Here is a 72,089-nt window from a genome sequence, read left to right on the forward strand (position 1 = left end):
TAAGATATTTTATTTGATAATCCACAATTAAAGGTATAAAATAATCTATATTTATACACATTAACACATTCTAAGTAAAATCCTCCTAATATGTGTTGGATAATCTTTAATTTTGTTAGATAATCTTTAATTTTGTTAGATAATATTTAGATTATATTTTAGATCATAGAGTTGTTTTTATTTAGCAAAGTGATAGGGTATTTTATATTTGGTTAATTAGATTTAAGTTAGTTGTTATTTTAGTTAGTTGGTGATATGAATCTCATTGCACAAGGGCTGACTTAGGATTTTTTTTTTCTTTTAGGGTTAGAACGAGTTATGACCACGAGATGTTTTGTGGGCAGAATTAGATATTCTTTTGAAAATTGGGTGAAGAAGAAAGTAATAAGGGGTGAATCTAAAAGTGGAAGGAAAGAATCGCTCTTTCCAAAGGAGGCAACACACAAAGGATGGCAAAATCCTTTGATACAGCCAAGGGTTCTTGAATCACTCAAGAACTAGGAGAATCACTCTCACTATTAGATAGAAAATTGAATTTCTGAACAAAACTTAACTTGATTTCATTGATAAGAAATGGTTCAGCTTATATAGAGGCTTTAACCATTAGGGTTACAAAAAGACCATTAATTGTCATTATATCCCACTAGTGCTAATAATAAACCAATCAAGCTAATAATTGTCCACTACCTAATGGCTAATTATAACTGAAATTGGGGCAGCCAAAAAGTTATCCAAAATTATTCAGCAAGGTCTTCTTAGTCTTCCAAGGCTGGTTCTTAAGATGTCAAATGGGCCTTTATTTAAATAAAAGAAACTGCATTAATCTGGCGCGTTAGTCCTCTTCCATTTGGGCCGCGATGCAATTTACAACTTTTGTCTTTTCTCCTTCAAACTTGGGCTTGTACTCAAATAATATTGACAACACTTGTTGTAAAGCTTCTTTTGCTTTCTTTGCTCTAGACCTTGTCATAGGTCCTCCAAGTTCTTCAAGTGGATCCTTGTCTTTGCTCATTGTCACACCTCCATCATTCTCTCCCTCTTGAGAAGGATTTTTCCTAAAATCAGATTCTCCCTCTACATCAAAAAGGGATAAGTCAGACACATTGAATGTGGAACTAACATTATACTCACCAGGCAGATCAATTTTGTAAGCATTGTCATTTATTCTTTCAAGCACTTGGAATGGACCATTTCCCCTTGGTTGAAGCTTTGATTTTCTTTGTTCTGGAAACCTTTCCTTTCTCATGTGCACCCAAACCCAATCTCCAGGTTGGAAGACAACCTTCTTTCTACCTTTGTTAGCTTGCCTTGCATAGCTTTCGTTTTTCTTTTCAATTTGACCCCTTACTTGCTCATGTAACTTCTTCACATAGTCAGCTTTAGCCTGTGCTTCTTTATGCTTAAACATGGAAATGTTAGGCATAGGTAGCAAATCAAGAGGAGTTAAAGGGTTAAATCCATATACAATCTCAAAAGGTGAATAATTAGTTGTGCTATGGACAACCCTAGTATAAGCAAACTCAACATGAGGCAAACATGCTTCCCAAGACTTAAGATTTTTCTTTATAACAGTCCTAAGCAATGTGCCTAAAGTTCTATTGACTACCTCAGTTTGACTATCAATTTGTGGGTGACAAGTAGTAGAAAATAACAATTTAGTACCAATCTTACCCCACAAGGTCCTCCAAAAGTGACTAAGGAATTTTGTACCCCTATCACTCACAATGCTCCTTGGTAGTCCATGAAGTCTTACTATTTCCTTGAAAAACAAGTCAGCCACATGACAAGCATCATCCACCTTCTTGCAAGGTATGAAGTGTGCCATTTTAGAAAATTTGTCAACAACAACAAAGACAGAATCCTTTCCATTCTTTGTTTTAGGCAACCCCATAACAAAGTCCATTGAAATATCAGTCCAAGGATATTCAGGAACAGGTAAAGGAGTATATAATCCATGAGGCTTCACCTTAGATTTAGCTTTTTTACACACAATGCAGTGATCACAAAACTTATGTACATCACGTTTCATATGAGGCCAAAAGAAGTGCTCTTGCAAAATTTCCAAAGTCTTTTGAACCCCAAAATGACCCATCAAACCTCCTTCATGTGATTCAGTCACAAGCAACTCTCTAATGGAACACTTTGGCATACACAATTTATTTGATTTAAACAAGAATCCATTATGCCTATAGTAACCATTTTCAGAAAACTTTTCACATGCAGCATATATTTCAGCAAAATTTGCATCATCCTTGTACATGTCTTTCAAAGATTCAAGACCAAACAGTTTAGTTTCAAGCATAGAAAGCAATGCATGCCTCCTAGAAAGTGCATCAGCCACTATATTTCCTTTCCCCTTTTTATACTTGATTACATACGGAAATTGCTCCAAAAACTCTACCCATTTAACATGCCTCTTATTAAGCTTACCTTGTCCTTTCAAGTATTTCAAGGACTCATGATCACTGTGAATGACAAATTCTTTGGGTAACAAATAGTGTTGCCAAGTCTTTAAAGCTCTAACCAAAGCATACAATTCCTTATCATAAGTAGAATAGTTAAGGGCAGCCCCACTTAACTTTTCACTAAAATAAGCAATGGGATGTCCATCTTATAGCAAAACAGCCCCAATACCCACATTTGATGCATCACACTCAATTTCAAAAGATTTTGCAAAATTAGGCATGGCAATAATAGGTGCATTAGTTAGCTTATGCTTGAGGGAAGCAAAGGCCTCCTCTTGTTTCTCTCCCCATTTAAAACCCACATTCTTTTTAACAATTTCATTTAGAGGTGCAGCCAGGGTACTAAAATCCTTAACAAATCTCCTGTAAAAACTTGCTAAACCATGAAAACCCCTCACCTCACTGACAATCTTAGGTGTAGGCCATTCTTGGATGGCCTTGACCTTTTCCGCATCAACTTGTACACCTTTAGCACTCACAACAAAACCCAAAAGCACCACATGATCAGAATAAAAGATGCATTTTTCCAAATTGGCATACAATTTTTCTTTTCTAAGAACAACCAAAACAGATTGCAAATGCTCAACATGCAACTCAAGACTGGTGCTATAGATCAGAATATCATCAAAGTACACCACAACAAATTTACCAATAAACTCTCTTAAAACATGGTTCATTAACCGCATAAAAGTACTAGGTGCATTTGTCAAACCAAAGGGCATAACCAACCACTCATACAATCCATATTTAGTTTTAAAAGCAGTTTTCCATTTATCACCTTCTCTAATCCTAATCTGATTATAGCCACTTTTAAGATCAATTTTAGAAAAAACACATGCACCATAAAGTTCATCAAGAAGATCATCTAACCTTGGAATTGGATGCCTATACTTGATGGTGATGTTGTTTATTGCTCTACAATCAGAACACATCCTCCATGAGCCATCCTTTTTGGGGACCAAAATCACAAGTACAGCACATGGACTCATGCTATCCCTCACCCAACCTTTACTCATGAGTTCAGTAACTTGTTTTTCAATCTCTTTGGTCTCTTGTGGGTTGCTCCTATAAGCTGGCCTATTGGGCAAAGCAGCTCCCGGAATGAGATCAATGTGATGCTCAATTCCTCTCAAAGGTGGCAAACCATCAGGGACACTTGCTGGAAACACATCTTTATAATCCTGCAAAAGGGACTCAATACTAGAGGGCAATTCAAATTTGCCAAATTGGTCAGAATTTGAAATTTGATTTTGACAAAACAATCAGTAGAGGGGCTGTCTTGCGCAAAACACCCTCCTTACCTCTCTTTCTCTTGCTAAATAAACTTGCTTACCCTCAAATGTTTCATTTTCTCTCATTTTCCTGTCAAGTGTTTCACTCTTTTTCTTTTTCCTTTCAAGTGTTTCACTCTTTCTCTCATTTGCTAACTTCTCTCTCATTTTTATTTGATCCCTCACACACCTCTTTAGGAGACAAGGGTTTGAGGACCACTTTTTTATCTTGATACATGAAAGAGTTTTTGTTAGTGAAACCATCATGAATGGCTTTAATGTCATACTGCCACGGTCTTCCCAAAAGAATATGGCTAGCCTCCATGGGAACCACATCACATAAGATCTTATCTTTATATTTCCCAATGGAGAAAGAGACTTCAGCTTGCTGTTTCACTTGGACTTTTTCTCCTTCACTAAGCCATTGAAGTTTGTATGGCCTAGGATGTGGTTTAGTGTCCATGTTCATTTTTGACACTAATCTTGAACTCACCACATTGGTACAACTTCCTCTATCAATGATTACCAAACATACATTACCATTAACTGAACATCTTGTATGAAAAATATTCTCCCTTTGAGATGCATCCTCGGCCTTGACTTGACTTCCCAACATCCTTCTAATCATGTATAACTCTTCTACATTAGGTTTCAATTCGCCATCACTCTCTTCTACCTCTCCATCATCATCATCATCAGAATCGCTTGTGTACTCCCCATTATCCTTAAGAAGAACAGTCTTCTTTGTAGGACACTCATAGGCATAATGTCCCATGCCCAAACATTTAAAACATTTCACTTCTCTAGTCCTCTTTGGTGGATGTTCAGGTTTCTTTTGAACAATTTTTCCTTCATTAGAAAGCACTGAATTGCTAGAGGAGGCAACACCTTCTTTCTTTACTCTATCTTTCCAGTTTGAAGAATTGAAATTGGTAGAACTCTTTCTTGTTGTACTCTTTCTTTTAATTTGTTGCTCTACCTGTATGGCTTTATGCAATAGATCCTCCATCTCCACAAACTCCTGCAACTCAACAACATCTCTAATATCATGATTTAATCCATTAAGGAAACGTGCCATAGTTACCTCAGGATCTTCTTCAATTTTGGCTTGGATGATAAGAATCTCCATCTCCTTATAATACTCATCCACTCCCTTGCTTCCTTGAGAAAGTCTTTGTATTTCCAATTTTAAGTCCCTATGGAAGCTAGAAGGTACATACCGCTTCCTCATGACCCTTTTCATCTCACCCCAAGTATCCACCAAAGGCTCCTCATCTCTAATCCTCTGTCTTTGCAACTTGTTCCACCAAATTAAAGCATAATTAGAAAATTCAGTTGCTGCAAGCCTTACCTTTTGCTCCTCACTATAATTATTGCAAGAAAATACATGCTCAATTTTGAGCTCCCACTCCAAGTAAGCTTCAGGATCACTCCTCCCCTTGAAAGGTGGCACATTCAACCTTACTCCTTCTATTCTCCCTTCATTCCTTTGTGGCCCTCCTCCTCCTCCTCTTGGTGGGGTTCTATTCTCTAGTTGGTCCAACCTATCATGAAACTCATCTTGTTGTTGCTTCATCAACCTCTCCAAATGTTGAGATAATGCAGCAATTTGCATCTGAATATCATTCCTTTCTGCCATGATTAACAAACAGATTAAGGTAACAAGAACAATATATATATATATATATATATATATATATATATATATATATATATATATATGGTGTTTGAAAATTTTCTCACCCACTCAAGTGTTTGCACTCACAGATTGGCTTTTACTAAAAATAAAACACTCTTGCCTTTTACCACTCAAATTCTCCTTGGTTTCTTAGGCAATTCAAGAGATTATGGCCATAACAAAGAACAATTCTCCAATATGTGCAGCGAAACGCTTGTAAGTAGACAAAGAAAGGTTAACAAAGAAAAAGAAGAAAAAAAAAGGCCAAGAAAAGTAGGTAAAAAGAAGGAAATCAGCAACAATCCTTCAATAACACCAATATATTACCTTATAAAAATTGTTACGAGGCATGAATCATTCGACCCAATTTTTTTTTTCACAGCTTCAGTACAATTACGAATTGCTGTAACTATTTTCTTTTTTAATTTTTAGAAGGGCCTAACTTTTGCAATGATTCAGCACACACATAAATAATACAAGTAATAAGGTAATGAATTGGTAAAATAAGAAAGAAGGAAGGATGTTACCAATTTGACGTTCAAACCCTTAAACCGAAGCTCTGAATACCAAATGATATGAATCTCATTGCACAAGGGTTGACTTATGATTTTTTTTTCTTTTAGGGTTAGAACGAGTTATGACCACGAGATGTTTTGTGGGCAGAATTAGATATTCTTTTGAAAATTGGGTGAAGAAGAAAGTAATAAGGGGTGAATCTAAAAGTGGAAGGAAAGAATCGCTCTTTCCAAAGGAGGCAACACACAAAGGATGGCAAAATCCTTTGATACAGCCAAGGGTTCTTGAATCACTCAAGAACTAGGAGAATCACTCTCACTATTAGATAGAAAATTGAATTTCTGAACAAAACTTAACTTGATTTCATTGATAAGAAATGGTTCAGCTTATATAGAGGCTTTAACCATTAGGGTTACAAAAAGACCATTAATTGTCATTATATCCCACTAGTGCTAATAATAAACCAATCAAGCTAATAATTGTCCACTACCTAATGGCTAATTATAACTGAAATTGGGGCAGCCAAAAAGTTATCCAAAATTATTCAGCAAGGTCTTCTTAGTCTTCCAAGGCTGGTTCTTAAGATGTCAAATGGGCCTTTATTTAAATAAAAGAAACTGCATTAATCTGGCGCGTTAGTCCTCTTCCATTTGGGCCGCGATGCAATTTACAACTTTTGTCTTTTCTCCTTCAAACTTGGGCTTGTACTCAAATAATATTGACAACACTTGTTGTAAAGCTTCTTTTGCTTTCTTTGCTCTAGACCTTGTCATAGGTCTTCCAAGTTCTTCAAGTGGATCCTTGTCTTTGCTCATTGTCACACCTCCATCAGTTGGAGTATATAAGATTTAGTTTGATAATATGGGGTATTAAAGAAGATTAGATTAGATAAAGATTTAGTTTGGTTTGTTATTATTTGGTTTGTAATTGGCTATATAATAGCGCATTCTCCATCAATGAAAAATACCACAATGAGTTATATTGCATATTCTTCTAGTGTGAGTTTTTTCCAACAATATGCGCATAATAAAAAGATCCACCAAGGAGAAAATTCACCTCCTTATTTCTCCATGAATAAGGCATTGAATCAATTTATTATTCTCATATGCAGTAATAAGCTTAGGAATACAACTAGGAATTAAATCCTCCATCGACACTCCCAAAGTAGAATAATCTTCATAATATAAATTTTGATAAAAACCCAATATATGCTTAGCAATTTGACTAGTATCCTACAAAACTCGACCATTATCAATTAAATGATGAATATATATACTGAAATATTATGTTTCTTCAAAGTAATATGGAACAAGGCAATGCTTTTGTCTCCATTAGTAAACCAATTCAAAGTGACTTTTTCTTTCCAAAACGAAGCTTCAATTCAAGAGGAAAATCAAGTTCCTCCATACCAGGTTTATCTTTTAAAAACAAAGAATTCAACGTAGAAGGTGTTATGTTTGAAGCTAACATTGAATATCACTCCAGACCTCTTCTTCTCAAGGACCAAATTGTGAACATTACCAAAAGCAGTTTTATTCCAATCTTTAAGACTCAATTTTAACCTCTGCAAATTTTTCTCTAAAACAATCATTGGACAACCAATAACTAGATCCTGCAATGACTTCGGAATAAGATCTTTGCAACATGGATGTAAAAGTCACGTCTTAAAAACTGAAAAGATGAAGGTTTTCTATTACCATATAGTTACGTGACAGAGAAAGAAAAAATAGATTATGATCAAAACAATTCCTAGGAAGCACCTGATAACAATAGTGGGAACAATCATCAAGACAATCAAGACAAATAAAACTCTATCCAACTTACGTTGAATACAATGAACACCCCTTCTTTCCTTATGCCAAGTAAACACAAAAACAGAGAGAAGAATAAAAATGAGCTCATTTGAACTTATCCAGTTTGAAAATTCCTCTTAAGAAATTCTGTTAGGTAAAAAACTTCCCAAAATATTATCAGCAGATAAAACTATATCAAAATCTCATACCACACTCCAAGACCCGTGAAGAGAAGTCAGAGAATACTGGTTTGTTTTGCAATTATTGTTCGTCAACAATATAATATTAAATACTTTAAGTAATTTTATGAAATCAAAATTTGTCAAAAAAATATTTGTAAAAATTCTTAAGGTCGCATACACATACTTTGTTCTCTTTTATAGTTAGTAAGATGTTTCCAAGTTTTACATCGTGTTCTTATGTGGGTGAATACTATAGACAGATGATAGTGGGCAATGAATTTTTCGAATATTTATGTTCTTTTTCAAAGATTGGGAAGCGAAGTATTGTGCTGATTTAAGGGATTAGTGATTTTATTTCATCCCTCTTATTTGCAAAGATTAGAGAGTGATTTACGTAATTTTACATAATTATCCTCGTTTTATTTTATTCCAAATAAATAATCATGTTGGCTTTCGAGATTGAAATGAAGAGAAGCACAGTAAATGGAACCTATTAAGTTTTTGTTGGATCTGATTTCAACCTCTTCTCAAGCTTTATTTAACCGGATCTGTTTTGCTTGGAATCTATTCCATTCCATATTTAACTGGATCTGTTTTTTTTTTGGAATCTATTCCATTTTTGTGTGCCAGTCATCCATGCATTCTTTCAATTAATAAATATTTATAATATTTTTATTTATTATAATAATATATGAGAAACTAATTATAACTTATCTAAATATAATTTTATTATACTTTTTTAACACTAAGGACAATTAGGTTATTTTACATTTTCATCTATTAAATTTAATTTTTTTAGTCACATAGTTAAATCTTTCATAAACTTTTACAAAAATTACTTTCAAATCCACTCCACTATCCATAAAAAGAACAACATAAATATTACCTTCTAATCCACCCAAATTAATCCTCTCCTTCTCCCTCAAATCATCACCCACAAAATTGAACTCTCAGTCATATCAACTATCACAAATTGTTTATTTGGTTTTAATCTATTAACATAACCTATAAATGTACAATCAGCTCATGGCTATAATTTCTACATGTTATCTACACAATCCACCATCTTCCAATACATATAAACTTTATTTTACATTCTACTCTAAATTTCTGAACCCATTTCTACGAGAAACAATCAACATTACCACTTTCAATCACATATACCATTTTTACCACAAACTTCACCATTCGGATAGTATAATTTGAAATATAAAAATTATATTTCACATTATAATCCAAAAATATATTTTTTCAAGTTTCAAATTACACAGTCTTACAGTTAAACTTGTATTCTAGATTATATATTCTCAATTCTCAATCAATATTTTCAAGGTTTTGATTATACAAACAGAAAGAAGAGACCGAACTTTTATATATATATATATATATATATATATATATATAGATATATATATATATATATGTGTGTGTGTGTGTGTGTGTTGCTAAATGAGCTGCCACCATACAAAATCTTAATCTTCAAATAATTCTTTTGCCAATTGGTGTTAAAAATAACAGCGCCGATGAATAAAAAACATGAATAATGGAGCTAAGAAAGCTTGATACACAGTAGAAACCACAAAAGACAAAATGAGAAATTTGAAAAATATAAGGGTACAGGAGGAAATTATAAGGGTGATAAAAGAAATTTGTTAGGACTTAAATGTAAAGCCTTTCGTATCAAAAAGTTAAGAGGTAGTTTTTTGTTAATTTTGGTAAAATATGGCAAATTTTGTAAAAACGAAAGGAAGTTGCATTAAAAGTGTAAGAAAAATACTGAATTCATACTCAGAACATTTTACACAAGTTTTTTTTGTTGTGTTGAGTGTGGTGAAAATGGCACTCACTCACACCCTTTCAACTCTCTCTCCGTCACTGACCCGATACTCCAACTCCAAACCAAAGCTTTCATGCTCTCTCTCTTCTCAAGCTTTCAAGGTCTCTCTCTTTCTCTGTCTCTCTCTTCTACTTTTTTGTTGCTCTAAAAAAGTTAAGAAATAATAACCAGTGTTGTGTGGTGTTTGAGAATGATGCAGTGCAAGAGAGAATACACCACCGTGATGATAGTGCCCACGGGGATTGGCGCCGCCATTGGAGGTTACGCCGGTGACGCTTTGCCTGTAGCTCGCGCTCTGTCCTCCGTCGTTGATTGCCTTATCTCTCACCCTAACGTAACCCATTCTCTCTCTTTTCATTCCACTCCTTTTTATCTATACCATTCATATAAAAACATCCATTGTTTACTATTTTATCCTTCAAATAATTTCACCATTCTACACTTTCGGTTTTTTGTTAAAGGTTAATTGCATGTTTAGTTCTCTAATTATTCCAAATTAAGTCATTCTAGTTCACTTTAATCGAAAAATTTAATTACACCTTGTCAACATTTTCTGTTAAAAATAAGATGTCACGTAAACAATGACTAAAGTTACTTAATTTTAGAAAATTAAATGACCAACTGAGCAATTAAATTTTTATAAGAATTAAAATTCTACATTTAACAAAAATAGAATTAAGCAAAAAATTATATAGATAAGGCACAAAATCACACCCTCTTCACTGTACTTGTTAAAAGTTCTACAACAACAACCAAAAAAATATTGTTAAGAGAAAAAAAGCTAAGTGCATGTTTATGCAATCTTGTAGGTTAGCCTGTCTTGAATGATAGAAAAATAAGATTAAAATTTTGCAGGTGCTTAATGCTGCAATGCTATACTGGCCGATGCCTAATGCGTTATACGTTGAAGGTTATGCTCTTGACCGTTTTGCAGAAGGATCGTGGGCATTACAGCCCGTTCACCAAAACAGGGTATCACTCAAACATATGTATATTCTTTTTTTTTTTCTTTGATACTGAGAGGAAAGAAAGAGATATGTACATTATGAATGTGCTCCATCAATGACTAGTTTATGTGATGCATTGTGTGCTGAACCTTGCATGTTGCTTTCTTAGTCATGCTATTTCATTCTGTTTAAAAGTATGTACCTAATTTTATCTTGTGAAGCAGGTGGGATTAGTTCTTGATGCAGGAATAGAGGAGGAACTCCGGGTTCGCCATTTACAAGTAGCTGATGCTGCAAGGGCTTCCCTTGGATTACCTGTCGTGGAATATACTGTCACAGACACTCCGTTGAAGGTAATAAATCATATTGTATTAACTATCATAATGAAATATAAAGCATCCATTAAACGAGTTGAATCCTGTCACATGATGGATGTAGCCGACATCTCTTAGTGGGACAAGGCTCTTATTGTAATGAAACTTAAACCATCCTATATTTTCTGCCAATTTTCCATTCACTAGACTTGTGTTTGCTGATAAAGTCTTAATGTTTGGACCGAGTGATTTGGTTCTTAAGCCAAAGGTTTTTTCTACACTAAGAGAGGCATGTGAGTGCTGTTGATCTTTTGGGGCATCTTGAAGTCATATAAAGCATGTGATGTTCCGCAAAAAGAATAATTTTCCATTTTGCTAGATTTTGTTTTAATTTAATCAAACCAGTCTGTGTGACAATTGCTTATTTTGGATCTGGCAAGGGTTGAATTTTTGGTGGTAGGATAAATTCTATGAAAATCAAAGTTATAGGATCTGTAGTTGTGAACATTTTACTATTCTATGTTGTGCACTAGAAAGAAACAAGTAACACAAGAGTTTTAACTGGAGGAAACCTTGCCAGTTTATCTTATTGTTGTATGCGTTATATTTCTATATCTCAAAGTTATAGGATCTGTAGTTGTGAACATTTTACAAGATATTCTATGTTGTGCACTAGAAAGAAACAAGTAACACAAGAGTTTTAACTGGAGGAAACCTTGCCAGTTTATCTTATTGTTGTATGTTTTATATTTCTATATCTCAATTTTTTTGGTCTAGTTAAAATTGGAACACTTTTTGATTCATTTCAGAATTCTTATTCTTACCTTTCAGACTTGATTATTTTTTAAGCTGGAGGTAGAAGTCTTTATGCATGCCTAGTCTATAATTTCAAGTATCTATTATCATGATCTGGAGCTATATAAAATGCCTAGCCAAAGTTAGGGTGAGCGTTATCCAATTTAAACCCTGAATTTGACTTGCATAGCATCAAATTTTACAGGTAGAGAAGTGGGTTGATCCAGAAACTGGCCAATCAACTGGAAGGATTAAGCACCCTGATTCTTTACTTAGAGCTGTGAATACTTTAGTGAAGAGGTCAAAAGTGAATGCCATTGCTGTTGTTGGACGTTTCCCAGATGATGAAATTGATGATGTAGATGACTATCGGCAGGGAATGGTATGACAATAAATCTAGAAGAATATAATTTGATTAATTGTGCTAGTTCTATAAGATTAAAGAAGTCGTGGATGAGGTTGTTTCTTTTTCTTGGTTCTTTCATATTCACCATATCTGTGATATTTGTTCGTGAAATGTAACCTTATTTTAAAAGATTATGTCTGCATCTTATCACTGTCCTCTAAATTCCAACAAGAATTTGTTCCTTTTTTCCTTCATTTTTATTTTGAACATTATTTTAGTCATTCCTTTGTATATTCAGCAGTTCAGTAATGAATCTTATATTTTGTTACTGACACAGTGACGTTTGCTTCCCTCTTTTTACCTTGTTTAGGGAATAGACCTATTAGCAGGAGTTGAGGCAGTTATAAGTCATCAAGTAGTGAAGGAGTTCCAAATTCCTTGTGCACATGCTCCTGCAATGTCTCCACTTCCCATGAGCCTATCTCTTAGTCCGAAATCAGCAGCTGAGGAGGTTGGTACACTCTAAATAACAGCGCATTTGGCATTTGTTTCAACTATATTAGATTGGTGGAGCTACCACTTTTAGAACTAACTGATAGGTTAAAGTATCATGTCAAAACAATTCATCTATGAATTATAATTTTAGTTATTACTTTGAACTGTGTTTTTCTCTTACCCGAGACATATAATCTTTTAAACGAGTATGATTGATTTTTTTAGTGACTAAGCAAACATGCCTCATGTTTAATTTGCTATTGATGTGATAAATTTTCTGAAGCCAGTGTTTTAATCCATTTTTTTCATCAGCTAAGAGAATCTGATATCTTATAGTTTATTGTATATTTTAATTAAGCTCAGCATATGTGTGTAGTGTAGATTTTGTAATTATGGGGTCGATAATCATACCAAAGCAAATAGTATTTAAGATTTCTAGTGGTTAGATTCTTAGTTGAGCATTTACAATTTCAATAATTTTGTCATTTATCTATGTCTGCACGTGCTGATGGGAGATGGCATCTAAGATTCAGAACTCTATACCTTAAATATATGGTACTGGTCCACCGTGTACTGTATTGGTGGACCTCACTTATTTTGTGCTTTGTGAAAATTTTCTTGCACTTTAGGATGAATATATTTTCCACCCGTTTCAATGATTCGTGCTGCTCCTTTCTTACCTTCTCCAATAGATACCGGTCGTAGGTATGTCTTTCGTGTGTTTATATGAGAATATACGTTAATTGATAAATGTTACTTAAAACTCTGAAAACTGATGATAACTTGAGGCTCTATAATAAAACTAGTAGGAAGTAAGGTGGTTTACCTAGTTCAGGAGTTCATATGTTTGTTGACTGTGAAGGTGTTAGAAATCGTCAAGTCCTCATCTGCTTTGTTGAATTTGTTTTGTTTCAAATCTCTGTCCCAAAGTAGCATTTTTAAAAATTTCAGTAAAGATGAATTTAAAAATTGTCTTTTCTTACACTGTTTCAATATACAAGAATTAGAAACTTCAATTCTAAGAAAAGGAAAATACAGTTATAAAGTAAAACGAAAATAAAGATTTGCTTATTTCAAACATGGACACAATTAACAACTAAGCCTCTTCTTACTATTAGTATTACGGTGCAAGTTTGGGTAAATGGATTAGACCTGCTCAAAAACTAATTTTTAGTTAGATAAAGCCATTTTGAGTAAGGTTGCTTTAAAGTTTGAACTGTTTACACTAAACTGTTCCTCATTCTTTCCCTGCTCTTTTTACTGGACTTTTTTTCCCATGTCATTCATTTTCAAGATTGACGTGTCCATTAAATAAATGAAGCTTAACATTTCTAGTAGGTTCTTTTTAACATTTCTTGTATTATTAAGACGATTTTGTTCTCATTATAAATTGGAGATTTCTCATTCTGCGTATTTGATGGATAATAGTACTTATGGATAACTTGCTCTTGTTAAGTAGATTGGGTACACTTTCCTACCATGTGTGCTTGCTGGCCTAAGTAATGCTCCACAATACTTGGTCATGGACTCCAAATCCTTGGAAAAAGGTTGCATACAGGCAAATGATGTGGATTCCGTAATCCTACCCAAAGATGCTTGCGGCGGGGATGCATGTCTTGCTTTTGCTAGAAATAAAAGCAAAAAGGTATACATTCAAACACATCAGCGTCTTTTTGCCTTATTTTTATTTTTTGGTTTGATTAAACATATTAGCAAAAACAACAATTATCTCCTTGTGGTAAGTTAGCTTTCATCCGTTCGGCAAATCAAACTGTCCAACTAGAATTTTGATAACACCATTATTTCGTTATACATGACTGTGTACAATTTTCTTGCAGCCACTTATAATTACTGTGGACGAAAATGAAACTGTTCTTAATGATACTGCAGACAAACTTGGTCTTGAAGTGGTACGTGATTTTTATTCTGTGAACTTGTTATTTTAGAGATGTGAATAAAAGTTAGGATCTTTATCTGTTTCATTCAAAATTCTGGAGAAATCAATTGACAAGAATTCAAGTTACTATGTACCATTTGCTCACCAAAGAAAAAAATGTGGGTTTGGACAAAAGTTAAAGTTAGATAGATGCATAAGCATACAAGTAAAATAATAACATCTCCATTTTTGGCAACTTAGTGTTAGTTTTTTATTGTTGGTGCTAAAAAGACAAAATAAAATTAACTGTAGGCACCATCGAGACAGTCAATTTTTCTTCTATTACAATTGAAATGAGAACATTTTGGTTGATAAAATTATCATTCGGCAGCTGCATGTTTCAAATTATTGGGAGGCCATTGGAGTTATTGCAGCTCACAAGGCAGGGATAGATCCATTTTCACTTAGACGTGATAAAATTCTCAATATCGGGTGCAGTTCCTTCATGTCTGTCAATGGTCACACCATTCCAAGATAAAGAATGGTTTCCTGATTAACATTTGGCCTAGTTCACAGGTATCTCTTGAGAGAGACAATTTTGTTTGAATCAATAGATTTATAACCATTCACAATATAATACACGGCTAGCATTCTCATTGAAGATATTTTCCTGATTAACATTGGAGAGTTAATGATAATATATTGCAATTGTTATTAATCACTGGAGGCAGTAGTGTATTTCAATTCTCATATAGCCAAATATGTATTTGATTCACACATTTAGGTCCATATAATTTACCTCGGTCAGTGTACTTAAAAGTTTGGTTTATTTGTGCCTATAGCTTTATGTTTTTTATGATTTCATTCAATACTTTCATTTTATTGAAACATTTTTGTTCCTTGTATGTTTTGATGGTAGTCTCTTTGAAGAGTACATGTGGTGAAAAATTGCTGGTGTTAGTGACCACAATGCACACTACATATAGACTAAACCTATCTATTTCAGGGAAGGTACTGAATGTTTTAACTTCTAACTATCCTCTAATGGTGTGGGTCAGATTTGAGATATATACCTGAATTGGTTTAATGACAGGTTTAGCACTCAGTACCATCTGATTTCAGACCTTTATTTGGGTCTCTAAAATGTTTAAGCTTTATTTGTTAAACCTGAAACAGTTCAAAGCTTTACAGGAGGAAGATTATATAGTATCTACTCCTTGTCAAGCTGCGATAAAGGTTGCCCTTTCCATCATGTTAAAGTTAGTATCTCAATTTTTTTCACTTTCGATTGTGTATGGTAAATTAACTTATTTTCAGGTGCATGAAATAAATAATTCTTAGTAATTTAAGTAACACATAGGATATGGGCTTTGAAGGTTGTCGGAAATTTGTACGGCTTATTATTATTATTATTATTATTATTATTATTATTATTATTATTATTATTATTATTATTATTATTATTATTACAGTAGATGACTCACTAGGTGAGATTAAATTATAATTTTTTCCCTTCATTATTAGCAGACAATTAGTTTTTTCAGTGGCATTAATTTAGCAATAGAAAACTGAGGTAGTTTTCTGTAAAGAAAAGAACAATGACGTTTTTCTGCCACAAGCAAGGTATAAAGTTTTAGCTCTTTTAATCAGGTGTTTTACTTTCGTGTACGGCAACGTTAGTTAAGCTATTGATTTCTTCTTCTAGGCTATTGCTTCCAACACCCCCAATTTCTACCTGCACCCCGACAATTTTCAGAATTCTAGTTTTGAGAATAAAATCAGATAAGGTGATTCTGAATTTCTGTAATTGTATTATTCAAACTGAAAATTGAATTGCATTTATATAGGAAATGAGAGAATAAAAACCTGTCCCACCTTCACGCAAATCATGGGTGATTTCCTAACTAAATCATGAGCTAAATCTTAGCTTTCACTCTACTCCCGATTGAATAGATCAACAACTGACCTAATTTATTGAAACTCAAAATGCTTAATTGAAAACAAAACTGAAACTAACAAATTAATATGTGCTCTTCCTGTCGTTTATGTCTCCAGCAAAACCAGTGTCTGTATAAACAACTATTTTTGTGTTTTTGTGCCCTTTCTTGAAGAATATCCTGAATTCAGTATTGTCTTTTAGGTACCACAAAATTCTTTTGGTTGTAGACCAATGTGTTTATGTAGGAATGGACATGAAAATCTGCTAATTAAGCTAACTTCATATATCAAGTCTCGTCTGGTTGCAATCAAGTACATAATGCTTCCAACTAATTGTTGAATAAAGTAGCATCCACTTTAGTCCTTCTATCATTTCTAGACAACTTTATTCCTGAAACAATTGGATTCTTGACGGAAATACAATTCTTCGTGCCAAAACGAGATAACACTTCCTGAGCATACTCCATGTGCATTCTGTAAAATTTCAACTAAGAAAAAAAAATCTCATTCTCCCTAGATTAGTTGATAGGTATATTCAATATTAACACGACCAGAAAATGAATAGAATTCTAGCTATCTATTCAAAGTTTATGGAATCAAATAAAATAGAGCAAAACAATCCCAAAGAGAAATAAATTCCTCTGAGCCCTCACCAATTCCCAACCTCCCCCATCCTTCCCCGTTTTCTCATTATATTCTCTCTCCTCTAACTAACCCCACGATCCCCCTGCCACCTCAGCCAAATTGTTATTACAGAATCAAGTATGTGTGCTCGTGGGCTCCCATGTGATGGGTTTCCACTTATTCCTCTCGTAGACTTGGTGTAGTGTCCTATTTTGCCCTCCCACTCCTTCATTCATATCATCACCTACCCCTCGAAGAGTCACCTTGTCCTCAAGGTGAAGTTCAGGAAAAGATTCTCGCATCTTATTCCAAGATTCCCATGAATTTTCACAAGTTGGTAGATTCCGCCACTTGACTAACACTTCCAGAATGTGGTCTCCCTTGCTCCTGATCACAAGGATTTCTTTGGGTTGGACCTGAAGCTCTAAATCTTCATTGATAGACGAAGGTAGCGGCTGGACAACCCCTTCCTCAACCACCCTTGGTTCAATAGAGATACATGAAACACAGGGTGAACTCTACTATTTTCGGGCAATTTCAACTTGTAAGCTACCTCGCCTATTTTCTCTAGGATCTCATAAGGACCATAGCATCGTGGACTGAGCTTTTGGTTCACTCTCCAGCCAATTTTTTTAACTTATATGGTTGTATTTTCAAATAAACCATATCTCCCACCTTATACTCCACTTCCCTTCTATTTTTTTGGCTTGCTGCCTCATCCTATTTGGAGCTCGCACCAATTGATCTTTAAAAATTGCCAACAATTCATTGCGCTCTTGCAGCATCACTGTCACCTCTTCCATGGACGTTGTTGGTATATCACCTCTCACTACTGGAGGAGGGTCTCTTCCATATAAAGCCTTGAAGGGTGTCATTTTGGTGGATTCATGGTAGGTTGTATTGTACCAAAATTCAGCCCAACTGAGCCATTTCAGCCACTGTTTGGAATGCAACCTTGTCATGCACCTCAAATACGTTTCTAAACATTGAGTCACCACTTCAGTTTGCGGATGATAGGCTAAACTAAAATTTAATTTAGTGCTTGCAAGCTTGAATAACTCAGTCCAAAATGAACTCATGAAAACGCAATCCCGATCAGAAACAATGGATTTAGGGAACACATGCAACTTTACCACCTCCTTTAAGAACAATTCAGCAATGTCATGTTGGGTATCAGAGTACTAGCACAAGTACTCACAACTAAAATAAAAGATGAAAATAAAGGAACAAAAATAGATAATAGGCAATGAATTTAATTTATTCAAGGAAAGGAAAAATTACATCCTGTTCTTAAAGGACCGAGGTCTGTAATCCACAAATCAACCAAGGGTCTTGTACGTCTTCTGGGGGCCGGTCTTCTTTCGTCAAAGGGGGGCTTGAGGGCGGCGCAGGGGACCTGCAAAAGACACTCCGATGCCTAAGTCAGCACTGGTGATGTCAGGGTTTCAGAGAATAATTAATGCGTAATGAATGCATGGGATAGTGTGCTATTTATACCTTTTTACCTGTGGGTCCTACCTGGGATGGGCTTTCTGGCCCAATACTCCTTTTTAGCCATTCTTGGATCTAGTGTAAAAGTGGAGAATTTACCAGGGGGTCCCTCAGGTCCTTCAGGTGTTGGCGGCGTCCGGTGCTCGGCCATGAGATGCGTAAAAGGGGGCTTTCTTTTGGGAGGGTGCCTTTGGCGTGGGAACCGGCTGTCGGGCTTCGGTATGCTGGCCGCGTGGTTTAACAGGGGGGGTGTGGTGCCAGGTGGGGACCGTGTTGTCCATATGAAGGGGCTCTTGTGTGGTAAGCGGCTCTGCGTGGTAGGCGGCCATCGCGCTCTCGGATGGCTGCCTGGTTCTGTGCGAGGGCGTCTCTGTGAGGTAGGCGGCCATTGTGCTCTCTGATGGCCGCCTACTTGGGTATGGTTGGGACACATCCCATTTTCTCTAATCACAAGGAGAAAACAATGACAACACCTCTCTTGGAAATAGGAAAAACTAATACAAGGAGAACCTTAAAGGAGAAACTAATCTTCTCTCTTAGAGGAGAAACTAATATTCTCTCTTAATTCTTCTCTCAAGCAAATAAAGCAAATGGAATAAGATGGGAGAGACTTTGGGATGATTTCTTAAGGAAACACTGGACTCCTTTTATAACATTAAAAGTAAGCCCCAAAGTAAGTTCCCATCGATGTGGGACTTCTTTTCTCACAATCTCCCACTTGAAGATTTTGATGAAATTAATTAAATCTTCACACCATGCTTTATTCTCTGCCTTCATGTTGCTTGTTCTTCTGATAAACTTCAGTAGGATCGAATCCATGTAGACTTCATTGACACATAATTTTGATCCTCCGAAACACAATGCAACACTTGAGGTTCCTCCTAAGGACCTCTTGTTAATACTTCACTGCTCTCCACCAAACCCGCCATGAATCTACTAACCACTCCCACCTCTTGTACACATCATAGCATTCATAAGGCTGTCCACCACTGATGCACTCAGTACTCGAGACTTCTCCATCCTCTCCACTTCACTGCTAGGACTCATAGTGAGGAACAATTGATAGAAAATGGGGTAGAAATTGGTTTGCAATCTTGCATGTTGAAGCGCCACAAGATCATCAGTAAGTATTTCTTCTGAGAAAGCCAAACCTTCCTATCTATTTTGTCTCGATGAATTTGCATCCCTGAAATCCTTGTTTGATGGTTCCAAGTCCTTCTTCTCATACTCTCTAGCCAATTTTGCCTTCAATTTCTGGATTTGAACTTTGTTGGGGCCTACCTCCAACATGTCATCCACATACAACATCAATGGTCTAAACACCCATTCTGATGTAACCGAGGCTTATGAAGGAATCAAATTTGTGGTACGAACACCTGAGCGCTCTCTTTAAACCGTACTGAGATTTGTTCAACCATGCAAACCAAGTTTTCTTGTTCTTTAACGCCTTCTGGTTGGTGCATCATTTCATTTCTGCTTAACAATAACCTTATGGGTAGTGGGACCCACAGGTGGTACCCTTTCACATTGTTAGCATAGCCCAAGCACTTAATTTTCCCCAGTTTCAAGCTCTACTCGTGCTTTGGATTCCTTGAACTGGTAACAACACATTTGACTTCCTCTTGACGTAGTACACCCACAATCTCCTAGAGTAAACTTTGATTCTCCTAGTGATAACTCTGGTGATTCCCTTACATCAGAATAAACCAAGTCTTCTTGTGTTTTCCTTTTTCTAGTAGTCAAACTAGCAATCTGCAATCTATGACTACGTTTGTTGGCTTACCACATAGTGCTCGCGTAGAGGTAAAATTACCTTCTTTAGCCCGAGTAAGAGATTATGTTTTGCCTGGATTTGCAAACTTCGCTCTGACTTATACCCAAGTTTACGATGTCACGTCAACACCGCTTCTTCTTGACTTGTCGATGCAACCATTGCATTAGCATCCTGCAACGTATCTCCCAAAAGCACATACACATCTGCCATGATCTTTTGAGCTTTCATGACTTACCAGATCTCTCCTCTTCTTCACAGAATATCTTCGTCCTCTGAGGTATTTGCCATACAACCTTGTGACTTTGATGCGTCAGAGTTCTTTCCTCCATTCTTCAAATGCCAACAATCTTTCTTTACATGCCCTCTTTTGCCACAATGGTAGCATTTGAGATGCTTCTTACTTTGACATCTATCATCAGACTGACTCCCACTAAATCCACGTTCTGTTGATCTACCTCTCGTCATCACCAAAGCTTATATTTGCCTTGCACTTTCCACCATATCCTCTTTGTTCTTTCGCTTGGATTCTTCTTCAAGAACAACTCCAGCAACATCCTCAAAGTGTAGGAGGTTAACAACGTTGTAATTTGTAATGTTGATGATAAGCTGATCATACGAATCAGGTAAACTCTGTAGTAGAAGCTCCGCATGTTCATTTTCAATTATGTTGAAATCTGCCGCTGAAAGTTGTGCAAACAACGTATTTAGATTGTTGATGTGGTCTGTCACCGATGTGGACTCACTCATTCGAAGAGTATAGAGTTTTCTCTTTAAGAATATTCTTGTGTGAAGTGACTTAACCTCGTACAGGCTTGTGAGAGTATCCCAAATCTCCTTTGTTGTAGTCTTTTCCGCAATGCTGGATAAAACTGCATCTGCCAATGCTAAGTGCAAATTTTCTATAGCATTGTTATCTATTTCCTTCCATTTTTTATCTGTAATGCCCTCAGGTTTTTCTTCAATTGCTTCTAGATAGTTGTCCTTTCTCAAAATTGCCTTCATCTTCAATTTCCACAATGAGAAAATTTTCCCATTGAACCTCTCTATCACGTATCTTGTTGTCATGGCTTTAAAACCGACTTATGCACTTCTCACTATGAATAGTATTGTCTATTGTAACAATGAAGGCAGGTCGTGAACCAATGCACCAGGTAATTTCCAGGAAAGAGAGGTGGGTCACTAATGGACACGCTTAAGTACCAAGTCTTTCCTAGCCAGAATTTTCCAAGACATGCACTTTCACACTACCACACTTTATCCACTATCACAACATTATTCTAATGACAATAGTAGCAGAATATAATCACACGAACCAACAGCTCTGATACCACTGTTGGGTATCAGAGTACTAGCACAAGTACTCACAACTAAAATAAAAGATGAAAATAAAGGAACAAAAATAGATAATAGACAATGAATTTAATTTATTTAAGGAAAGGAAAAATTACATACCATTCTCTCTAATCACAAGGAGAAAACAATGACAACCCCTGGAAATAGGAAAAACTAATACAAGGAGAACCTTAAAGGAGAAACTAACCTTCTCTCTTAGAGGAGAAACTAATATTCTCTCAATTCTTCTCTCAAGCAAATAAAGCAAAAGGAATAAGATGGGAGAGACTTTGGGATGATTTCCTAAGGAAACATTGGGCTCCTTTTGTAACATTAAAAGTAAGCCCCAAAATAAGTTCCCATCAATGTGGGACTTCTTTTCTCACACGTCCTTTGCTGTGTAAGGGTTTGTCAAAGTAAGGAAATGGCCATATTTAGTGAAACGATCAACTACGACCAAGATAATGTCCTTGCCCCCAATTGTGGGTAACCCTCCAATTAAATCCTTGGAGATATCGGTCCAAATCTGTTTTAGAATAGGGAGGGGTTGCAACAACCCTACAGGACTCACAATTTCATACTTATTTCTTTGACACACATCACATTTCTTCACATAGTCTTGTATGTTCTTTCTTGTTCCTTCCCAAAAGAATAGGTTGGAAATCCTTTTATAGGTTCTGAAAAACCCTGAATGCCCTCTGACAGCAGAATCATGAAATTCTTGCAAGATGGAAGGAATTTTAAGGGACCCCTTTGGAATGACCAACCACCCTTAATAATATAGCCTTCCTTGATTGATGTGATAACCCGAATGCTCTCGAGTCTTCATGAGTAAGTCTTGGATAATTTGTTGCAACCTCGTATCTTTCTTAATTTCTGCCTCCAAATCATCCCATTCTAGAAATCGGACTGTATAAATGGCAGCATATTGTATTTGTCTAGAGAGTGCATCAACGACTCGATTTTCTTTGCCAGGTTTGTACTTAATTTCAAAGTAAAACCCCAGTAACTTAGAAATCCATTTATTTTTCTCTTCTCCCATCAATCGTTGATCTTGTAAAAACTACAAACTCTTTTGATCAGTATGGATTATGAACTTTCTCCCCAATTAGTAATGTCGCCATTTCCGTATAGCCATGACCACCGCCATCAATTCTTTTTCATAGACTGACTTGTTCAAGTTCCTGTCAGATAATGTTTGGCTCATGTAAGCCACAAGTTGTTTGTTTTGCATTAAAATTGCCCCTAATCCTTTGTTGGAAGCATCCATTTCAATCACAAAAACCTTTGTAAAGTCAAGCACAACAAGCACGGGCACTTGTGTCATGACCTTTTTCAGCTGCTCAAAAGCTTTTCGAGCTAAGTCGTCCCACTGAAACTTGTCCTTCTTCAGCTATTGAGTTAGGGGCCAAGTTATCTTCCTATATTCTGCGACAAATTTGCGATAGTATCTTGTTAGGCCAAGAAAACCCCTCAATCCTCGCACATCTTTCGGAATGGGTCAGTCTACCATCGCTTGAATTTTATTAGGATCGGCAGCCACTCCTTGGCCCAACACAATATGGCCTAAATACTCAATACTTTTCCTTCCAAAGGAACATTTGTTTTTATTCACCACCAAGTGGTGTTCCCTAAGGGCAACCAATGGTGTCATAAAAAAATAAAAACAAGGGCAAATTTTCACAAATATGGTCGAAGGACCTAATTCATGAGTGCTTGGAATGTAGAAGGTGCATCAGTAAGCCCGAATGACATTACTAAAAACTCATAGTGCCCCTCATGAGTTCGGAAAGCAGTTTTGACTACATCCTCTTCTCGCATCCGAACCTGGTGATAACCAGGTTTCAGGTCTAGTTTAGAAAAAGTCTAGGCACCACCTTGCTCATCCAACAATTCCTCTATGATGGGTATGAGAAACTTGTCGGGTATGGTGATCTTGTTTAAAGCCCGATAATCCACACAAAACCTCCATCCTCCATCTTTTTCCTTTACTAATATAATTGGGCTACTGTAATGATTGGTATTGGGTCGTATGATTCTTGCCCCCAACATTTCTTGCACAAATTTTTCAATCTCAAACTTTTGATAATAAGGGTGCCGATATGGCCTGATATTTGGAATGTTGGAGTGGTCTTGGAGATAAATGGCATGGTCATAATCTTTTTTGGGGGGGCAGACCTGTAGGTTCCCTAAATAGATCTTCATAGTCTTGAATAAAGTAGTCAAAGTAGGATAAATAGGGTGGGGGTCTGGTACCTCTGACATGGTAGTGGATGACATGATAATACATATGTCTCCCCATAGTTTGGAAAAGCCTTCACTATCTCCTTCCATGATGCCTGTGATTTACATAGGGAAGGGTCACCTCATATGCTCTTCTTATCATCTTTATCGCTCCACGTTAAAAAAAAGTTTTGAAATTTGCTTTGACATTCCCCAAACTAGCCAACCAATCCATGCCTAACACCAAATCAGTGCCTCTTAACTCCATGAAGAAAAATTGTTGCACCACAGAAACCCCTTGGACTACTACCGTTAATTGCTTACATATTCCCCTATTTCACACCTTGGCATTCGTGCCTACCTCCACCTTATAGGCCTTTTTTTCATTCACTGTTAATTTAAGTTGCTTAACTAATGTCTGAGAAATGAAATTAGCTGAGGCTCTACAATTGACCAATATTAGCACCTCCTGCCCCCTAAGCATGTCGACCACTTTGAAAGATGTATGGGAAGTAAAGCCTTCTTTTGCAATACTTTACTGGTGAGAGGCTCGCCCTTATCCCCCTCTTCGTCACTAATCTCTGATTCGTCCCTTTGTGATCCTTCAATGAAGACAAATTGATTATGTTTCAATTTGCACACATGATATCGACCCCAAATGTCGCCACATTTAAAATAGACTCCTTTAGGACTTCTTTATCTTAATTCTACTTGAGACAATTTCCCTCCATTGGATGGTTTTTTCTCCCCCGAATCAGGTTCATTCATCTTACCACTTGTGCCCTCCTTTGGTACTGATATATATAAATCATAATTTAGTTAAATTAAATTCTAATAAAGAATAGTCATAATTTTCTTAATATATAATTTTTATTTCAAATAAAATGGTATATTCCCATGAATTTTTGTAATTTATTATAGTTTATTTTTTTATTATGTTAAATATGAAATGAATTATTTCAATTAGGATTATAATTAAATTTTATATTCTTTCAAAATATTATTGTATGTAAAATATATTTAAAATTATTACATTTTAGATAGATATATGTCTTAAAAGGTTGTCGATATGGAACAAGAAGAAGACTTTTCATCTATCAACGATGAAGACTTCATAAATGATGTCGTAGATGTGGATTTTAATATTATTCCATACCTACAACAACAATTACAATTGAGGACAAAAGTTAACATGATGATAATGTTGTGCATTATTGGATATGTATTACGTATATTGAATTTGAGTCAAATAACTACAAATACACCTAGAGACTTTGTACCCCAAAAAGAGCATCGTAAGGAGCAGTTGATGTCATATTTAGTACATACTAATCAATGTCGCAACACTATTTGCATGGGACTAGAAGCATTTATTAATTTGTGTCAACGCTTAAGGGCAATCGGGTTAGTGAAGAATGCATTTTGATCAATAGTTGAGGAACAAGTTGGTAAGTTTATGCACATCATTGAACATAATGTTAAGAATCAAAGTGTACAATTTTTCTTTTATCAATCTGGAGAAATCGTTAGTAGGCACTTTCACAATGTATTGAATGAAGTTTTGATGTTAGAATTAGACTTTTATGTTAGTCAGTCGTAAACGACATTGATCTGTATATCTTTAACAATGTCAATTCTAAGTAAAACTTTAAGGTAATCAATGAATGGGCAACAAAAATGTTTCATAGGATATGAACCAGTGTTATCGTCATCATTTACATAATTATTTGTATGAATAGGATTGCACAGGGGCCATTGATGAAAATCATGGTCGAGTAAAGGTTCTAAGATCTGATGTTGCCATATATCGAGGTACGAAAGATTGGCCAATGCAAAATGTATTTGCAACATCTGACTTTAACATGAAATTCTCATATGTACTAGCTGGGTGGGAGGGAACAACTTTGATTCAATAATTTTAAAGAATGCTCTAATTATAAAGGATCCTTTGGTCATACCCACATGTGAGTGAAATATATTTGTTAATATACCTTGGAAGTTTATGAGTTCTGAATTAGCTGTAATCATGGATTTTGCAAATAATTTTAGGAAAGTATTACCTTGGAGATGCGAGGTGTATGTTGAAAAAAACATAATTATGCCATATAGAGATGTAAGATAACACCTGAAGGAGTACAACAGATGAGATCCATAAAATCCTTGAGAGTTGTTTAATCATTGTCATTCAGCACTACAAAATGTATTGAAAGGACATTTGGTATGTTGAAAAAATAATTTGCCATTATAGCAATTGGAACAGAGCCTCGTTACTCTTTCAATACAATGACCAAGATAGTGTGGGCATGCTACATTATTCACAACTTCTTACGAAGGGTAGACAACAATGACATATTTCTTACCAGGTGAATAAAATTTATTTTAAAATTTTTGAAAAATAGATAGTAAATAACAAAGGGTGCAAATGTTCTTTTTATGTTTTTGTTTTGACCCAAATAATTTTTAATATCTACACTATCCATATTTTATTTTCTTTTATTAGGTTCATTTTAGTTTTATTTTTAATAACCAAACTTTTTCCATTTTCTTTTAAAACCATTCTCACTTTCTTTTAGAGCCAACGACCCCAAATCTTTTATTATCTACACTACTCAATTTTTTATCCAAACCTCGACTTTTTTTAAGGACCCAATAAGTTTTAATTATTTGTACCCCCATCTTATTTTATTTTTCTCTATTTCATTCCATGAGCCAACAGCCTATTGCCTTTGTTCACACTCATTCAATACTTTTTGAACCCCTTCAAATGCTTTCCAATCACAAAAATCACGTGTCATTCAAAGATTTGATTTGAGAAATGTTGTTTTTCAAGAGCCAAAGGGTAAAAGATTTTTGATCAGCATCCACACAAGTCTATGATCTTGATCTCTAGCTTACAATAGCTCACAAGGTTAAGAGAAGTGACCCTTTTCCTCAACTTTCTTCACACGCCACCGCTAGCGTTAATTACATGCAATGTTACTGCAACACGCATAGGCCGCCAACAACAAACCTCACTTCTATCACCTCTGGGAGCTCCATCATCTCCATCTTTCTCCTGAGGACCGAGGGCCTAGAGTAGGGATCCTCATCTTCCAACTCCTCCGGGGGAAACCATTTTTTCTCTCTTCCACACGTAGAACCGTCATCACACACAAGAAATAGATCCATTCCTCAATCACATACCCTTCATTATCACCTTCAACCACCCATTAAACACCGTCACCATTATGTTGACATGCGTAGCTTGGATGGTGTGTTACTTGAAGATTTGATTAAGCTTTGTTGAAGTAACTTGAAGCCATTGCTTTGGAATCATGCCTACATTGATGAAGTTATGCAGATTTAATGTTGCTCGAGTTGATCAAGCCTTTTATGCATGCCCTCTATATGGATCAATCATTAGGAAAACAAGCTTGAAGATTATAATTCACTTTGTAGACCATTTAGCATTTATTAGATGTAAACTTTGTAAATCTTTTGAAATAGTACAAAGTCAAGCTCGGGTTTCCTTGACTAACTAGATGTAGCTCAGGTTTGAGAGAACCAGTATAAAAATATTGTGCATTACTCTTTTCTCTAACCATATTCTCTTGCATTATCATTTAAAGTTTAAAGAATTGTGATCTAAACCATCTTTTCGACATTCTTGAGTGTTTTGGCATCATCTGCAATAGTGATCATGTTTGTATAACTCATTGGAACCTGTCTTGACTGATCCTTTACATTGATCTTGCTTTAAATCACGAATCTGCATTTTTGCATTTTTCCCAGTATTTGAGTCGACTGTTTTTGTGATTCAATCAATTGATTATATAAGTACTGCATCAGGTTAATAAAATTAATTGACTAACTTTGTTTTTGATCGATTGGAAGTGTACAGTCTGGAGGTGTTTGCATCCTTACTTGTTGGTTGGTTGGAGAAAATTCCAGAACAGGTGTTGAAAGCTCTAATACTAGACCTGCTAAAGAACCTGCTAGAGCCTCAAATGTTGAACCAAGAACCTTTAACCTCAATCTAGCATTAAAGTTCACATGTGTTGTGATGGTAAAACTGCATAGATTTCAAGGGAGCCTTAATGCAGACGTAGGAAATTACGAAGCTACAAGGGAAGAACACAATGTCGCCCTAAATGTTACACTTTAGCTATCGACGTCGGTGTTTCTCCCTATGCCCTTTCCCTCCCCCGACATGGGTTTTTTACCTCTCAATTTTCCCCTCTCCACCCTCTCCATGCGGAGACTATAACATTGCTTAAGTGGCTAAAGGACACCGTAAGAGCCATGAAAGCCCAAGCCCAACAATATCGTCAACAACAAATGACAAGTTAAATTTATGTTTAATTTTCTTTAATTTAGGATTTAGTTTGTTTTATTTATTGAATTTATTTTTATTCTTTTCATTTGATAGAAATCTGATACAAATACATGCGGGAGGGGAAGGGAGAGCATCTAAGAAAAAAAGCCAAAAAATTAAGTTTCTTGTAGATTGCTGGAAAGAGTGTAACACCCCATTTAAATAATAACTTTAATTTAAATGAAATGCCACACAGATAGAAAATTAGAGACAAGTCCTGGAGTATAAACGTTACTCCTTACAATATCCAAAAATGCTAGGAGAAACTAAGGCACACCATGATGCCAGATACAACCAAGAATCCAAGGACTTAACAAAAGTTAATAGAATACTAAAGAGCAAAGCGTACATGGGCCATAGCCCTAAAGAAAAGCCCAAATAAAACATGAAGTCCAACCTAGGTAGACTATGCAGTGGAATCATCTTTTCCCCGTTGACCTCGAGTGCCTCTCGCATCTACTCACATCAATGAATTGATGATTATCGCAAAAAGAGAAGGACCACATACAAGACAACCAAACAAGCAAAAAGGGTAAGCTAGAGTAGAAACAGTTTATCAAACAGTCACATGATATTACACAATCCAAAACAATATTCATCAACCAATCATGTTATGACTTCTCAAGCAATACACTAGACTCAGACTCGACTCATCCGGATTACATATAATCAGGTCGGATTCAGCGGATGCTTGCACTTGTGGTGGATACCTCTGCTCACCCCCGAGCTATGTGTTACAAGTGTTATAATGAATCAATTCCCTCACACACAAGGTTAGCCCTTAATGAGTTTCAGGCCTCTTGCTACTCTCACCACAGGAGTCAGTCCGCTCTAAGTGAGACTAACTGACTCCTTAGAGTGTCAGGATGCAACCTTACCTTGAATCCTTACCATACCATATAGATGGGGCACCACCATGGACTCTCACTAATAGGGGCCATGAAATTACGTCCCGACCACTGAAGCACCACCAGGAAGTCTCACCTAAAGACTTGTGGATTTACGTACTGATAACATACCAATCACATTCCAAACAAACAAATAATATTGATCATGCATATAACACCTCACGCCATCCTTTGTAACCCATCCTCATTCATATTCCATGTTGATTTCATACCATCACATTCATCCCAATTCGGGGATATAGAACTTCACCTCATACCAATACCATGCCATCAATGTAACATTATTGTTCATACCGAATTCATGACTGCATATATAACCAACCATTTCATTGAAATCGCAAGCCAAGATTTATCCCAAACCCATCATCCACAATCCATGAATCACATCACTCATGCATGATCATTTATCACATGCTTTTAATATAACAATTAGATTCAAGCCAATAATAACCATTCAAGATCAGAGAAACAACCAAACTATAGCGATCTTGCGATAAAAATTGCTCTCATTAAAGAGCTCTGATTCAAGATCAGACCGGTCAAAGTCAAAAGCTATGTGTTAAGGATCAGCTATTAAAATATCAGCTCGATCCAACGGTTAACGAAGTAGTAACTTTAATTTTACGAAAAGTGTGCAGTGTTGTCAACAACACAAATTCAGTGACCTTGCGATAAAAACTGCTCTCACTACAAAGCTCTGATTAAAGATCCGACGGGTCAAAGTCAAGAATTATGTCTTAAGGATCAGCTATTAAAATTTCAGCTCGATCCAACGGTTAACGTAAATCGTCATTTTACGAAAGGTGTGCAGTGTAGAAAAATAGTAGCGCCACATCAATCAAACATACTTGCACACCATACATTTTTATTCGACCAACAACCTCATTCAAGCATCACAACTATACAACAGACCAAAAATTGGCAAAATAACTTTAAAAACATAAACCCTAGCTTCCCTTACCTGGAAAGGGGTTAGCAGAGGACTTCGACACCCGAACCGTGATGAACAGTAGCTCAAGGAATAGCTTTGAGGGCTGGAAAATAGTGGAACGAGCTTAAAACGAGATCATTAAGACAACCCTAGTTGAAACTACGAAGAATGAACAGAATGGAACAAGAGCATGAGTTGGAAGCTGACTTACGAAGAGTAGAAAACTGGTCTAGGCTCACTTGATGAGAAACATTGGCTGAACCCTAGCAGAGCTTCGCAGCTGCTCGAAGAGAAAGTAAGAGTTCTGTTTTAAGAAGATAAGCATAGTGGTTAGGGTTAGGGCAGTTTAGGGTTCTTGGATCCCCTTTAGGCCAGCCCTAGGCCCAACTGATTTGGGGCATCCTTTTAATTAAAGGCAGAAAATAAAGTGGGCCTTACAAAGAGACTGTGTAAAAAGTGTAAAAAGATAGTTACGTATGCCTTACTTGTTAAAACATTAAAACTTTGATACTATTGGCCGAAAAGTATAAAAATATAATTACTTCCATTTTTCCTATCATATGTGAATTATGCCTCGGGGATACATTAGAATGTGATTTTATTAGCGGTTAATTTACTACTTAAACTAGTAATACCCGTGCCTCGGGAATATATTAGAATGTGATTTTATTAACGGTTAATTTACTACTTAAACTAGTATTTGACCTGTGTGTACGCATGGATTTTTTTTTTCGGTTAATTTTGTTAAGAAAAATAATTAACTTTATTATATTTAAAAAGAAGATATAATTAACTCTTATATGTATCTAAATAAATTATTTATATGATATAATTAAGTATTATAATTATATATAGTTATAAATATAAAATTTTAATAAAAAGTTTAATGATATAAGAAAAAGATAAATAGTTAATTATGAGTATTTTTTATGTAAAAATAAAATAAAATAAAATAATCTTAATATTTGTTTTTTTATTTTAAAATAATATATTATTAAAAGTATAAATAATAATAACAATAAGAGTAATATAAATAATAATAATAAAATTAAAAAATAATATTTAGATATGATTTTTTTTGTTTTAAACTATAAATTGACACAATAATTAATTAGTGATGTGTAGGAAACAATATTGTTATATGATTCAAACGAAGGATGACGACATCGTTGTGGCGGCCTTAGCTAGAGGGAGGAGACGTGGCCAGTCATGGTGTGTCTTAGGAGTGCCTCGCGCAGAAGAAGAAAAAGAAGCACGACGGTTGTGGACGCTGGTGCGGGTTGCCTCGTGTGAAGTGAACAAGAGGGCAACATCATCACCAGTGTAGCTTCTAGTGTTGATCAGTGTTGTTGTCAATGGTCCTGGTGACGACAGTTGTGTGGAGTTCGTCGGAGTAGGGGGCGATGACCTCTGATTTTCTAGCACCGCACCTTTGGAGGGAAGAAGAAGGTTGTCTTGGCTTCTCTGTTTTGTTTGAAAAAGAGGAACCCAAAAGAAATATGGTGATGATTGGGCTTGGATTCGTTTTGCTCGTGGCACCCTTATTCTCATTTTAGCACCTTTAGTTTTTTTTATGTACTTTTGTTGGGCTTTGCTGTTTTATTTCCTTTTGTTCACCCCACATGTGATAACCTAGCACCTCTCTATTTTTCTTTGTTGTTTTTGGGCTGTTTGTTGTGTTGCTCGCTGCACCCCACATTCACTACACACCTCACAATATTTGCTCACTACACCATGCTATTACTACCTCCACACCCCTTATTGATTGGGCTCATTTTTCTGACCTGCTTCTTATTGCATCCCACTAATTACTCACTGCACCACTCGTTGCTCCTTTTACTAAATAAATTTAATGAAATAAGATGAAAATTAAAAATAGTTTTCTCTTTCAATTTTTTGTGCTTATTCGGCCGTTCGCGTCATATGACACCTATCTTCAAGTAATTAAAAAATATCAAAAAATTACAATTTTCAAAATATAAAAACATCAATATTTTTTGAACAAACAACATTTCTTAAAGAACTATGTAACCTTGATTTCTTAGTTTGAAAGAGAATGCGTAGGAGCAAGGTCAATCCTTGTCGGACCCAAAAAACCAAAAAAATATTTTTGTTTGTTTTGTATATTTAATTAAAGGTACTACCTCCAGGCATACATTGTAGGATGTTAACGTCTTCCCTACGCATAACCGACTTCTGGACTTAGAATCCAGTTTTCGTAGACCATGTCTAATTTTACAATTTTCCATAGTTTTTTCGTAATAAACTATGGTGGCGACTCTAAAATCTCTTTTTAAAATCGTTTCTTTTTGGTTTGTCGTTCCGTTGCGATTTTAATTGCAACAATCGTAAAATTGACTACAAACATGGGTGTAACCTTAGGGATGAAGTAGCAAATCAAATGTAGAGAGATCATGAAAACATTTAATGTGTATGAAAAATTTACTTTGAGAAATTTAAATTGTATGGAAGTTAGTATTTTATGTCATGAAGTTTGTTTGTTTTAATATAAAAAATGTGTTATTTTTCTTTATATCATTGCATGATTTTATATGTCTCATAGGCAATCATGAATAGGGAAAAGGGTATTGTCTCATACTCATTTATCGACCTTTTTGAATTCAGAAAATGGACAGAGGATATGGACCTTTGACTCTTGTCTGTTATGGTATATGAAACTCGATTGGGTAATAGGGTCGACAAGAATTAGACATCCCAAGCAAACAATAACATTCTTGAAAATCTACACCAGTCTACTTTGGTTCAGTTAAATAAGAATAATATCAAAAATAGACAAAATGTGCTTAAGGATAAGTGGCATAGGTCCATGACTTATTTTAGTGGGTTAAGTGGATTTTCTTGGAATGATTGAACCAAGTGTTTCGAAGCTGAAAATGATGTTCAGAGTGACTTAATAAAGGTAATCTATGAACCTTAAATTAGTTGTAAAATATAACTAAAAACAAAGTGTTTGTAAATACTTTATTTTGATTAGTCAATTTCAGGAGAAGCCAAACATTGCAAAATGAGAGTGAATTTGATAAAACATTATGACCTAGTGGAGGAGTTGGGGGGTCTGATCACGTCATGGTGGCCATGTGCAGGATCGTCCGTAGAGCAAGACAAGAGGTACAAACGCAAATGTTCATTGCATATTTGAATAACCAGATGGATTACATCCTCGACTTACCTGAACTTCATAAAATGCCATAACCAACACCATCATCACTTCCCCATATGGATTCATATAGCCCTGGACCGACACAATCGATTCCATATGCACCTTTTGCACCATCTAGTGGGGCACCATCATCTAGGAAATCTAAAAGAAAATCTCCCATGGTTGATGTCTTTGACTCTCAAGTTACATCGCTCACAACACGACTAAATGGATTCATGGAACACCTTAGCAGAATATATGTTCACTTTGAGAAACCTTCGTCCTGTGTTGAGTGACAAGTGGTTGTGTATGAAGAACAAATAGTGGTAGTCAAACAAAGAAACGACATACTCTATCATACTTCAACATTTCAACACGCGGAAAACGACATATTGAAAATGTTAGCAGCAATGAACATTACCAAATGATCAAATGATGGAATAGTACTACGCTTCGTTGGAATGAGTTAATGATCAAGCAATGAACATCATTCCTTATTAAATGACTTGTTAGAATTCCCACCTCGCTTCGTTGGAATAAATTGTAGACGATGACTGAAGGTGGTGGTACTTCAGATAGTGGTTCTTAAAATTTGTTTTTTTAGTAATTAATTATATGTAATATTCTATGGTTTAGTATCATACGTTGACATTGACATGTTTATTGGCTTTGCATATATGTATTGTTGTACTTTTCTATTTGTAAATATTAGTATGTTGTAATGACTCGTGTTATATATTTAAGGACTTCTTATATGTATTATAACGCAAACAATCTATTATGGGATATGGCTTCGTCTTCTTCAAGTAAAAGACAAAGAAATGGTAAAACACGTACGAGAAAATCACATGCAACTCCTGATAGTGATGGCAGTGAACAACAATATGCTAATGGATTGTAGTAGATGAGGTGGTTCACATCATCAGCTTAGATGAGAGAATATAATGCCCACTTCTTTGAATGTGGTTCTTCTTCTACAAATCGGGGTTAGAGTTCATACAACCCTTACTTCATAAATCCAGGATATCCTTCCCAATTCGACATTGATTGAGAGGCAAGGATTGGACAACATTTACACAAAACTGCAAAACATGGAAGATTAAATTGATTAGACATTGTTAACTTTAATTTATTATGTATGTATTAATGTTTTGGAAAAAGGTTGTTTGACACCATTTGACAACTTATATAAGGGTAAGATAGTCTTCACAGAAGTTAACTTTTATATTTTTAGAAGAAAGAGAAAGTAAATAGTTATGAGGAGTAGTGTCAAATGATAGTAAAAAAAATGGTGTCAAAATATCAATGTCCTAATGTTTTTTACTTTGCGTTTAAAACTTATTTCAATTTACCATGTACGTGGACAATTTTTATTTACTATATCAAATTTAATATATTTTTGGTTAACAATAATTTAAATAATAATATAAAAATTATTATTTAAGAAAACATACTTGAAATTTATTCCTACAATTCTCTTATAAATTTTAATTTTATTTTTGTAATTTTTGTAATCAATAACAATTTCAATTTAGTTTTAATATAATTTCCACTACTTCAATTTGAATTTATATCAAATTTTTATACAAGGGCAAATTGATAATCATATCTTTTTATCAAATAAAACATTTCTTTTAATCTATAACACTCATCATATTATTCGCAAACTTTTCCTTCCAAATTCTTCATCTATCCTTTCAAATTATTTAATTCAAACGACACCATAAATTCTCTCTCGTCTCCCATGTCCATTCACTCACTCTCTCTCATATCTACTCCTCACTACAAACACTACCTAAATTTGTGTTTGTTTTGGAAGTGTCCACTATTCACGCGTTAATGTGAGGATAAATTTGTGATTGTGTAAGTTTTTTCTTCAGTGGTTATGAAGTGATTTGCAAGCAATGTTTCAAGTGAGAAGCATCTCTCCATATAGACAGATTTGTGAGGATGATATGTTGTTTAGACACAAAGTCACTTGGGTGCATTTATTTGACATGGAAAAAGAGGAACTGGATTCTGGAAGAGGAAATGGCTTCTGAGTGCATTTTGTTAGTCAATTATGTGATTACGTAAATTTAGGAGCAGTTTTGTTATGCAGTTGCAGTTTTGTTATGCAGTTTTATTGTTCTTAAATTAGTCTTATAAGTCCTTCGTGATATTAGGAAGCAATGGACTGTTTGTTTTTATCGGTGTCGCAACTGAAATCGCGACAGGACGACAAACCAAAAAATAAAATTTTAAAAAATAAAGAGTTTCGAGTCGCCACCATAGTTTATTTTGGAAAACTAAGGAAAAACAAAAAAAGATAAAACAAGGTCTGCGAAAAACCAGATTTTGAGTCCAGGAGTCGGTTACGCGTGGGGAAGGTATTAGCACTGATGGAGCTTGGTCGAGACATGGAGCTCCAAGTGTAGAGGAAATGATGGAGGAAGCATGGAAGAGTGGAAGGCAAGTTTGTAGGCTCTTGCTTGCAATGGATAGGTGAAAGGATGAGTGATTTAGAAGTAGCTCTAGCTTAGGAAGGGGGCTAGAGGTAAAGAGAGTAAGCTTTCTAAAAGATGACTCTCAAGTGGCAATAGTGAGGAGTGTTCTCAACTCAACGTGTCTATTGCACAAAAATTCAAGAGTAAAAATGTACAAATGGTCTACTTTTGGCTTTATATGTGAGCCTAAAAGCTAGACTAATTATTGGCCCTTAGATCAAGCTTGGAGGAGAAGTTTTAATCATCACCCTTGGATGGTGGCTTGGAGAAGGATACATCTTCCTAGCCTTTGGATGAAGACTTGGAAAAGAAGACACTCTCTTAGGCCTTGAATGAAGGAGGCGCATGAGTGGAGTGTGAACTTGGCTCCATGGGATGCATGATCCATGAGGTGTAGGATGGAATGTTGACTTCCACTTAGTCCACCTTGGACCTTTGGTAGCTCATGGCCAAATCTCCTATTGGGCTTAGTCAAGCCCAATTTTATCAATTCAACTACACACTGTTTAACTTATTATTCTAGAAAGCAAGGCCTAAACAATGGGCCAATCTTATTGCTATTCTATTGCTCTTTGATACACTTCTTCAAATCTTCACATCTTCTTTGACCCATGTGAAGAGTGTGAGAAGCCCATGTGGGTTTGGGCCATTTGAATGAAGCTTAATTGGATCGTTTTGAGCATGCCCCTTGTTATAGGGCCTCTTGATGAGCTTGGGCTTGAAGGTGCATGTGGGCCATGGATTCAGCCTTGAGCATGATTTAGGCCTAGGCGTTGGCCCAAGCTATAAGCCTTGTTGGAATCACATCAAGCACCCCAAACGCCCGTCCTAAGACGGTACATTTAATTAAATGTGCAAAAGTTATGTTGTTTTTTAAAATATTTATTTTCCTAAAAAATAATAAGAAATGAATTTACAAAAGAAACAATTTTTTTTTTTTGGTTTTTTGGGCCCCACGAGGATTAATCCTCGCTCTTACGTATCTCCATGTGAATGGAGAAATAGGGTTACGTAGTTCTTTGTGAACAACTATTTGGAAAAATATTTGAAAAATGATTTAATTTTTTTAATAATTTTGAAAACCTTTTTATTTAAATTTTTAGTATTATTTTTAATATTAATGTCACGCGACGCGAGCGGCCGAACCAACACTGAAAATAAATTCTTTTTTTAATCTTTGATTTTTTTTATCTTTTATAATTTTTCATATTTTTTTAAAGTTATTTAAAAGTGGATGTGAATGTCACTGCGATGTGAGCAACCAGATAAATATTAAAGAATAAACAAAGAAAACTATTTTTTATTCTTAGATTGATATATATTTTTTAGAAAAAAAAATGAACGAAAGGCTAAAATGGGTATCATGCGACCCGAGCGGTCAAACATACACTAAAGAAGTGGGAAAAAATATTTTTTAATGATTTAAAAAGAAAATAATTGATAAAAATAAATAAAAAAGAAGAAGCAACTTACAGTGACGTACCTTCAAAAATGTTCAATATCTCCTCGCCTTTTCTCTTTTTTTATTCTTTGCCTCCTTCTCTAATATTTTTTGTTTTTTTTTTCAAGAGAGATAAAAATGAGATGGGTCTATGTGGGAGGTAATGAGAGAGAAAGAGAGTGTAGAGAATGTTTTTTTCTCTTTCTTTTTCTACCTCCTTCAATATTTTTTTTTTGAAAGAGATAAAAAAGAAGGTGTGTGTGGGAGTGGTGATGGGAAAGAATTAGAGAAGTGTAGAGAATTTTTTTTTTTGGTCCTCCTTTCTGTATGACATAGTGCGTATTTATACTCACACCTTGCAATATCAATGCAATCTCAGTCTTAATTGTAAAGAACAATATAAGGAAGGAGTTAGTCATGATAGCGACACATTATGAAAATCAAATCGTAGCAAATCAGAGCACAAAACAAATAAAGATCAATAATATTGATTCTAACCGTCAACAAATCAGAGAACAACATCAATCCCAATTAGTAATATTGATTCTTACCATTTGAAGAGATATTGCTTCTAATCAATACAATCATATCACAAATTTCTCTTTCAGAAACAAAGGGTATAAAATATTTGAGTTGTTGGGCTCATGAAAAGGAGTGTGATAATTAATAACAAATTAGACTCTTCCTTCTTTTTTTCTTTTTTTTTCCTTTTTTTTCATTTCTCTTTTTTTCTTTTTTTTCTAAAATTAAAGTTTTTTCCATTAACTAAAAGCTTTTATTTTTTATTTTTTATTTTTTTTTTGAAAATAAATTTATTCACCCGGATGAAATTGGGTGTTGACAGCTGCCCCTCTTTACTTAGATTTTACTAGATAATATGAAAAGTTGACTTTTTCATATTATCGTAATAAAAGATAAGTAAAGATAAAAAACACTAATTTCGTTCGAGTTTCAAAAGAAGACAAATTTGAAGACAAACTTGACCATTCCAGTTGAGATGGTATGTATCTGAAAGAAAAGAACTAGGTGACCATTACCAAGTAGAGGGTCCTAATTCGACACAACATTTTCTTTTTTACATTTTTTTAAAAAAAAAATAGGCCAATCCCGAGGAGAGAGTCTATATCTTAAGGATTCAGCGATCATTACCATTTAGAGGGTCCCGATCCGAAAAACCATACTCTTTTTGTTCTTTTTTTTTTTTACTTTTTTGAAAAAAAAAAAACAAATTAGCCCACTTCCGTGGAGAGGGTCTATTCAAAGATTCGGTGACCATTACCATGTAGAGGGTCACGATCTGACAAAAGAAATCAATGACCATTGCCTCACAGAGGGTCTTGATGTAAAGAGATTGATGACCATTGCCTCGTAGAGGGCCTCGATGTGACATAAGAAATCAATGACCATTGCCTTGCAGAGGGTCTTGATGTAAGGAGATCGATGACCATTGCCTCGCAGAGGGCCTCGATGTTGAGAAAAACCATGATCATTGCTTTGCAGATGGTCTTGATGTGACATAGGAAATCAATGACCATTGCCTTGCAGAGGGTCTTGATGTAAAGAGATCGATGATCATTGCCTCGCAGAGGGCCTCGATGATGAGAAAACCATGACCATTGCTTTGTAGAGGGTCTTGATGTAAGCATAAGGAAATCAATGACCATTGCGTTGTAGAGGGTCGTGAACATAAGTAAATCAATGACCATTGCTTCGCAGAGGGTCTTGATGTGAACATAAGGAAATCAATGACCATTGCCTTGCAGAGGGTCTTGATGTATAAAAGGATAAACGAACCTGAATTTTGCTCTTGAAGTATGAACAAACACTGCATGAATGTCTAACATTTTTGAGACTTAAACAAAAAAAAAATCATTGCTGACTTTTTTTTCTGAAATGATTTTCAATGATGGTCTTAGGGTGCAAAAGCATGTTTGACTTTTCCCAATTGAGGAGATTGAAAAATGATGAGGTCTTCACAAGTTGCCCCTAATGTGATCACAGCCTTTGATGTAAATAAATGCCCCAATTCAGAATGAATTATGGGAATAAACAAAGTGACTGAACCAGTTTAGGTTTGGCATTGATAAAGATGGACTATTTTAAGGTTGGTCAAAGTTTAGGCTTAGAGCGCGGTTATTGTTGTAGCAAAGATGGAGTTTCATGAAGAATGAATTGAAATAGGACAACCCAAATTTAGCTTAATTGTCTAATTTCCCATGCTAATTTTGAAGCTTTGGAAATATGTCACCCCAAAATAAACTACCCCAGTATTTAAAAGCAAATCTCTGAATACACTTTTTTAATCTTTTTTTTTTAATTCTTTTAGAACAAACCTATTAGCAAATCAAATTTTCCTCTAAATTAAAACCTTCGAAAGATAACAACCAATCTTTGATCTGTGTGGACTTTATTAGGCTTGTATTGTGGCCAAGGCTAGGGGTATGGAAGTAAATGATAGTAAAGGCCCAAACAAGTGATGTGAGGATTGTTTCAACAAGGATCTTTGAATAATGTTTCATTCAGAATTTGTTTGACTTCTTCTTGTTCACCTTTTTTTTCTTTCTATATTTTGACCTTTTTATTCTCATTCTTCAAACTTTTGCTTTTTTTTTCTATATAACCATATCATTTCTTTCTTTTTCTTTTTTCTTTTTTTGATATTTTTGTATTGGTGAACTACCAATCGGATGAAACAAATGCAAACATTATGTCAACCCTTAGTGTGTTGTTTAGGATAATTTGAAAGAAATTTGTTGAAAGGCTCAAATCGGGTAGCAAAGGATAATTACTTCTAATTTTTTGGATAAAGAAACATGGTCATACATCATTTCAAATCATGGTTAATTTTTCTCAACAAAAACTTTAATTCAGAGGAAAATAACCTAGTTCATGTGACAAGATGTCCCTTGTTTTGTTTTTTTTTTTCACTTTTTTTTGTCTTATTTTTGCCTAGCTTGTCGTCCATTAGAGTTTTCGGCCTAGCTAATTATCCTTCATTTTTTTTTTGTTTAGAGAGTTTCTTGTAATCATTTTTAAGGTATGTGTCCCCTTTATGATTATCCTCCATGGAAATGAAAACAAGGTTTATGGTGGAAGAGAGATGGAAAAGAAGATGGATTTGAGCAATTTCATGTATGCAAGACTAGATGATGCTTCAAAAGACATGATAACAAACAAAAGTTTATTTCTTTATTTAACCCACTAATTTGACCAAAGAATGTTTTATCATTTTCTCAAATTTTCATAAGAAAGATTTCAAGAATTTGGTGATAAAGAAAGTGGAAAACAATTTGAACTTATTGTACTGCAATTTCTTTTTGTTTATTTTCCAAAATTTATGTTGATGCATGCTATATGTTTGAATCTTTGGATAAGGTATCATGAATGACCACAAAATGGAATGCAATGCATGTTTGTGCCTTGCATGACACTTATTCACATAATATGCTAATGAAATGTATGTTTATGGCTAATAATGATGTGTTTGTGATGAATTTATTATTATACAAGGAAAAGTGAGGGTAAAGGACGCAAATAGTCTCCCTTTAGTGTCTTTATTTAACATGAGTTTGACGCTTAAAGTTCTAAGGGAAAGTATACGTGCTCACAAGGATAGTTCCCTAATACCTAAATATCAAGGTCACTAGATCTATGGCCCATTTCATGGAATTTCCTACAACAGATGGTAAACAACAAGAAGTGGGAGTACCAATGAAGCAAACAAACTCTAGCTGGGGTTCTCACAATGACCACTTGGGAAGTACATCCACTGTGACACTCTTACACAATTCCCTCTAATTCTAAGCAACTCAGACCCGGGTATAGGGCCCCACTCATGTAATGAACAAAATGTGTGTGTGAAGGGAGAATACAAGGTATACCCAAAACCCCCACCTGACAATTATTCCAAATACAAAAACTAAGGAAAACTAAGGAAAAACCAAAAAAGATAAAACAAGGTCTACAAATAACCAGATTTTGAGTCCAAAAGTCGGTTACACGTGGGGAAGGTATTAGCACCCCACAACGACCGTTCTAAGACGGTACCTTTAATTAAATGTGCAAAAGTTATGTGGTTTTTTAAAATATTTATTTTCACCAAAAATAATAATAAATAAATTTACAAAAGAAACAAAAATATTTTTTTTTGGACTTTTAGGCCCAACGAGGATTAATCCTCCCTCCTACGTATCTCCATGTGAACGGAGAATCAGGGTTACGTAGTTCTTTATAAACAACTATTTAGAAAAATAGTTGAAAAAATGATTTAATTTTTTAATAATTTTGAAAACCTTTCTATTTAATTTTTTAGTATTATTTTAATATTGATGTCACGCGACGCGAGCGGCCGAACAAACACTGAAAATAAATTCATTTTTTTAATCTTTGATTTTTTTATCTTTTATAATTTTTCATATTTTTTTAAAGTTATTTAAAAGTGGATGTGAATGTCACTGCAACGTGAGCAACCAGATAGATATTAAAGAGTAAACAAAGAAAAATATTTTTTATTCTTAGATTGATATATATTTTTTAGAAAAGAAAAGAATGAAAGTCTAAAATGGGTGTCATGTGACGCGAGCGGTCAAACAGACACCAAAGAAATGGAAAAAAAATATTTTTTAATGATTTAAAAATAATAATAATAATTGATAAAAATGAACAATATAAGGAAGGAGTTGGTCATGATAGCAGCACATTATGAGAATTAAATCGCAGCAAATCAAAGAACAAAATCAATCCAGACCAATAATATTGATTCTAATCGTCAACAAATCAGAGAACAAAATCAATATTAGTTAGTAATATTGATTCTTAACATTTGAAGAGATATTGCTTCTAATCATTACAATCATATCACTAATTTATCTTTCATAAACAAATGGTATAAAATATTTGAGTTGTTGGGCTCATGAAAATGAGTGTGATAATTAATAACATATTGGATTCTTCCTTCTTTTTTTTCTTCTTTTTTTCATCTCTCTTTTTTCTTTTTTTTTTCTAAAATTAAAGTTTTGAAGAAAATTTTGTTTCACACATTTTTTTTTATTTTCCTTTAACTAAAAACTTTTATTTTTTTATATTTTATATTTTTTGAAAATAATTTTATTCGCCCGGACGAAATTGGGTGTTGACAGTCGGTTACTTCAACTTTATGTAAGGCTATTTATTAGCCAGTTTTTCATTCAACAAGACAAAATATTTTCTCCATCCATATTATAATGTTCATATATCTAAGAGTCCAACATTCTGGTATCATAGCTCCATCACAGGGCCTGATCCAAAACCGAAGCAGCAATCTTCTAAAAGAGTAATACATTATGGCATCAGAAAGTTCATTCATCCAGCTCGCTTTACCAAAGTTTGATAGGAATTATGATCATTGGGCAATACTCATGGAGAACTTCTTGTGTTCAAAGGAATACTGGAGTATGGTGGAAAATGGTGTTCCTGAATTTGCAGAATCTCTTACCGAAGTACTGAGGAAGCATATAGATGATCAGAGATTAAAAGATTTAAAGGCAAAGAACTACTTATTTCAAGCTTTGGATCGTTTAATCCTAGAAACGATTCTCAATAAAAACACAGCAAATGATATATGGGATTCTCTAAAGCAAAAATATCAAGGCACTTCGCGAGTTAAGCGGACACAATTACAAGCTCTACGGAAGGAATTTGAAATTCTTCACATGAAGGGTGGGGAATCTGTAAACGAGTATTTTTCTCGAACACTCTTCATACCCAACAAGATAAAAGCTAATGGTGAAAACAAAGGAGATGTTGTCGTAGTGGAAAAAATTCTAAGATCCATGACTTTGAAGTTTGATTATGTGGTATGTTCCATTGAGGAGTCCAAGGACACCGAGACATTGACCATTGATGAATTGCAAAGTAGCCTGCTTGTCCATGAATACGCATGGTTTCTCATGTTGCATAAGAGCAAGCCCTACAAATTGCTCATTCAGATTACACTGCAGAACGGGGACGAGGTCGTGGAGGCTATGGACGACGAGGAAGAGGACGCGAACACGGAAGTAGCATAAGTGGATTCGACAAATCCACATTGGAATGCTATACTTGTCACCAACTTGGACATTTCAATTGGGAATGTTCAAACCAAAGGAAAGAAGCCAACTATGTAGAGACCAATGAAGAAATGTTGTTGATGGCCTACAATGACATGAACGTGGCAAATGAAGAAGTTATCTGGTTTCTTGACTCCGGATGTAGCAATCACATGTGCGAGAAAAAGGAGTATTTTTCATATCTTGATGAAAGTTACAAAGATTCTATCAAATTGGGCAATAACTCTAGCATGAATGTAACTGGCAAAGGTAACATTCAATTAAATATGAATGATAAAACTTATATCATTATTATAGTTTTTTTTTTGTTCCTGATTTAAGGAATAACTTATTAAGTATTGGACAACTACAAGAAAATGGGCTCAATATTCTATGTCAACGTGGAAAGTGCAAAGTATTTCATCCTGAAAGTGGTTTGATCATGGAAACCAGAATATCCTCCAACTGAATGTTCAAAATTCATGTCATACCACAACCTATTGAATTCACCTACTTTCACACAGTTACAGAGGATGCAATGCATCTTTGGCATTGTCGATATGGGCATTTAAATTTTTGGGGTTTACATACGTTGTCCCAACACAATATGGTGTATGGTTTGTCAATAATGAAGGTTCCTATAAAATTGTGCAAGGATTGTTTGATAGGAAAACAATCTCGTGATTCCTTCCCGAAGAAAAGTACTTGGAGAGCCACACAGGTTCTACAATTAGTCCATGCAGACATATGTGGACCAATGACACCTATCTCTAACATCAAAAAGAGGTATTTGCTCACTTTTATTGATGATTTCAGTAGAAAAACTTGGATTTATTTCCTGACAGAAAAATCAGAGGCTTTTTCTGCCTTTAAGAATTTTAAGATTCATGTTGAGAAGGAAGTTGAGTCATTAATCGGAGGCTTGCGCACTGATCGCGGGGGAGAATTTACCAATTTTTGTTGTGAAAATGGTATTCGTAGGCAATTGACAACTTCATATACACCACAACAGAACGGGATTGTTGAGCGGAAGAACATAACCATTATGAACATGGTTCGGAGCATGCTTTTAGAGAAGAAAATGCCCAAGAATTTTTGGGCTGAAGCTGCCACTTGGTCTGTGCATATTTTGAACTGATGTCCCACATTAGCAGTGAAAAACAAGACGCCAAAAGAAGCCTGGAGCAGAGTCAATCCTTCAATTAAGTATTTTAGAGTCTTTGGATGTCTTTGCTATGTGCATGTGCCTGATGCTAAAAGAACTAAGCTGGATGATAAAAGCTTGTGTTGTGTTTTATTGGGGGTGAGTGAAGTATCAAAAGCATACAAACTTTATGATCCAGTTTCATAGAAAATTTTTATAAGCATGGACATTGTATTTGACGAGGACAAAAGTTGGGATTGGAATAAGAAGTATGAAGAAGCCATCTTATGTGATTTAGAATGGGGTGATAAAGATGTGGTTATAGAAGAAGAACATGACGTTCTTGTAGAAGAAGAACATGAAGCTCTTGTAGACGAAGAACATGAGGCATGGCAGAATAATGCAGATACCCCGAACGAAGACAATATCTTTGATCCAACATTTGAAAGTCCTGAACAACGAAGGTGTAGAAGACCACCACTTTGGATGGAAGACTATGAAACTGGAGAAGGTTTTTCTTAAGATAGTACTGAAGCTAATCTAGCTCTATCTACCATGTTGGTAGGTGGTGAACGTGATCCTATTCACTTTGATGTTGCTGTTAAAATTGAAAAATGGAGGAAAGCCATGGATGAGGAGATGGAAACAATAAATATAAATGGCACATGGGAATTGATGGAATTACCAGATGGAGCCAAGAAAGTTGGAGTGAAGTGGATTTATAAAACCAAATTCAAAGAGAATGGAGAGGTAGACAAGTATAAAGCCAGGCTTGTAGTAAAGGGGTATGCACAAGAGTATGGGGTAGACTATACTAAAGTATTTGCACCAATGGCTCGCATGGAGACAATAAGGTTGGTTGTAGCCCTTGCAGCTCAAAAGGGATGGTTAATCTATCAACTCGATGTAAAGTCAGCATTCTTACATGGTAAGTTGGATGAAACGATGTGTGTGGACCAACCTTGTGGTTGTGAAAAGAAAGGAGATGAGCATAAAGTGTATAAATTGAAGAAGGCTCTTTACGGACTTAAGCAAGCACCACGTGCTTGGTATAGTCGTATAAAAGCATATTTTTTAAAGGAAGGTTTTGAGAAGTGTGACTATGAACATACCTTATTTGTGAAAAGAGAAAAAGAAGATATAGTGTTAATTGTTAGTTTGTATGTTGATGATCTTATTTTTACTGGAAATGATGAGTTGATGTTTGCAAGGTTTAAAAGCTCTATGAAGCATGAGTTTGATATGATAGACCTCGAAAAAAGGAGGTATTTTCTGGGTCTTGAGGCGGTGCAGCGATTAGATGGCATTTTTTTGTCAAAAGAAATATGCATAAGAAATGCTACAAAGATTTGGAATGGATAAAAGCAATTTTGTGTAAACTCCAATTGTACATGGTGCTTGACTCACAAAGGATGAAACTAGTGTAAAGGTGGATAAGACCTACTATAAACAAATTGTGGGAAGTCTTATGTATCTTACATCTACTCAACCTGGTACGATGTTTGTGGTGAATCTAATTAGTAGATATATGGAGAATCCCACTAAGTTACATTTAGTGGTGGCCAAAAGGGTGTTGAGATATTTAAAGGGAACAATCGAGTTTGGAATTTTCTACAAGGGAGGAAACCAAGAGCTTTTTGGTTATACTGACAATGATTATAACTACTATTATCCACTGTGACAATAGCTCGTCCATTAAGTTGTCAAAGAATCCAATAATGCATGGTCGTTGCAAACATATTGATGTTCACTTTCATTTTATGAGAAATCTAACAAAGGCAGAAACTATTGAGATGAAGTATTGTTGGACACAACAACAAGTAGCTGATATCATGACAAAACCACTCAAGCTGATACTTACCAAAAATTACGCAAGTTACTAGGAGTTTGTTCAGAGTCAAATATAAATTGATTACACAAAACATTAAGTTGAAAAGAGGATTTGTTAGTCAATTATGTGATACATAAATTTAGGAGCAGTTTTCTTATTGCAATTGCAATTTTGTTATGCAGTTTTATTGTTATTAAATAAGTACTATAAGTCCTTCATGATATTAGAAAGCAATAGAATGTTTGTTTTTGTCAGTTACTTCAACTTTATGTAAGGCTATATATTAGCCAGTTTTTCATGCAATAAGACAGAAGATTTTCTCCATCCATATTATAACATTCATATATTTGAGAGTCCAACACATTTTACTACCTATCTTAAAATAAAGTAAAATAAAATAATTATTATTAAAATATTATTATTTAAGTTATTAAATGAATTTTAATTTGCTAGATGATTTAAGTTATCATTTATAAGTTGTTAAATGGTTATATTTTGTTGGGGGATGAGAAACATAACACCACCATAGTATTTAAAAAATGTAACTACATTTTTTTTTCCACAATTTCCTTTTAATTTTAATTTTACCTTTCCAATTTTAACCTTTTTTTTAATTATAAATACCAATTTTAATTTAATTTTAATGTCATTTTCATTATTTACATTTAAAATAACAATAAAACAATCCTCTCACAATCCCCTCAAATCAATTCAAATCCCAATCCAAACACACCCTTAAAGATGTTACTCTCACCAGTTTGTACAGACAGCAACAATCCATGAGAAAATTTATTGAAAAACTTCGTTATTGGGAATATACGCATATCTGAATAAATGTAAACATAATAGTAGCATTGTAAAAAAAACATGAAAAGGGTTCAAGAATAACATCACTAAGAACAAGTAAAAACAATCTACACAGATACACATCACTTTTCCTCCAATCGCCGCAGCACTAACTCCGCAAAGCTCTGTTGCCTACAGATGCATGATAACCAACAAGCTTAAGTAACATCAACATCAAATGAACAAAAATATACATTCTATAACACAAAAATTCTAGTATACGTAAATTCTAACAAACGGAATTTGTTCCAACTTGCAAAATATCATGTTTCTAGTATTTAACCAATTCTATAAATATTAATGGAGAAAGCAATTAAGAGTCTCAAATTGTGACGGACCATAAATATTAACCAATCCTATAAATATTAAACTATAACACCCTTGTGTGACTGACCATATGACAGAAAATTGCACACTATGGAAAAGAATTCAAGAAATTTAACTTACTTCCTTTCTCTGTGCTTTGGGCTAGGACGAGAATACTTTAGATATCCATCCCAAGGAACCTTTTTAAGACCAGCACGCAATGAGATTATGTCTCTCACCCTGCATAATTAATTAAACAGTGACTATCTCAAGACCAAGATAAAGCCAAACATATATCTCCCACCATACAATCATGACCAACATTATTTACCTTTCTGCAAACTCAATTGGTGTCTCTCCTGGCTTCAGACTTTGTGGCTCCAAGTACCAAACATCACAAACAACTGCCCAAGATGTCATTAGCTGCAACAGATGCATAGTGAACGATTGCCTGAAAATGTACCAAATGCAAAGTCAAATGCAGCCGTAAACAGCACTATAGAAACATTTGATGTGAGAAGCATCTTCTTACTTTCTACTATTCCAAAAAGCATCAACAAAAATTTTATTGTACTTGATTGCAACTGGGCAAACTGTGCAGCCAAGTTCAAATGCACCCTAAACACCATTGAAAATTAGAAAGCTTCAAATCAATACAAATTTATCGAGTACAGAAACGGAAATAGAAATTAGCAGGTACAAAATTAAAGAATAAAAAAATTATTCCGAAAATAAGATGGGAGAACAAGGGCATTTTAAATGAGCAGCATAAGAAAGTAATTAGCATACCTTCTTGAACATGACTGTATAGTGATTATTTACACAAGTTCCTTCGGGAAATATGAGAAGGGGGTTGTTATCAGCACCCTGGACATGATCCCTTAATCTGAGACATGAAATATTCTGTAAGTAAAAAGGAACTAGAATTGAAATAGATTTTGTAACATCTTTATTTATACTCACTTCTTTGCAACAATTTCCCTATCCTTTGCCTCTGCACGGTTGAACCAGATGCAACCTAGACTCTCCAAAATGGTACTCTGCAATAATCCTGTATAATAGCTAATTTTTTAAGAAAATTCACAAATAGTTTGTTTAAGATAAATTATGATACTGATTCAATTTGATTTTTCTCAAAAGATGGAAGTTTAATTAAATCATCCCTAATTGTTCTGCACTTTCACACACCCTATTCTTCCAGACAACCATTTAGACTGCTCAACAGCAAGTCCTTTTTCATTTAGACTGCCCAACCATATAGAAGGGATATAGTGCTTGAACCTAAGTTTTTTCTTTTCATTTTCGTTTTTTACGCATATTTGGTGAACTATTCACCTTCTGTTTGTAGCTAGAATCTTGTAATCACATATAATCATCAACGTACCAATGATTAGGAGTTAGAATATACAGCTTGTTATGGATGATGAAGGCAAAAGTTTGTGTATCATATTTCTATCATAGATGTCAGCTCTAAATGCTTACCAACCCATCCAGGATGCTTCTGCATAATAACAGCAAAAGCTGTCATCTGTTCTAAGACAATGAAATCAATCATGGAAGTATGGTTGGCTACAAAAACCTGCTCAACAAATGAAGGGGAAGCTCAAATTAGAATAGATAATATTTACTCCTTGAATACATAACTAAGGATAATACAACAACATTAATCAAACCTGTTTTGGTCGCCTACTAGGCCTTGGTCCATGATACTTAACAACCCCAGTCCAAGATGCAACAAAGAAACTGCACATCATCTCTACCAAAGATCTCTGAAGGAAATGAACAATTTACAACGTGCCAGTGTTAATACTCAGCAGAGGGAGAAAAGATGATGTATGTCAGAGAGACCATTCCCAATTCATGCTGTTAGATATTGTTTGATATTGTTAAGATATTGTTAGATATTGTTAATCACAATATCAAACAATATCTTCAATTTACTCTATTTATTTTCAGTTACTCTTTTTAGTTGTACCACTTTCTATTATAAATAGATTATCCTGTGTGTGATTTATACACAAGGGAGATTAATCTCAAACCCTATTTTTTCTATTCTCAGCACACATGCCACCACAACAAAAATAGAAAAATAACATGAACAATGCACTCCACTGCATACAGCTTCTGTCAATCAAGTAAACCAATACACAGAAGAAAAAATTTAAATAATGCCTACAAATAGAATGGCTAAAAACTATGGAACTTCAACGATAAAAGAAGACACCTTTACAGTAGTAGTTTTCAATTTCATCATTTATCATCTATTAGTTGTCGCATTTAGTCTAATTAATTTAAATCATTTGAATTTTAAATTGTGGCCTTTCAATATTTTTTTCTTTTCCAACAAACCTTCTATTAATTTCATCTTCCATTATTTAAAGTGAAAAGGAAAGACCACGTTTTCCCAAAAGATGAGGCAACATGTTGAAGCTAGATAATAGATATTTGAATCCAAATGAATCTTCAAATTTATAACGCTTGAATGGAAGTACACAAGGATTACCAAATTTGGACACAATCTGAAGTATATATTCTATAGATAGGCGACCATTTTTAATTTTTGTTTTATACAAAAGAAAAAAAAAACTAACTTACTATATTTATAATTAACAATACAACAAAGAAGGAAAAACATAGAAGTAAAAGTATCACAATTTAGGTATTGATCAATCTTACTTGAGTTTAACCAATGTATACCACCTCATGTCCAACACTATTAGGTTTCCTATAAGATATGTGATCCAATAATAAGTCTAGTCAATATGGAACTTTTCCCAATAATTGGGAATACAACCAAAGGTACATGGGTGTTGGACCTACAAAAGAAAGGAGCATGGGAAACTACATCTTAATGAGGGTTTTGTTAAGATCTGAAGCAGGGGATGAAAACTTCAACATGCCCACTAAATGACTCAAGGGCTAAAAATAAATTTTCAAAATGCCTCACAGTACACCACTGTAGCACGGGTAACAGCTGCTATTGTGGCTGTTTTGCTGCTGCAACAACAGCCATTAGAAGACACATTACCATACAAAATTCTGCTCCGTGTAGCTAGCTGCTATACAGGGCTAGAAATAGTTGGCAATAACTTATTTTAGAAAACATTATTAGCATGTCATATAAATTCAATATTAGTAGCACTAGAAACAAATAAAAAGAAATTTATCATCCTTGAAGGTAATCTGTATCAGAAAGTTAAAATGTAACGAGCTTATGTTCATTTCATGCAACTCAGCTGCGGGAATGGTCATCAACTGTAGTTTTAGTAATGAGATGGAGACCAATGTTAAGAAAAATGTTCAAATAGAAAAGATGGAATGAGTTGAATATGCACCTCAATACTTCTCCTTAACTTGTCATGTCCTTTCAATAGGAAGTGCACTGGAATGAAGGATGAAAGAAATATTATCCATCCTAGTGTTAACCCTATAACCCTGCAGTGTCAATGAGGTTGGCATCACTTGGACAAAAAAAATGACTGCAAAGTAACTCATTAACTGTATCTCGTATTTAGAGAAAATATCTTCCATTCTGGGTCCGTATATTTTCCCAGTTTCCTAATATTAGATACTGCAAAACCATGTACTTATAGTTAGTCATGCTAAGGACTTCCTCAACCAGTTCAGAACAGAAAACCTTTTCACTATATCAGTAGTAAAGATAGTCACACAGATATACAGACCAAAACCAAATAGAAAGGGTGTAACTCGATGTGGTCAAAGACAAAGTTCAAATTCCTAATAATCATATTTCTGAGACAGCTAATCTCAATACCTAATTCTAAAAATTAAAAAGAAATAAAAAACTCTGTGCGTGTGTGTGTATATATGTGTATATATATATATATATATATATATATATATATAAGCATTAAAAATTTGCTAGGAAGATTCAAGATTTAATAGTTATTATATGAGTAAGTATGATACGTGGCACTAAGATTTAGGAATAAGGCAAACCTGATAGGAAACAGAATCAAGTATCGAATCACAACTCCAAAACACCACAAAGGAAACAGATATAGATTCCAATTCCATGGTTCCGGAGGATTAGACTTGAAGCACCTTGTGAATGAGTCCTGCCCATTATTAAAAGTTCCAACCAATAAGCAAACCACCCAAGCCGAGTCAACACGCGCTAGCAGGATAATGTTCAGCATTTAAAAGATGTAGAACTAATTATGTAAGTTCTCGGTATAATAATAATAATATCAACATTAGTTGCTGATTTGGGTCCCTGAAAGAAAATACTGACACCTCAAAACAAGGAAAGAACAAATAAAAGATCACAGCAAAAGCTTACATCTACAATAGCACCTGCTGCCTCGGATAAAGTAGGGGAAATATTGAGTAAGTCATGCCTGAGAAAGTATCAGAAAGAAAACTCGGAATGTTAAAATGATGCCTGAAAATTTCTTCTCTAACAGATCTATTGAAGAAAACACTGTTGTTTCATTTCAAGCTTATATTCAGTATCCAATAACAGTACAAACCACACAAGGAAAAAGTGATGGCATACAGAGAAAGCTTTCCATGAGGTTCTTGTTGAATGGTGGATCCAGAAGGGAGGTAATCCTCAATGTTTGGTCGATCAAGATCTAGTTCAGAACTAGAAGACTTGAGTCTTCCTGTGTTATTCATCCGAGCTGTGCTATTACTTCTTCCAGTGATTTCTTTGACAGACGAGGTCAATATACACTTTTGATCCTGAACATTGATCCACTTTCCACTTTAGTTACTAAGAAATTAATTAATTCGACTCCTCAAAAAATTCAGAAATTTCAGGTCCAATTCCAAGACAAAATAGTCAATTGGTAATTTCTTTCTTACATTCAGAAAATTTTTGCCAATTACCCACAAAGTTGTGATTACATAGCGAAATAATTTCTGACAAACTTATTTTTCAATAAAAAGTATGTATATTATAGAGGGCAAGCCTTGGCATCGATTAGGACTGGTTGGTCATGTGTTTAAATCCAGAAACATCCTCTTTGCATATGCAAGGCTAAGGCTGCATACAACAACCCTCCTTCATACCCTTACATAGCAAAATCCTTCTGGTACTGGGATACACTATAGAATATATTACACTCGGAGAAATCTTTTCAACCCAAAACGGCAGCACCATAGTCGTTTGGTGTGAGAAACTGAAGAAAACTCACCTAATATAGGATTTCACTTCTGCATCGGCTTTTGTGTTCGTTCTTGGCTTAATCACCGTGCAATCGAGTCCTCTTGCTGCACTGATGTTCACTTGCTGCTTGTCGCACCGCCGTTTAGTCGCCTCTCGTCGCGGGCCGTTCGCTTGCCGCTCCTCGCCGCTCTATCGCGTCTCGCCGTCGTGCTGCGACGTTTAGGAGAGGAAGGAAAGTGTTGCGTCGCACTGTGCAGGAGAAGGAGAAATTTATTGTGGTGTTGACAACATAATATATATTATATTATATATAAATGATTTTTGAATTAAATTTTACAATTAAGACTTAGGGGTTTCGATTTCAGATATTAGTTAGGAACTATATTTAATTATTTAATAATTATAAAATATGTTTGTAGTTGAAAATTAAAATTAGGATCAATTTAAAATATGCTTGGAAATGAATAAAATTTAATTGAAAGCAATCGTGCATTGTTATTTATTAAAAGAAAAAGTAAAAATGTTATAGGAAATAGGTTACATATTAGATGGAAACACTAGATAGATACTGGTTGTAATAGTAGAGAAGTGAAATGTAATTATTGTTTAATGGTAGAAAAGTAAAATGTAATTATGGTTTAAAGATTGGGAGTGAAAAAAAAATTAAATTAAAAAATCACTAGGAAGGATGTTGAACATTGTGCTTCTGATTATGCATAATCATTTTATTGAATTTATAATTTTTTAATGAAAAGTAATTTTTTGACCAGTTACGGAATTTACGGATTGAGTTTACAAATTTTTTTAGTAATTGACAAATAATATATCCTACAAAAACAGGAAAGTTCATGCATTATTCCTGGGAAGGAAAACTTATAATTGAAGAAAGAAGACAGGGACCAAGAGTCTTACCAGTCATCACTCAATATGATGATAACTCACTCATGTTCTTACTAAACTTGTATGGTTATTTGTTTTCTTTTTGAGTTTCTCAGAAAGAAACTTTTACTACTGTCCATGCCACCTATTCCCTAATGAGTTGTGAGCCTCTTGAACACGGCATGTGGTGACTCTCTTATTCACCTTATCAAACAGTAACATCAATCTTATACACATGTATATTTTGATAATTTGTATGTGAAATCTGAATCACAAGTATATTTGGTTTAAAAATGGTGTGGCAAAATGTTGGATAATTGGATTTTCAACTATTATGGACATAATAGTTATAGGAATATTCCATTCAAAAACTGAATGTAAGTCTCTGTCATTTATTTCAGTTGTATCCTCATTTCTCATATATTTACATACATATTACTCATTCATGACTGGTGTGAGATTGGCTGCTGTCTTCAAATTTTGTACCAATTCATGAAATTGCTCCACGAAACAATGACCATCACAATTTGCTAGTTTTGGAAGCACCTTATACATTCATTTTATTTTAATTGAACGAGAGCTTATTATGTTTTATTATAATTAATATATGCTTAACCTTCAATTGTATTCTAAGGCTAGATTCTTTTTAATTTGTGATACTGTACACGTTGATTAATGAACTCCTTAACAAAGTAATGTACACTTCATTTGATAGAACCAAAGGTTAAAATGTAAATGGTAAGGCATTATCTCAGTAACTGAAGAAAGTCTCAGTTATTGCAGCAAAAAGCTAGAGAAAATAAGATCCTATATCCAGAACAACAAGCTCCTACTTCCCAAAATGACAGAAAAATACTCAATGGTCTCTCTCTACCCTCAGCCTATAACAGAATGTTGTGCAAGCAATACCTAATGAAGATGATTATTGTATTAGAATATTATACATAAAATAACCCTCACGAACTAGATTAAATAACTTACCATTAGAGACCTGTTTTGTGACAAGCTAAAGTGTTTTGGGAAGCTTTTCTACCAGAAATAAAGAATATTTTTCAGTAGCGAAACCCTCAAAAGCACTTGCAACTTTGAAATCAAACATACATACCCTAGCTCATATTCTGATATCCTAGTCAACGTTGTATTTACCATTTAACATCACTTAGGTTATGTTGACTTCAATAAACCAGGTAAAAAGCAAATGTCAACCAAACTGAAGATAAAAAACCTATTTAAACACAATAAAAACTTCGATTGATAACATAACAGTTGTGTTCTATAACACCTAACAATACAAACCGGTTTTAGTTGCCCAAATTGAAGAGTGGAATGACAATCACTATCCAACAATGCAAAGATGACTCTTTTTCTCTATCCTCTCTGCAAAAGCAACTCAACAACCTTCAGTAATGTAAATTCCCATGTCTCAAAGATTGTATAAGAGGGAGATAAAAGTGAATGAAAGACTACCCAGAAAATAAGTACTGAACCTGAAAAAGCAGGAAACCATTACTATCAGTACAAGACACTCTAGTTATAAACTCAAGGTACTAGTCTAAGGTCATTTTCTCCCAGCAACTTCCAAGTACAGCATAACAACGATATTTTCTTTGTCAGAACTTAGACTGCATTGTATTCTACACAAGAACCATTATACCAGCTACATCTTCCAAATGAATTAACAAAAAGCAATGCTGCACATACCAAATGCTAAGCACAGAAACAAGTTTCATAAGGAGCCTCCATGATATAATCCAGCAAAATTCTATTTAGATAAATTTCTCCAAGCAGAAAAATAGAAAACAAAATAAGTCAAACTTTTTTTTTTTTAACTTACCCACCTTAACTTTGGGTAAAGTTAGATCAGAGACCTTCTACAAAAATTGAAATAAAAAAGTTAATTTTAACCTATTTGACATAGATTAATCCATTCTAGCTTTTTATTTTCTTCTCCACAAAGCATTTATCCGACAAATAATGTCCAACAAATTCAAAATCACTTCTAGCATTAACCGTAGTGTCGGAGACACTTACTTAAACCCTTGTGCTAACTGGGGTGTAACCTAAATCTCAAACCGTCGTGATTTTTTTACTTAGATTTGTCATAAGTTATCTTATTTTGCCTGCGAGAGTTCTTCTCATTTGTTTTCATGGTTTAGTGCAAGCCCGAGGTAGATTCGTGTACGTTTAAACCAATATTAGTGGCAGATATGAGAACGAAACTTGAAGAGAAAGATCAAATTCATATCAATGAAGATTAAAAGCAATCAAAATCATAGCCAGAAAAGAAGACTAAAAGAAAATTTACCTTCCAAGGTTTGCCTTTGGGAGCTTCTGGCAGAGTCTGGAGATTCCAGATTGGATTTGACTATCAATGAATCAAATCCTTTTCTTTCTCTCTTTTTTTATTTGGTTAGTCAAGTTAATCTTCTTCTATTACATTTGTTTTATTCTAATGTTTGATTAAGACAGTTCCAAATAAGGAAAAAAAATATTTTTAATATAAATTTTACACAGACAGAATAGATTCTATAAAAAAATCTTACAAAGAAACACGAAAATTATACTCTGAAATTAATAAATATTAGAGAAGGGAACTTCTTAAATAGATTCACTATTAAGAATATAGGAAAAATATTAAACTCACTAATAATAGTAAATACAATCAAAATGTTTGATTAATCTCTAAAATTATACCTATCAATGCATTGCATTAGTTATAAAACATGATTCGTAAATTAGTTCATTGTATTGTTTTGCTTGCAAAAACTGTCCTCAGCAAATATTTGATAAAGACTAATTTTATAAAATACATAATGTTTTCATTCAATCTAACTACATTATGTTAGTGTTTACTTTTTAAAGACTAAGTTTAACAAATTGATTAAAAAAGTTTAACAGAATTTATCATAATCGAACAAAATTATATATACTTATATATTTTATATATAAATAAAGTCTTCAACATATATTTATATATTTATGTATATTTTATATAAGTTAGTTTTTTAATTGAGCTTAATTATATTTTAATTCCTTTATAAATTTGACATATTTTAATTTAATGCCTAATAAAATTTTGGATCTAGTCAATGAATTTACACTTTTCAATTCAATTGAATCCCAATTATTAAATTTGTCTGTTAAAAGTGATGTAGCTCTTGAATACTTATTTTGTTATGTTATTTTGTTGAATTTTTATCACGTATTATTTTATTATTTTAAATTTTTATAATTTATAATTTAATAATTTTGTAATTATAAAATTTCAAAATTATAAAATCATAAAATTATAAAATTAATATATTATGAAATCATATAATTAAAAAATTAAAAATTATAACATTATAAAATTATAAAATTATAAATTATAAATTTATACAGTTAGAAAATTATAAAATTTTAAAACAATAAAATAATATCTCACAATCATTATAACAAAATAATATTTACATCACTCGCTTATAAATAGAAATATTTAACAATAAGAATTCAATTAAAAAATATAAATTGATTAAACACTTAATGTACCATAAAAATTTATCAATAACTAAATTGAAATGGCATAAATTTGTAAAGGACTTATAATTAAGTTATCGTTTATCAAATATTTATTTAATTAACAAAATAATTTCCCTCCCATGTAATATTAAAATTATTAATATGCCCTTATCACAATATCTCATATTTAATTCAAAATTATATTCTAGAATACGTTGTTTAAAACACTATACACAGTACAACTAGAATATAAATTGAATTATATTTGTTGAAAATATATACCAAATTATGTAGTTTATAATTACAAAATTATGTTTTAAATTATACATTTGAAATATGGTTTTGATTATCTAATTATATATAACTTGAAAAGGATTATGAATTATGTAACTTAAAATATATTTTGTAGCGCTGCCAAAATAGATCAGAATCCGTGAGTCAATTTGTCCCATCACGAGTTTGGGTCGAGTTGGGTTGAAATCTTTTTACAAATTTTAGTATGAGTTAATTCTTTTATGACTTTGACCTAAGCCTATTAAGCCCAAGATCAAGCTCATCAAGCTCAACACCAAGCCCAAGCCCACTTGCCCCAATCACTATAAGAATGCTTAAAAAGATTCAAGAAGCTAATGATTGTCAAAATCCCTTAAAGCTCAAAGCTATTCAACTATTATTCAAATGGACAAGGAAGATATAGATAAATTTGTCTAGATTGTATTTCGGCCAATGTAATTAGGTCATCTTTTAATAATGTGTGCATTAGTATATATTGGATCAAAGTTCACCAAGTTTAAGTTCAATTGGGCTCTTGGCCTCTTTGAACTCATCCTTGGTTGGGTGGCTAGCTTAAGCACTTTCCTCACTTAGCACATTAAGCACATCCTACAATGTGGAAGGTATGAAGTGCCACATGTCCTTTGATCCACCAAATAAGGAGATATAGATCTAGATCTAGAATTAAGAGTGCACATGCTTAATTAGTGTGGCTGGAAAAATGCTAGGCTATATAAGCAAGCCTTCACACTCATTGTAAGGTTACTCTTGAGATTATTGCAAAGCTACATGTTGAGAACACTTTGTGATTCATTTTCCTTAAAAGTCCAATTGCTAGAGCTATTCACCTAGAATTCTCCTCTAGCCTTCCTCCCTAAGTTGGCCTAACCTCTTAGGAATCTCTTCCATACTACATTATGTTGCCATCATTCATCTACACCTCAGGGCATCTTCTTTCACGATGTAAGGAAGCTTTATTCATCCACCAATTTCTTCCATAGAGTTTCATTATGTGGTATCTAGAGCTAGTTTGAATCACGTCTTAGTTTAAGCTAAGTGTTCGATCCTTTCTTCATTTTCTATCATGTTCATCAATTGTTTTACTTGTCTTGTTGTTCCCACCATTTAATTTGGAGTTATGCACTTGATTGGTGATCCAAACTCATCTTATACTTAGATCAAACGATGCATACCATGGGATTTTCATTTGGTTTCATTGTTGCAGCGTTTCTCGTTTATTTTTTGATTGCTCTTCATTTTTAATTGGTGAAATTATGTTTGCTTGCTTTAATTTTTCATTTGAGCATTTGTACATGTTTTCTAAGTCATGTGTTTCTTTATGTCAATATTCCATGTGTTTTTACTGTTTGAATTGACTGCTACATCTTTGAATCTTGGCTACAAGCAAAAGTGTTGGCATAATTCATTTGTTGAAATATACAATCTGTCTTGAAGCCATTGAAATGACATTTTCACTGAATGGTTCATCTTTGATGTGTGTTACATGTTCTTGAGTGTTTCATGCTTGATTTAGTATTTCATCAAGTTCATATCACTTCCAATTATCAAGAACACTTTGTGTCCCAGGAGCAAATTGTGTTGAACTTATCTGGTTTCATGATTTCACTACATGCACAATCTCTTTGTTCAATTTACTATGAGCAATTGATGTGATCGAATTTCGTTTTGATTTTTGCCTTTGTTAGTCAAGAGAAAGACAAAAATAACAAAAAAATAATCATTGAATAAGGTTGAGAAATGAATTCATGAAAAATCATTGAAGTTTAAGCACAAATCCACGTTTTTCTGCTCGATTTGTTCCTAAAATCCAACTTTTTACTACATGCACACTTACTATTTTTGATTTATCATGAATAAATGGTTGGTTCAAAAGGAGTTCTAATTTTTGCCATTTTTTTAAGTAACATCTAAACGAAAAAGAGAAAAAACATCATTGAAAAATGTTGAGGAATGAAAAAAAAGAAAAATTTGTGAAGTAGAGGCATGTTCTAACGTTTTTGACCGGACATTGAGTGATAATCAAACTGTGGTGCAATTTTGGAGTTGTTTTTTATCCTAATCTTATTGGCCTAACAAAGGTGACTTAATTTCCTTATTTGAGGTCCAAAGTAAAGGATAATACTAGCTCCAATATTGTGATTTCAATTTGCATTTCTATTTTAATTTTGTCATTCCTAATCTATTGCCATTAATAGGTTCTATTTGATATGCTAGCCTTTATTAAGTACTTTTAATTTGTTGCTTGTCCATTTCTTGGCTAATCTTTCTGTCTTGTTCTACTCACTTCCCTTTTGGTTTAACTTCCATTGTGTTTATACCTTTTCTTGCTTTATTTGTTAGGCTCTCTTGGTGTGGTGTGTATTGTGATGTAGGAGGATTCTATTAAGGTTTACCATACTTGGAGGTAGTGTCTTGGAAGGTGGAGAATCTATTTGAAAGCTTCAAGCAAGAAGACTTTCAAAGGCAACATCCACTTTCACATCAAAGTGAGGGAGAGCAAACACCAAAAGAATGCAAATACCAAGAGAGGAAAAGTTGTGGTCTCGGATTTTTCAGCCATAAATAGCTTGTAATCATTGCATGTTTCTTGTTCATTTTTCTTTCTTGTAATTTGCCCAACTAGGTGTCTTAGGGGAACCACAAGGTATTCAATCTCATCTCCTAATTAGAACCTATTTCTTCTTTAGTAAATTGTTTGTAGTGGTGAAAGTTTTGAAGGCTCCAAGTGTCTTCTAACCTTACTAATTAGGCTGCATAAGGTAGCTTTATTGCTTTATGTGATAGTGGTTTGATTTAAGAGACCAAAGTCTCTAAAGTCTTGCTAATTAGGTGTTCATTCTTTAGTGTGTAGTTGTTTGTGAATCGTCTTTTGAATTTAGAGCATATCTCTTGGTGAAAGAAGTAAGGTAATTAGCGATCTAACTTTGGCTAAGGAAGGGCTTGGTGCTTAAGAAGTCCATAGTGACTCACCTTCCCTACCTGGAAGGAAGCCATGAAGTAGTTGAACCTTTCACCTAAAGAAAACTCTTACAATTAAAAGATGTCAAGGCGTGCTTCTAGACGTAGTGAGAGTAATCCTGAGAGATTTAAAGATATTATGGAAATGTTTTCTGAAAAGCTAGAACAACTCTAACTATGGACTGAAAAAGAATCCAAAGAAAGAAGAGAAAATAACATAGAAAGGGAATTGTAAATAACTTGTCTAGAGGAAGAAATCAAAGCCATAAGAGGGAAAAAAGAGTAAAGAACTCATAGGCTTCATAGTTCAAGAGGGAGTGGGCCTGAAGAGAGACTAGAGGACACTCTGTCTCAACAAGAATTAGGAGTAGGAGAATACTATCAACAACCTTCTCACACTAAAAGGTAAAGAAGAGAGCATACTCCTAAGGAAGTTAAGGTAGACCTACCTTACTTCTATGGCAAGGACAATGTTAAAGCCTATCTAGATTAGGAAATGAATGTAGAGCAATTGTTTGAATGTCATCAAGCCAATGAAGAAAGGAAGGTGCCTCTGGCTACCCTCAGCTTTCAAGGGTGTGCCATGTATTAGTGGAGCGCATTGGTCAAGGATAGATTGAGGTACAAGGATCCTGCAATAGAGTATTGGTTTGATTTGAAATTTTCCTTTAGGAAGAGACACATTGCTTCCTATTACTATAAAGAACTCATGGACAAACTTCAAAGACTTCAACAAAAGTCTATGAATGTGGAGGAATATAGGCAAAAAATGGAGTTGTTCATGATTAGGGTGGGTATTGAAGAAAAAGAGGCCATTACCATAGCTAGATTCCTGAGTGGGTTGAACATTCATATAAGAGATAAAGTGGAGTTACTATCTTATCATGATTTAAATGATTTGGTTCAATTATGCATAAAGGTAGAACAACAACTTTTAAGGAAAACCTCTTTTAAAAGAGATTCAACTTCCTCTAATTCTTATGTGAAGGTACATGGAGGCCATGACAATTTTGTTAGGAAGACCATGACAACTTGATAAAAAAATCGTGTGTAATGAAGCTTAAGGATCAAGTACAAGGAAAGAATTTACCCTCCATTACAAGGAAAGAAAATTTGTACTTCATCCTTTATCTCCAATTGAGGTAGCCAAGGATCAAATATAAATGAAGCTTAAGAAGGAAGAAGAACAAAAAAAAAGTTCAAAAGTTGAGAGCAGGGAGTTAGAGGTGGGGGAAATTAGTGTTCCTTACCTTAAGGTCATTCAACATGAAGCTCTTTTAACTCAAAAATCTTTAGAAAAAATGCTTCATGAAGAACAACCTTGATACCTCTTATTGTGTCAAGGAACATTCACATGCACTTCTAGTGAATCTTCCACTAAGTCTCTACCTTCTTTTATTGAAAATCTCTTGAAAGAATTTGAGGATGTATTTCCTAAAGAAAGGCCAACCGATCTTCCACCTTTTAGGGGGAATTGAACATCAAATTGATTTTGTGCTTGGGGCTAGTTTATCAAATAAACTAGCCTATAAGACTAATCCTTAAGAAACAAAGGAGAAAAAGACCTAAGTACAAGATTTATTAGATAAGGGTTGGGTTCAAAAGAACCTTAGTCCTTGTGTGGTACCTATCTTGTTGGTCCCAAAGAAAGATGACAAGTGGAGAATGTGTTGTGATTGTAGAGCCATCAATAATATTACAATAAAATATAGGCATCCAATCCCTAGATTAGATGATATGTTGGATAAATTTCATGGTTCCATTGCGTTTTCTAAAATTGATCTTAAAAGTGAGTATCACCAAATTCAAATTAAAGAAGGTGATGAGTGAAAAACTGCTTTCAAGACCAAGTTTGGATTATATGAATGGCTAGTAATGCCTTTTGGCCATACTAATGCACCAAGCACTTTCATGTGCCTTATGAATCATGTTTTGAGTGATTGTATAGGTAAGTTTGTTGTAGTAAATTTTGATGATATTTTAGTGTATAATAAGAGTCTACATGATCATGTAATGCATCTTAGGTCAGTCCTCTCTATTCTTAGTGTTAATCATTTGTTTGACAATGAAGACAAATGCACTTTTTATGTTGACAATGTCATTTTCTTGGGTTTTTTAGTCAATAAAGATGGGGTTCATGTGGATCCCGAGAAAATCAAGACCATTTAAGAAGAGCCTATGATGAGTTCAAATTTTTGCCCTCATTTAATATTTAAATTTGGGGATTTAATTGAATTTTCTGTGCTTAAAGATTGATTTAATTAGGATTTGTGATTATTGGATTTATTGAGTAAGTTTGGTAAAAGTGGCGTAAAAATTGATTCTAGTTGCATAAAATATTATTGGATGTTTTAACGTTTGTTAATGCAGCTGGAATTTATTTTTGGTCAATTAATAATGTGATTTTGAAATATTCAAAGTTACAAAATAAGTCCAAAATCAAGAAATTCTGAAAAAGAATAAATCAGGAGCTAAATGCACCCCCAGATTTTATTTGCACACCCCTTTTAAAGTGGACCACAAAAACCTGTTCTGCACCCCCAGTTTTCACTAAGTTGCACCCCTCCTACCACTTAAACTCCACTCAACCAGATCATGCCATGTGGCAATCCCCACCTTTTAAGATTAGCCAACCATAAGCCGCCACGTGTCATAATCCTCCACTCACCCAATTGACCACTCAGATCTTGCCACGTCATCATCTCCTCCATCTCACTCATGAAACCCTAACCCTAATTTCAGCCACCATGACCACCCTCCACGGCAGCCGCCGCCGCCATCTCCGTCAGCCACCATGGAAGCTTGTTTTCCGACCATCATCGCGCCTCACCGTGACAGCGCCACCATCTTCCTCCATTCGCGCAGCAACGGCGGCGCCACCGTTCTCGCCACCACCACGAACCTGTTCGCGCCACCATCATCCTCAGCCATGGCAGCCACCACCATTGTTTTCCATCTTCACAGCAGCTCTGCATGCCGGAAACAGCACCACAGTTCCGTCATCACCGTTCCCGCTGCAATAGCGCACAATCACCACCTGCGAGCCAGATTTGAACCACCATCTTCGTTCACGGTGCGACAGCAACAACCAGAACAACAACACCTTCATCTTCACAGATCTGCGCTTGCGAGAATCACCGTGAGCCACCTTCGCTTGAACCACCGTGCACCAGCAGCCACGAACCTGCAGCACCTCTTCCGGCCACCACCACGCCTCCGCATCTGCAGCAACAACGCAGCACCATCCCTCGCGCACCACCAGCAGCGAGGAACAGATCGAAAACACACGATGGGCACCACCACAGTTCGCACCACGCATCTGCACTGCGTCAAAGCGGACCAGATTAGCAGAGAACACCACCTCGCCGGAGAAGAAGCCGGAGCAGCTGCCGTCAGCCGCGCAGCCAGGGAGGAGAGTGTGAAAGTGAAACCCTAATTCTGGAAAGTGTACTCTGCGCCACGTGTCAGCGTCTGATAGGCAGTCAACTAGTCAAACTCTGGTCAAACTGGTCAAACTCTGGGCAATTTTGTAAATATGGTTAAATAAGAGGGGCAGAATTGGAAATTGGACAGGAATTAAGTTGCTAATTAATTAAATAAAAATAAATGATTTTAGCAACTGACAGATAAAGCCCAAAGTCCAGTGGAAGCCTATATAAAGAGACTTAAGGGAGCAGGAACGGAGAACGGACAATTTACAACTGACAGCTTAGACACTTAGAACTCTCTGGTTTTGGCAGATACCGTCTCCACCACATCTCTCATTCTTTCTTTTATTTTCTCTTCATCATATTATCATGTATTCCATCAAAGCCATGGAGGGCTAAGCTTTAAGGGTTGATTCCACTGTAATTTCTTAAATGGATTCTGAGGTTAGATGAATTTATATGTTTTGTTATTTTGATTATTGTTGTGGTTTTTGTTTATCTATGTCCTTTGCTTCTTAATCGAATAGAAAATAATGATTTTAAATCTACATGCATGCTAATCATATGAGTTAAAAGGTTTTTAAATAAAATTGAGATTTTACTTTGATTTTGTTTAGAAACTTTCATTTGATTAAATAAGTTTTTGCCAATAATTGAGACTTTAATTTGATTAGAGGTAATTACTTTAACTAAAATTAGTCAAGACTTTACTTTGATTAATTAAGTTTTCTATTTGGTAAAGAAACAAAGGAATAGACATGATTAGGCATAGTAAAATTAATTGAGACTGTACTTTGATTGAATTTACTATGGACAATCTAATAATTCTCACTTTTAATTGAGACTGTACTTTGATTAAAAGTGAGGATGCCAACAAATGAATTGAGTCTTTACATTGATTTATTTGTAAATCAACAACAATAATTAATTTAACAATAATCTCTAGATAACCAATGAAGTATCTTATTTAGAAAAAGCAGTGGAATTGACCTATTTACTATTACTGTGTTTACAATCTTCTGTGTCATTTTCTTTGCATATCAAAACCCCCCTATTTTTATAGTTGCTAGTTTTAAATTGCATTTTTGAGAATCAAATATTTGAGATCAATTCCGTATTCGTTGTGAGACGACTCAGGGTTATCTTAACCCTAACTATTTTCTTCACTACAAACTAGCAATACTAAAGTTGCTAAAGTAGTGGTAATTTGATCGCCTAACGACAGCGATATCAAATTTGGCGCCGTTGCCGGGGAATATGGTTAATATTTCTTTTATTTTGATTCTGTTTTTATTTTATTTTATTTTATTTTATTTTATTTTATTTTTATTTTATTTTATTTATTTATTTTACGCATATACGTTTGATATAGTTTGTTATTTTGTAGTATCTAGTTTTCTGTTAATATATTCCAAGCAAAGTTCTATTTTTGTTTTGATTAAGAATTTCTTTTAAGAAATTTTTGAGACTAGTTTGGAAAACTCTGTCTAGGAAAGACTTGGTATTTAAGTTGTCCATTGTGACGCACCTCTCTTTCCTGGGAGTAGACCCAACGACATCTTAACTCATTTCTTTCTTGAAATCTTTCTCCAAAACAAGAATAGGAAGAAAAAAGAAAAAAAAACACACAGGGAAACACTTTCAGGTGGACTTGCATAGTGCATGACTCGGGCCAATTCGGGTCAATTTTATCAACTTGATTCAGAACTTGAAAGGAACTTGCGTAAATCACGTAGGAGACTTGAACTCAGGTGTTCTACTGAAGGAGCACCATCATCATCTGAACCTACCACTGAAAGTGTACCGCTAGAATCACCTCCGGTGATTAACATATCTTCTGATCCATCACCTGAACCAGAAATTCAAGAAGATAGAATGGAAGAAAGAACAATAAGAGAGTTGGCTTCACCGGATGCAGCAATTACACAAAACATGTGCATCCAATATCCAGATGGAGAATGTGAGCTTAAGTCTGGGTTAATCCATCTTTTACCCAAATTCCATGGATTAGCAGGAGAAGACCCGTACCATCATTTGAAGGAATTTCATGTTGTTTGTTCATCCATGAGACCTACAACAGTGACAGAGGAACATATCAAGCTTAAGGCTTTTCCATTCTCATTGCAAGATGCCGCTAAGAATTGGTTATATTGCCTTCCGCCAGGATCCATCAATACTTGGGAGACTCTGAAAAGATTATTTCTGGAAAAGTTTTTTCCAGCATCTAGAGTTGCTGCTATTCGCAAAGATATTTATGGGATAAGGCAACAAGAAAGAGAAAGTCTTCACGAGTATTGGGAGAGATTCAAAAAGTTATGTGCTTCATGTCCTCATCACCAAATAAACGAGCATCTCCTCATTCAATACTTTTATGAGGGATTGAGTATCATGGATAGACAAATGATAGATGCTGCAAGTGGAGGGTCATTGGTGGACAAAACGCCAACAAATGCAAGACAATTGATTGAAACTATGGCGTCGAACCATCAACAATTTTCCACAAGGAGTAATTCTATAACTCTATTGAAGGGAACCCATGGAGTAGAAGCTTCATATGTTGCAGATCACAAGAAATTAGAAGGGAAGTTGGATGACTTAGCAGCCATGGTAAGGACCTTGACAGACTTACAGAAAAAGCCTATCCCTTCTACTTTATGTGAAATTTGTGCTTCTACTAATCATCCTACAGAGGCTTGTTCTATGTTAAAAGAGACAGGGACGTTAGATAATGAACAACCTCAGGCATATGCTGCAAACATCTATGGCAATAATAGACCACCTCGGCAGCAATACAACCATGATCTGTCCTCCAACAAGTACAACCCAGATTGGAAGGAATATCCCAGCCAGAAATGGGGAAATCAACAGCCTCAACACCAACAAGTCTATGTTCCACCTCAACAGAGGCAACAACCACAACCAGCTGCAACCTCTGGTGAGTCAAACATGGAGGCAATGATGAAAATGATGGCTGACATGATGAAGGGACAAATCAATGAGTTGAAACAGACAATGGAAGCAACCAATCAAAACTTGCAAAATCAGATTGCACAAATGGCAAATGAGTTAAATCAGATGAAGTCTCAACAAGGCTCAAGCAATTTGCCTGCACAAACTGTAATCAACCCGAGAAATGTAAGTGCTATTACTTTAAGATCGGGTAAGCAAATACAAGGTCTTGGGGATGCCCAAGAAGATGAAGATAAGGACAATGGAGTTGTACCTAATGATGAAAGAGGAAGATCAGATGAAGCAACACAAGTAACATCTGAGATGCCTGCACCCAGTGATAACTCCAGGTTGGTATCCCCTAATACTTCCTCTGAAAATCCTTCTCCTTATTCTCCTCCTCCTCCCTATCCAAACCGTTTGAAACCAAAAACTAAAAAGATGGAGGAGTTAGACAAAGAAATCCTGAATACTTTCAAGAAAGTGGAGATAAACATCCCTTTGTTGGATGCTGTAAGACAAATTCCTAAATACGCCAAGTTTCTCAAAGAATTATGTACACATAAAAGGCGTATTATGGACAAAGAGGTAGTGAACATGGGAAGAAATGTCTCTAGCTTAATTAAGAAGCCTGCAGTCAGAATGCCGCAAAAGTGTAAGGATCCAGGTATGTTTTCTGTTCCCTGCATTATAGGAAGTACTAAGTTTGACAATGCTATGTTAGATTTAGGAGCTTCCATTAATGTAATGCCTTTATCTGTTTTTACTTCACTTCATCTTGGACCTCTTAAGTCTACTGGTGTGGTCATTCAGTTGGCCAACCGTAGCACAGTTAACCCTGCATGTGTGCTAGAAGATGTGCTTGTCCGTGTGGACAAGTTAATTTTTCCTGCAGATTTCTATATCTTGGATATGAAGGATGATGAAGGAATGAGTTCAACCACAATCATCTTGGGAAGACCATTCATGATGACAGCACGTACCAAGATAGACGTGCATGCAGGATCCTTGACTATGGAGATAGGAGATGAGAAGGTGCAGTTCAACGTGCTAGAAGCCATGAAGCACCCAATTGAAGACCATTCTTTGTTTTGTATTGATTTATTGAGTAATGTAGTGAACAATTATGCTTTTGGACTTTTGGACGTTTTATCTGGTTTTTCTTCTTCTTTGGATTTTTCTCTTTTGAATATTTCAGGCTCAATTTTAGATGAAAGAGAAAATTGTAAAACAGGTGATGTTGAGGACGCGGTGTCACTATTTGATACCTCTGTGGCGTCCAAGTGTGATGCTGAGGTGGCTGAAATTACCTTAGGCAATAAAATGTTGCCATCTGTGGAACAGCCACCCACTTTGGAGTTGAAACCTTTACCATCTCATTTGAAATATGTTTATCTTGAGAGGGATGGGAAACTCCCTGTTATTATATCTGCCTTGCTTACTGACGAGCAGGAACAAAAGCTATTGCAGGTTATCAAAGATCACAAGCGAGCAATAGGCTGGACTTTGGCAGATATTCCTGGTATTAGTCCTTCTTTCTGCATGCACAGAATACTCTTGGAGGAGGATGCTAAGCCAGTGAGGCAACCTCAGAGGAGACTGAATCCTCAACTGATGGAGGTTGTGAAGAAAGAAGTCACCAAGTTGCTACAAGCAGGTATTATATATCCCATTTTTGACAGCACTTGGGTGAGTCCTGTACATGTGGTCCCCAAGAAATCTGGGATCACCGTGGTCAAGAATGAGAAGAACGAGTTGATTCCTACTCGTATTCAGAATAGCTGGAGGGTCTGTATTGATTATAGAAGACTAAACCAGGCCACTAGGAAGGACCACTTTCCTTTACCATTCATGGACCAGATGTTAGACCGATTGGCAGGTAAGTCTCATTACTGTTTTCTTGATGGATTCTCTAGGTATTTTCAGATTTGTATTGCCCTAGAGGATCAACATAAGACTACTTTTACTTGTCCATTCGGTACATATGCTTATAGGAAAATGCCATTTGGCCTTTGCAATGCTCCTGGAACATTTCAGCGATGTATGATGAGTATTTTTACAGATTTGTTGGAGCATTGTATTGAGGTTTTTATGGATGATTTTAGTGTATATGGTTCATCTTTTGATCACTGCTTGTCTAATCTTGCTAGAGTCTTGGAGAGATGTGAAGAAACTAACCTTGTTCTAAATTTTGAAAAATGTCATTTTATGGTAGAACAAGGTATAGTTTTAGGTCACGTTGTTTCCAAGAATGGTATATCTGTAGATCCTGCTAAAATTGATATTATTTCACAATTGCCTTACCCCTCTTCTGTGAAAGAGGTTCGATCTTTTCTTGGACATGCAGGATTTTACAAGAGGTTTATCAAGGACTTCAGCAAGATAGCCAACCCTCTCTCCAACTTGTTGCAAAAGGATGTAGTATTTGACTTTGGAGAGAGGTGCAAAGATGCGTTTGATACATTGAAAAAGGCGCTTACCACCACTCCTATCATCCAGCCACCTGACTGGACATTACCGTTCGAGTTGATGTGTGATGCATCAAACTTTGCAGTAGGAGCGGTGCTTGCACAAAAAGATGGGAAGCTATCACATGTGATATATTATGCTTCCAGAACGTTGGACACAGCGCAGGCTAACTACACCACGACTGAGAAGGAATTATTGGCTGTTGTGTTTGCCTTGGACAAATTCAGACCGTATATACTTGGTTCCAAGGTAATTGTTTATACTGATCATGCAGCATTAAAATTCCTTCTGAAGAAAGCAGATTCGAAACCAAGGTTGATCAGATGGATGCTACTACTCCAAGAGTTTGACATTGAGATTCTAGACAGAAGTAGAGCACATAACTTAGTAGCCGATCATCTTAGCAGGATTGAAAATGGAGAAGATAACATTCCTATTAAGGATGACTTTCCTGATGAAGTCCTCCTAGCATTGACTGCTGTGAAAGGTATGTTTCCTGAACCTTGGTTTGCTGACATTGTTAATTATTTGGTTGTTTCTGCTATTCTTCCTTTCTTCTCCAAATATGAAAGAATCAAGCTAAAAAGTGAGGCAAAGTACTATATCTGGGAAGACCCAATCTTATGGCGCATTGGTAGTGACCAAGTCATAAGGAGGTGTGTTCCAGATATCGAGATACCTCATGTGCTTGAGTTCTGTCATTCATCTCCTTTTGGTGGACATTATGGCACACAAAGAACAGGTAGGAAGGTGTTGGATTGTGGATTATATTGGCCTACCATTTTTAAAGATGCACAGAGGGTATATGAAAATTGTGAGCAGTGCCAAAGGGCAGCCAGATCCATTACAAGAAGGGATGAAATGCCTCAACAACCCATGCTATATTGTGAGGTATTTGATATTTGGGGTATTGATTTTATGGGTCCTTTTCCTCCTTCTTTTGGGTTTTCTTATATTTTGCTTGCTGTAGACTATGTCTCCAAATGGGTGGAAGCCATAGCTACAAGGACTAATGATTCTCGAGTTGTTATGAGTTTTGTCAGGTCTAACATTTTCTGCAGATTTGGGATACCACGAGCCATCATCAGTGACCAGGGGACTCATTTCTGTAATAGGCTACTTGAGAACATGTTGAAGAAGTATGGGGTGATACATCGCATTGCTACACCATATCACCCCCAAACCAATGGACAAGCAGAGATCTCTAACAGAGAGATTAAAAAGATACTAGAGAAAGTAGTGAAGCCTAGTCGAAAGGATTGGGCCACAAGATTGGATGAAGCACTTTGGGCACACAGGACAGCCTACAAAACACCTATAGGTATGTCACCTTTCAGGGTGGTTTTTGGAAAGGCTTGTCATCTACCTGTGGAGATTGAACATCGGGCCTATTGGGCCGTGAAAGCATGCAACTTGGATTTGGAAGAAGCAGGAAATGAGCGAAAGCTTCAGTTGCAAGAACTAGAGGAGATTAGGCTTGCAGCCTATGAAAATTCAAAGTTCTACAAAGAGAAAACCAAGAAGTTCCATGACCAAAAGCTTGTGGCTAGAAAGGATTTCAAGGTAGGCCAGAAGGTGTTACTATACAAATCCAAGCTTGGTCACATGAGTGGTAAGTTGCGTTCTACTTGGGAAGGACCATACATTGTTACAGAAGTCTTCCCTTATGGAGCAGTGGAGATCAAGGAAGAATCTTCAGCAAGAACTTTTAAAGTTAATGGGCATCGTCTTCGGATATTCAATGAAAATCAAGATATGTTAAACAAGACGATGGATGGGATGAACTTGACTTCTCCCTCATACCTTCCACCTTGAGGAGGTAAGTACACTTCATACTTTTTCTTTGCATTTTATACATATTGAATACATTGAGGACAATGCATGGATAAAGTGTGGGGGTGTGGGGAGATTTTCCCCCTTTTCTGTTTTCGTTTTCTATTTGTTTTGTTTTTCTTTTTCTAATTTTGTTTTCTGTTTGTTTTTATTTAAAAAAAAAAAGTTTCTGTTTTCAATAAAACATATTGACATTGGATTTTTGGATTTGATTTACTAATTGGAACGGTCATAATTCTGAGAAAATAAGAGTCATGTGCTATGAATGGATTGTTTCTGTGATTTACTTGATGTTGATTTGAGAGTTTCTGGAATAAATCTTTTGTGAAAGAGTTTTTGACCTTGTGAGTTTTGAGCTTTATTGTAAGGATGAACTACCGTGTGTCATTCCTATTTTTCTTGTGTGATTTGCTCATGTCTTGTTGATACTCAAATGTTTAGCTTGATTCTGTTGTTTTGCATCTTAGGTGAACATGCATGATTTGATATGACTGAGGCATTTCTTGTTTTAGCTACTTGGCCAAATAAGCTAACCATAACATTGATCCATTGGTAGCCCCTTGAGCTTAAACCTCTTTTTCTTGTTTTGAGCATATTGCTAAACCTTAAAAAGAAAAAGACCATGTTTTTCCTTACCTTAGGGAGAAAGAAGGAGCTAGTGGATTATGTTGAGATTGGTTGAGGAATAAAGTGTGGGGGTGTATTTCCCCCACAAAGTTGTAAAAATGGCAAAAAAGAAAATAATTGTTGATGACAAAGTGTTGTAATGAAAAATGATTGCTGTCTGAAAAAAGAGCAACAAAGGATAAAAGAAAAAAAAAAAGAGAGAGAGAGATTGTTTTTGAAACTATGCTCCATAACTTTTTCTTCCTTACTATTTCAAAAACACACAAATCCTAAAGTTTTTCCTACCTTTGCCTTGGCCTCATTATAACCTGTGAAAAGTCCTCATGATTTTTGAATGCATGTTTTCTGAAAGCTGTGAATATTAGAGTTTTGCTAAGCATTGAGAGTGTTTACTTGCATGGGTATTTTGAGTGAAAACACAAGCCAAAACACTTGAGCGAATCTTGGTGAGAAAATATATATTTGACTTGAGTGTTTCTCTTTCATATTTGATTATCTTGTAAACTCAAAAGATTAACTCATGTGTGAAAAACAGAATTTCATCCATTTGTTTGTGCATGACAACATGATTTCTAGAAGATTGATCTGTTTCCATTGGTATTCATTTCTTTAATCCACTGAAAATATGGAATAAAAGACCTCAGAAAAAAG

General features: G+C 34.9%; 2 protein-coding genes across 4 annotated transcripts; one reads left to right on the forward strand and one right to left on the reverse strand.

Annotated features, from left to right (window-relative positions):
* Positions 1-9,701: 9,701 nt before the first annotated feature.
* LOC114173040 (uncharacterized lipoprotein syc1174_c-like) lies at positions 9,702-15,329 on the forward strand. The gene is made up of 9 exons (XM_028057237.1): positions 9,702-9,843; positions 9,942-10,076; positions 10,598-10,714; positions 10,914-11,042; positions 12,004-12,180; positions 12,515-12,655; positions 14,099-14,284; positions 14,478-14,549; positions 14,907-15,329. The coding sequence occupies exons 1-9, from the start codon at positions 9,742-9,744 to the stop codon at positions 15,051-15,053; spliced, it is 1,206 nt and encodes a 401-aa protein (XP_027913038.1). The 5' UTR covers positions 9,702-9,741; the 3' UTR covers positions 15,054-15,329.
* A 31,594-nt stretch (positions 15,330-46,923) lies between these two features.
* LOC114173987 (glycerol-3-phosphate acyltransferase 9) lies at positions 46,924-55,795 on the reverse strand. Of its 3 annotated transcripts, XM_028058702.1 has the most exons (16): positions 55,688-55,795; positions 54,850-54,869; positions 54,679-54,759; positions 52,532-52,752; positions 51,889-52,076; positions 51,673-51,730; positions 51,330-51,448; positions 50,705-50,804; positions 49,043-49,138; positions 48,852-48,948; positions 48,333-48,420; positions 48,159-48,255; positions 47,902-47,987; positions 47,701-47,820; positions 47,511-47,609; positions 46,924-47,195 (listed from the first exon to the last, which is right to left on the reverse strand). In XM_028058702.1, exons 5-16 carry the CDS (start codon positions 52,008-52,010, stop codon positions 47,147-47,149), a joined length of 1,131 nt encoding a protein of 376 aa, XP_027914503.1. In that variant the 5' UTR covers positions 52,011-52,076; positions 52,532-52,752; positions 54,679-54,759; positions 54,850-54,869; positions 55,688-55,795; the 3' UTR covers positions 46,924-47,146. The 3 variants fall into 3 exon arrangements, with proteins under 3 accessions (XP_027914503.1, XP_027914504.1, XP_027914505.1); XM_028058703.1 differs by lacking the exon at positions 54,850-54,869; XM_028058704.1 differs by lacking the exons at positions 54,679-54,759; positions 54,850-54,869.
* Positions 55,796-72,089: the final 16,294 nt, after the last annotated feature.

Source organism: Vigna unguiculata, chromosome 2 (assembly GCF_004118075.2).
Source record: "Vigna unguiculata cultivar IT97K-499-35 chromosome 2, ASM411807v1, whole genome shotgun sequence".
NCBI lineage: Eukaryota > Viridiplantae > Streptophyta > Magnoliopsida > Fabales > Fabaceae > Vigna > Vigna unguiculata.

Coding starts and splice junctions, on each gene's coding strand:
- LOC114173040 (XM_028057237.1), top strand. CDS start 9,742: ATGGCACTCACTCACACCCTTTCAACTCTCTCTCCGTCACTGACCCGA. Junction 10,715..10,913: donor AGCCCGTTCACCAAAACAGG/GTATCACTCAAA, acceptor CTTGTGAAGCAG/GTGGGATTAGTTCTTGATGC. Junction 11,043..12,003: donor TCACAGACACTCCGTTGAAG/GTAATAAATCAT, acceptor CAAATTTTACAG/GTAGAGAAGTGGGTTGATCC.
- LOC114173987 (XM_028058704.1), bottom strand. CDS start 52,010: ATGAATAACACAGGAAGACTCAAGTCTTCTAGTTCTGAACTAGATCTT. Junction 51,731..51,888: donor CCTCATGGAAAGCTTTCTCT/GTATGCCATCAC, acceptor ATACTTTCTCAG/GCATGACTTACTCAATATTT. Junction 47,196..47,510: donor CCAAAGCACAGAGAAAGGAA/GTAAGTTAAATT, acceptor ATGCATCTGTAG/GCAACAGAGCTTTGCGGAGT.